General features: G+C 47.2%; 4 protein-coding genes across 5 annotated transcripts; 3 read left to right on the top strand and 1 right to left on the bottom strand.

Moving 5' to 3' along the window:
* The first annotated feature begins 21518 nt into the window (after positions 1–21518).
* On the top strand, positions 21519–22553 carry LOC112893750 (probable glutathione S-transferase GSTU6). Its single transcript, XM_025961218.1, has 2 exons — positions 21519–21970; positions 22049–22553. Exons 1-2 carry the CDS (start codon positions 21629–21631, stop codon positions 22427–22429), a joined length of 723 nt encoding a protein of 240 aa, XP_025817003.1. The 5' UTR covers positions 21519–21628; the 3' UTR covers positions 22430–22553.
* A 7764-nt stretch (positions 22554–30317) lies between these two features.
* On the top strand, positions 30318–31738 carry LOC112893751 (glutathione S-transferase U17-like). The gene is made up of 3 exons (XM_025961219.1): positions 30318–30439; positions 30541–31103; positions 31199–31738. Exons 2-3 carry the CDS (start codon positions 30771–30773, stop codon positions 31571–31573), a joined length of 708 nt encoding a protein of 235 aa, XP_025817004.1. The 5' UTR covers positions 30318–30439; positions 30541–30770; the 3' UTR covers positions 31574–31738.
* Positions 31739–38418: 6680 nt separating this feature from the next.
* Positions 38419–42072, top strand: LOC112895741. The gene is made up of 5 exons (XM_025963734.1): positions 38419–38781; positions 39512–40546; positions 40660–40885; positions 41391–41533; positions 41613–42072. Exons 1-5 carry the CDS (start codon positions 38419–38421, stop codon positions 41913–41915), a joined length of 2070 nt encoding a protein of 689 aa, XP_025819519.1. The 3' UTR covers positions 41916–42072.
* Positions 42073–42294: 222 nt separating this feature from the next.
* On the bottom strand, positions 42295–47383 carry LOC112895739 (DEAD-box ATP-dependent RNA helicase 40-like). 2 transcript variants are annotated; one of them, XM_025963732.1, is made up of 7 exons: positions 46811–47383; positions 46639–46707; positions 45566–45835; positions 44973–45323; positions 44547–44824; positions 43556–43909; positions 42295–43213 (listed from the first exon to the last, which is right to left on the bottom strand). In XM_025963732.1, exons 1-7 carry the CDS (start codon positions 47237–47239, stop codon positions 42520–42522), a joined length of 2445 nt encoding a protein of 814 aa, XP_025819517.1. In that variant the 5' UTR covers positions 47240–47383; the 3' UTR covers positions 42295–42519. The 2 variants fall into 2 exon arrangements, with proteins under 2 accessions (XP_025819517.1, XP_025819518.1); XM_025963733.1 differs by lacking the exons at positions 46639–46707; positions 46811–47383 and adding an exon at positions 45987–46619.
* Positions 47384–71270: the final 23887 nt, after the last annotated feature.

Raw genomic sequence — 71270 nt, 5'->3', positions numbered from 1 at the left:
GAACTTTAAAGCAAAGTTGTAGCTCCTGCTAAACCTTACACTTTCTCTTTTGGGAACTTTCTCATTTGAGTTATGGTTTAAAAGTTATCTCAGTATTATAGAGGAGTCCCTATACTTTTGGAAAATCACAGATCAGCCCTCGTCTTCCTCCTTCAGCCCCCTTCCTCCTCTGTTTCTCTGCGCCTGACTACTGCCGCCCTCGCCGGCCGCTCTCCGAGGCCCTGTTGCCCCAGCGCCGCTCTCTCTCGTTCGGCGTGTCGCCTGGCTGCCCCTCCCACCGCCCGCGCCGCCTCTGCTGGCTTCCCCTCGCCCTGCCACGTCAGGCCGCCGGTGCCGAGCGGCCGCCACGCATGCCCGAGGCGCACGACGGCGCCGCCCGTCGGCCTGAGCCTGGCCCCGCATCTGCTCTCCCTCTCCCTCTCTTCTACGGCGCGATGTTCCCCTATAAAGCCCGATCCGAGCCCTTCCTTCTTGCTGTTTTTCCCTTTCTTCTTCCTCGCGACCCCCAAGCCGACCATTGTGCCGCTCGCCGAAATTCACCGCGGCCGCTCAACCCCACGCAAATCCCAGCGCCTAGAAGCTTCCTCTCCTTCCCCGCCAGCCTCCCGACCCGCTCTGGTAGAGCCTCTAACTCCCCTTGGCCGGAATCGACGCGACCCCGTGCCACTGCTCGCCGGAGGAGCCTGAGGTCCACCTCACTGTCGACGACCACCTTCTGCCCCGTCTCCGACCAATTTGGGTACGGGAAACGCATCCCCACACTCCCACGATGCTCATGCGCGCCCCCTTTGTCCATGTTCGCCGACCCCTCGCCCGGAACGCTGACGTGCCGCCACGGCCGCCGCCATCTCTCGTCGCCGACCGTGCTCCGCCACTGCTCCTCGAGCACATCACCCACCAACAGACACCCCTTGCTTCGTAGATCATGCTAGGCCTGTTCCTTCCCGCCAAGAACCTCGCCGCCGGCGAGAACATACCGGACACACACGCCGGCCGCCGTCGTGGGCTGTCAAGGACCCAATTGCAAATTCTTTTCCTGTTCTAAGGGCCTTTGTGCATCAACCCGAGGGCCTCTCTGCAAGTTTATTGTTTAGTGTTAGCTGTCAACTTGTAAAATTTATAGGAATGTGTAGAAAAATCCAAAAATTACCAAACCAGTTTTGTTGGAATCCACAAATATAAATCTACAATTTTTGTTAATAAAGTTTGGTTTGAAACTAAATTCCTTTTGATTTATTTTAAACTTAATCCAAAAAGGTATCTTATGCATAACTTTTGCATACAAGCTTAATTTCTTGTGATTTTTGGTATATAGCTTCTTTAGGTCATGAGTAAGATTATGTAAAAATTTCAAGCTTAGTATTGCTCTGTAGTTTAAGTTCTTTTAAACTTTTGCAAATCAAATTTGAAATGGTTTGAATTTAATTAAGCATGTTCCTAAGGCTTCTATGTTTAGATCTTTTTACTATAACCTAATTTGTTAATAATTGGTTTATAATTAAATTTTCAAGACTTTATAGCTCTGTTTACTCAAGATTTAAATTTAAACTTGAAATTTGAATTCAAATTCAAATGCCTTAATTTCTGTGTTCAGAAAATTATGAAAAATTCATAATAAGCTTATTATTAGAAGTAAGCTTATCTACCAAAAATTCAAAGTAAAAACCTTTATAGTTTTCAAAATTAAAAATCTAACTTGATAACCTAATTTAATTAAATGGGATAATTGGATTAGAATGCCCCTATTGAGTCTATATTTAACCCCCCCCCCCCAGTTTCATGAGTTTATGTTTGTTAAATTGTTGGATTGCAACTTTATCGTGAAATAAAATCCCTAACTCAAGAATCATCTCACTTAAATTATTGCATATCATGTAGAGTCAACGACACTTGACGACGGAGATTACGAGCTCGTCTTGGAACAAGAACAAGGGTTTTCTGGAGACCCGGTGAACATCGTCGAGACTCTAACTGAAGCTCCAAACCAAAGTTCGGAAATCTTTGACAGTCCTGCCCCCAACCCCACTCAAGAAGGCAAGCTCCGGTGCATAACCCAGTATTTCAATTACTACATTGTTACAGTTTTATATCATGTATCTTGCATTAAGTCTAGGAGTTGAAATGGAACCCTAGATGCATGAATCCTAAGAACCTATGTATTGTGCCTGAGTCCATATCGAGTAGATGCTCTCCTAATTGGACCGGTAGAAGTTGGATGATTTCCTATCACTCGTGCGATATAGGAGTTGCATGTTTACTGTTTTGCAATCACTATAAGGATAATGGATAGGGTCATGTGCAGTATCATGACTTGGAAATTTACCCTGTCTGTTTTGATAAAAAGTTGATAAGGTCGCAGTGTGTGGTAGTGGTGGCTAAGCATTTGAAAGTACTAGCCACATGCCACGAAATATGGTAAAGCGGTAAGCCTAGTAACCAATCGGCCCAAGGAGTGGACATACCTCCCACCACTCGTAATTTGGTTTTTTTCACGCACTGATGTGCGGGAGTACGTTACGCACAGCGGACAGGAGTACGGACATGTAGTCGCGCTACAGACGTATGTCCTGCACAATTGGTGTGCGTACGGTCCTGTCGGTGTTTAACCGGCTGCCCACCGAGGGATATACCCAAGGTCGTAAGTTTTGGGTGAGGAGACGCCGAGATCAGGAACTCGAAGGTACAAGGAACACAAGACTTAGACAGGTTCGGGCCGCACGGAGCGTAACACCCTACGTCCTGATTGGTTTGTATTGCCTTTGGTGTGGAATGATCTAACGATGTTCTGTTTCGAGGAGGGTCCCTGACCTCCCTTATATATCCGAGAGGTAAGAGTTACAAAGATGCTAACCAACCTCCGCCAAGGGATCATACCAGAGCATATCTCGAGCAGATCCTCTCCGTGTTGGTTAGCTCTATCTCCTATTTAAACGGGATAAACAAGAGATAAAGGAAATGAATAAGAGATAAGACGGAATTATTCTCTTAGACTACATAACGTGACCAGCCCGGTGGCCCCGGGTCTGACAAGCCCCCGAGCTCTTCGTAGCTGAGTACTGCAGGCTCATCGAGTACTTTCGAAGTAGTCTTCGACTTCTTCTGAAACTTCGTCTTGAAGTCCTTCTTCGAGTACTTGTTTGGCTGCATCGAAGCTATGAGGTGCTCATGCCCCAAATCTTTGTTATGGCGTACGATTTAAAAATCGCACTCCATATGGAGTAGCCCCCGAGCCTTAAGTTGAATCGGAGAATCAGGCTGAGGGTCCCATTTGTCTGTGACCCTACTTACCCTTCAAAAGATTTGAAAAAATAAGTAGTCGATGCCACGTATCCCGCAGCCCCCGAGCCTTGAATCCAAATCCCACAAAATTTGGAGATAAGGATCCAATAACCGTGGCATGCAGGCGAAAAATGACAACATTGCAAAATTACCTAGGCACCCCTGGCATATCCGCTGGTTTCCATGCGAATATGTCTCGGTTAGCCCGAAGGAAGGTGACGAGCGCGAGTTCCTATTTATCACCCAAGCCCGCACCGATGACGGCAGTCTTAGATGGATCTCCCTCCTGAAGCTGGATCGTCTTGAGGGCCACATCATCAGTTGACTGGATGCTCGACTTGTTAGCCTTCTTCGAAGGAATCTCCAGCCCGGTCTGGGAGAGCTGCTGCACGGCCGTGAGTACTTCTCTCGAAGCATCTGGCACGTGAGTAGTCGAAGCGTATTGGATCGCCTCCTGATTGCAGTCGTATGACTTTTTCAAGTCGCCGCGGAGGGTGAGCACTCCACCGAGTCCTGGCATCTTAAGAAGCAGATAGACATAATGCGGCACTGCCATAAACTTGGCAAGTGCCGGACGACCCAGTATTGCATGGTAGGAAGAGTCAAAAGTAGCCACTTCGAATTTGATGGACTCAGTACGATAATTCTCCCGCGTGCCGAAGGTGACTGGGAGGACCACCATACCAAGCGGGTGCGCCGTATTACCTGGGACGATGCCATAAAAGGGGGACTTGCTGGGAACCAGCATATCCTTGAACTCCAAACCCATTTTCTTCAAAGTACTGACGAAGATGAGATTGAGCCCGCTCCCGCCATCGATGAGGACCTTGGTAAGCTTGACCTCCGCCACCACAGGATCCAGGACCAAGGGGAACTTGCCGGGCTCGGAAAAGCTCGTCCACTGGTCATCACGAGAAAATGAGATGGGGACCTCCGACCAACGAAGTGGTCGTGGTACCGCCGGCTCGATGGACAAAATCTCCCGGAGGAGCAGTTTCTGATCCCGCCTGGAACAAAAATCCTCGTCTCCCCCGAAGATGACGTTGACAACCTTTGATGCGTCCTGAAACTTCGGGTTGCGCCCGTGATCCTCTTGATCATCATCCTCGGGTTCTTTGTCAGCAGGCTTCTTGTTCTTCTTTCCACCGCCGGAGGTGCTGAACGTCCTCCTGAGGTGAAAGCAGTCGATGGCGGCATGGCTGGCGTTCGGATGCCATGGGCACTTCTTTTGCAGGAGCTTTTCAAACTCCTCCTGCGTCGTCGACTTCTTGCCCCGCGGAGGACGGTCGATAGCCGCGATGATCTCATCTGGCTTTCGTTTCCGGGGTGGACCCGAAAAGTCCCGCTGGCCTTTGTCGCTGCGGTTGTCGTTTGGGCGCCGCAGATTGCTATCTTGGCGCCGCGGGAACCGTTCCCGCATCTTCTCCTCCTGCTCGGACCAATCGTGCATCATATCACGAAGGCCCGCAACAGTTTTCGGCCTGTTCCGCCCAAAGTCCCTGTATATGCCCGGGTCAGTGATGCCGTTGTAGAAGCAGTCGATGATGTCCTCCTCCGAGATGTTCACGATGGTGGCGCGAACGTCGAAGAAGCGACGCGTGTAGGACCGCAGAAGCTCGTTACGTTCTTGCTTGCACTGGGCCAGATCGTGTCGAGTACCTGCGCAGGTAATCGCTCCCTGGAAATTGTCGATGAAGACCTTCTTAAGTCGTTCCCAGGAGTCGATGGAGTTGCTGCCAAGGCACTCCAGCCAAGTGAGCGGTGCAGGGTCCAAAGCCATCAGGAAATAGACGACTTTGGTGATGTTTGAACCCCCTGCGACCTCAATGGCCGTGGAGTAGCAACGGAGCCACTGCTGAGGGGCTTGCTTGCCATCGTACTTGGTGATGCCGATCGGCTTGAAGCCCTCTGGGTACTTGTAGCTGCTGAAACGGGCAGAAAAAGCAGGAAATCGATCGCTACAGTCAGTACCTTCAGCTTCGACTTCTTCGCGGGTCTTGCGTCTGGAGGAGATCACGGTCCGCGCGTCGCGACCCTCATTGATGTGCTGGCGCTGTCGGTGTTTAACCGGCTGCCCACCGAGGGATATACCCAAGGTGGTAAGTTTTGGGTGAGGAGATGCCGAGATCAGGAACTCGAAGGTGCAAGGAACACAAGATTTTAGACAGGTTCGGGCCGCACGGAGCGTAACACCCTACGTCCTGTATGGTGGTTTGTATTCCTTTTGGTGTTGAATGACCTAATGATCTTCTGTTTTGAGGGGGGTCCCTGACCTCCCTTATATATTCGAGAGGTCAGAGTTACAAAGATGCTAACCAACCCCCGTCGAGGGATCATACCAGAACACATCTCGAGTAGATCCTCTCCGTGTTGGTTAGCTCTATCTCCTATTTAAGCGGGATAAACAAGAGATAAGCAAAATGAATAAGAGATAAGACGGGCTTAATCTCTTAGACTATATAACGTGCCCAACCCGGTGGCCCCGGGTCTGACAAGCCCCCGAGCTCTTCGTAGCTGAGTACTGCAGGCTTATCGAGTACTTTCGAAGCAGTCTTCGACTTCTTCTGAAGCTTCGTCTTGAAGTCCTTCTTCGAGTACTTGTTTGGCTGCATCAAAGCTATGAGGTGCTCATGCCCCGAATTTTGTTATGACGTGCGATTTAAAAATCGCACTCCATATGGAGTAGCCCCCGAGTCTTAGGTTGAATTGGAGAATCAGGCTGAGGGTCCCATTTGTCTGTGACCCTACTTATCGCTCAAAAGATTTGAAGAATAAGTCATCGATGCCACGTGTCCCGCAGCCCCCGAGCCTTGAATCCAAATCCCACAAAATTTGGAGATAAGGGTCCAATAACCGTGGCATGCAGGCGAAAAATGAGAACATTACAAAATTACCAAAACGATGGTACAGATGATGGGTATTAGATTAGTAAGTCGAAAAAAACGCTTTTTCAGGCGAACAAACCCTGAAAAAATGATTAAACGACTATCCAATCCAAGTAACCCACCAAACGACCCCTCATATTCGGAATATTCTTGGACGTGACTCCTGAACTTCAGAACAGTAACTTTTCCCCACCCTGCTGGTTATTTAACCCCGCGATAACGGTAGGAAAAAACCACGCTTTCAATCTGCATTCCATCAAAAGCCACCGAACTCCCCAATCCGAGCCAATCACCGCCGCCTTCCTCCCAAGAAAAAATCTCCTGCTCCGACCTCCCTGCCCCTCTCCCCGCAGCCCCCGAGCATCTCGTGGCCAGCGCATCAGAGATGGCGTCGAAGAAGTCAGAGATCGAGGAAATGAAGACGACACAGTAAGTGCTCCCTCAACAATCTGAACAAACTAGTTTCCGAGGGGTTGCTCCAGGAAAAGAATCTTGTCAACTGGCGCCCCTCGTTCCGTGAACCTTTCCCCATGGAGAACGTCGACGAAATCAACACATTCTTCCATTTTGCCGAACGGGGATTGGCCCTCCCCACTTGTTCCTTCTTTCGTGGCCTTCTTTATTATTACAGGCTTGAGATCCATCACCTCAACCCTAATTCCATTTGCCACATTTCCATCTTCATCCACTTCTGCGAAGCATTTCTTGGAATCGAATCCCACTGGGATCTGTTCCGTTTCCTCTTCCGCGTCAAACCCCAGCCAACCATGAAAAAACTTGCTGTAGTAGGGGGCGCCGGCATCCAACTGCGTCAGCAAGCCGGCGAAAAATACCTTTCATACAAATTCCCCTCAAACCTTCCTGGGTGGAAAAACCAGTGGTTTTACATCGAAAACCATGCTCCCCAACTTCCGACGAAGTCGAACAGACCGCTAGTGGTGAGGGGGGAGTGGAACCTTGAACCCTCCGGCATGGAAATGATTCAAGTCAAAGAGCTGCTGGAGGCCATCGAGGCGCAGAAGAAGAAAGGAGTGACTGGCGCCTCCGTCATGTTTTCATTTTACAAGCGCTGCGTCCAACCCATCCAACAGCGCTGTTGCCTGGGCTTCGAGTACACCGGCCCCGCTGACTCTTCTCGCATGTGCACAGAGGAGGTGCCAGACGAAGTCGCGCTCCAGTGAGTTCAGCGGGTGCTGCTGGACGTGGACGCCGTGCCGTACGTGCCCACCTTGTTCTCCGCGCGAAATCCGCCCAAGCCGGTAAGTATTCGACTTCTTTCGCTGAAGAAATCTGCTACTGCACCGGTACTTAACTGAAGAACTTGCTTACAGGGGCACACGGAGCTGTAATGCAGCTACCCGCCGCAACCTGACCTCCCCCGAGCGTATCATCTCCTCCCTTCTGCCGCCACTGCGGCCAAAAAGGCTCGCCTTGCTGCGACTCAAAGCCGCAACGAGTCCGCCGACTGCGTGGACTCGCAGGCGGAAGAAGGAGTCGAAGGAGGACCTGGCCCATCTGCTGCCATTGCAACCGGGAAGGCTCGCCTTGCTGCGGCTCAAGGCAGCAGCGAGTCCACCGACTGCGTGGGCTCGCAGGTGAGCGAAAGAACCGAAGGTGAACCGCGCTGGGACAACTCCTCCAACCAGAGCGTGGAGTTGGCCGGCGCTCCACCGCCGGTGCCAAAGGGCCAACGACAAGTGCGCAAACGCAAGGCACAAGAAGTCGAGTCCTCCAGGTACTGGGTTGCTTGTTTGGCGAGTTACGAAGTGTCAATGATGCTGTATACTGACAGTATCCTCTTGTAGCCTCCCTGCTCTGCCACCCAGGACCGAACCCGAAGGGATGGAAACGGGCCCCTCCGCCGCCGCCGCGGTGACAATTGCCATGGCAGGGACCCCTCCATCAGCCTACCAGGCCTCGCCGTCCACAGCGGGCATTCCTCGACGGGCCTGGCGGGTGAAGAAGGCCGCCAAAAAGAAGTCGACACTGTGAGTTTTCCTCCTATCGCTTGAAGATCCTGCTCTTGCCCACTTGGATAACAATGTCTTCGATGTCATCAAGGCGGCAAGCGCCGTACAACTGCAGCTGGAGTCATCAACCCGCGCTGGTCCCTCCGGTGCGGAGCCTGCCCCGACTGCCGCAGCCTCCGAGCCCTCGGCGCTAGGGGGGCCAGTACCCACGGAGGTGGCCTCTGAGGAAGATGCGGCGCTCCCCGACTTGCCGCCGCCCGAGCCCTGACAAGAGGGAGCCGGACCCGGTGGCAGAGAACAAGTTGTGAACCCTGATGCCGCTCCTACCGATGGCACAGGTACGCGCTTACCCGCCCGCGACTGGTTGCCGAGGTGTGGGCATAATGTGTTGACCACGCTGTATGCTTGCAGGTGTCTAGCCGCCGCCGTCCGGGGATGCTGCTGGGTCCTCGGGGAATCCCCGTGAAGTGCTGAGGGCCGGGCCGGGGCACCGGAACGTCATCACCACCGACCTGGTGGACGACCTCCTGCTGTCGACCGAAAACCTGAAGACCTTCAAGAGCACCTTCAAGGAGTTATACGACTTCTCCATGGTAGTACTCGGGTAATGTTCCGGATGCGCTCCAACAACAGCTCAAGGAGCAACAAGCGGAGTACCAGGAGTAGCTCAAGGCAGAGAGGAAGGCGCACCAAGGTAGGCCCTCGCTTCCCACGAGTACTTTTCCTTAGTAACTCCCCTTAGATGCTGAAGTGCCCTTACCACAGAGCTTAGGAAAATAGTGAAACACAAAGAGGAGCTGCTTACTGACGTGAAGAATATGCTGTATCATCGTACAGATGATGTCGAAAGGCTGCAGAAGGTGATCGGCGATACTGAGCGTCAGTTCGTCGACTGCCTTCAGCAAGTCAAAAAACTGGGCGAGAAGGACGAGCAGCTGCGCAAGGAGCTGGAGGACCTCCGGGGGGCCGCTCAGGAGCTGGTGGACATGGTGGATCCCCCAGAAGAAGGCGAAGCAGGCCCGCGGCCCCAGCTGGAGCGACTCCGCGAAGCCCCGAAGAAAATGCTCAAATTCTTATCTGAGGCTCCGGTCGCATGCGTGAGCAATGCCCTTGCGTATGTGAAGTCCTTCGTGCCGAACGCGCAGCTGAGCATTTTTGCGCAAGGGATGGCAGCGGACTGCACCGACGAGCGGTTTGAAGAGTACCTGCGAGAGGCCAAACCTGTAGCCGAACAAATTGTGCATAGTGTACTGCAGGATTAGAAACAACTAATCATTTTCTTATGTAAATACTTCACTCGATGTCTCTACTTGTTTGCGTGCCTTAGCGGAATTGGGATCCGGGCTTACAAGGCTCAAGTAGTAGACGCTTCCCTGGGTGCAATGACCCGAAGGGTAGCCAATAATCGTCTAACAGATTAGCCACAACTCGATCGAGCGGGTCTAAACTCGTTAGGAAAGAACGCGAGCATCGTCGCGGGGTTGCCGCGCATAGGGCAAAAAAAGGACTACCCCGAATGCGGCGACTCGAAGTGTAGTCGAAGGTCGCTCCTACTGTGAGCGTGCTCCGTAAGCTAGGTAAGACCCGGACGGACGAATCAAGCTTGCAAGGAGCAGGTGCGGGCAGCGCCGTGAGCTTGCCATTCTTTTTGGCAAAAACAAGACTGTTCTGAGTGCGGCCACTCAGGATTTAGTCGAGGTAGCTTTTTATGCGAGCCTTTCCAACGTACTAGGTGTAAGCCAGTCAAACGGATCGACGGTGTTGGGAAAAATGCGACTGCTGTCGCGTGCGACCATCGAAGGTCGCGGCGGAACTCGATATGCCGAGGAATTAGTCGGAGCCGAGGGCTCCGTCAGGAACGGAAGTCGAAGGGAGATGATCGTGGCCGTAGCCCCCGCGTCATTCTCGACAAGAAGTCGTTTTATATGTGTTTGCACATGACACTGGCCATCGTGTAAATGTGAAGGCATGTAACAACCCGAGTCATGTGGCTCATGGCCTCCAAACTGATTCGGGGAAAGGGGATCTTCTGAGCCCCCGGGGATTTTAGCGATCACCGGGCCCGACTTAAGGGTAGAACTTGCGCAAGTTCTGAACGTTCCAGGAGTTGGGGCCTCGCGACCCTCAGGGGATTATAGTCGATAAGACCCTGGCCTTGGGACCTGCGTGACGACGAACGGGCCCTCCCACCTTGAATTGAGCTTGTGTAGGCCAGATTCATCCTGAATACGACGCAAGACCAAATCACCAACGTTGAATGACCGCTCCCAGACGTTGCGATCATGATATCGCCGGATCCCCTGCAGGTACCGAGCTGACTGAACAAGAGCGGTGCAGCGAGCTTCTTCCACGGAATCGAGCTCTAACTGCCGCGCCTCGTCCGCCTCGCCTTCATTGTACATTTCGACCCTTGGAGACTTCCACATGATATCGGCTGGTAGAATAGCTTCAGATCCATATACGAGGAAGAAAGGTGTTTGTCCTGTGGCTTTGGACGGCTGAGTCCGAAGCCCCCAGACAACATGTGGCAGCTCGTGCACCCATTTTCCTCCCTTCTTGCTATTGGCATCATAAAGTCTCTTCTTGAGGCCGTCGATAATCAAGCCGTTCGCCCTTTCGACTTGTCCGTTGGCCCTTGGGTGTGCAACCGAGACATATTTAACTTCGATGCAAGCATTCTCGCAGAACTCCTAGAACTGGTTCGCCATGAAGTTCGACCCCAGGTCTGTGATGATGGAGTTAGGGAAGCCGAAACGATGCAGGATATCGGAGATGAAGTCGACGACCCAATCTGGCGTGAGCTTGGCTATCGGTTTGTACTCGATCCACTTAGTAAACTTGTCGATAGCCACCAGAACATGGGTAAAACCGCCTGGCGCCATCATGAAGGGCCCGATCATGTCGAGACTCCAACAGGCAAAAGGCCAGGATGGCGGTATGGTGATGAGGCTGTGAGCTGGAACATGCGTCTGTTTGCCGAAGAATTGATAATTTTGGCACCTGCGCACGAGATCCTCCGCGTCGGTCACTGCGGTGGGCCACCAAAAACCGGCTCTGTAGGCTTTCCCCACCAGCGTTCTTGAAGCCGCATGGTTGCCGCAGATGCCGTCTTGAATCTCCCGCAGTATGTCGTAACCATCGTCCTTTGTGACGCACTTCATGAGAACACTTGACCGAGCGCCTCGCCGATAGAGCTTGCCGTCGACCAAGACGAAACCCTTGCTTCTTCGCAAGATGCGAGCTGCTTCTGCACTCCTGGCGTCGATTCCCGCTGGTAGTCGTTGATCTCGAATGAAGTCGATAAAAGCCTCTCGCCAGTCCTCTTCCAGCATCATAACCTCTCGATCGGGTTGTTGGGAACCCGCGTCGATGGCTACCTGCGGAGAAGACTTGATGGATGGCTGTCGAAGCTCCTGGACGAAGACCCCCGATGGGACCTAAGCACGCATGGACCCCAATTTGGACAAGGTGTCCGCACCAACATTGTGCTCCCGCAATACATGATGAACCTCCAGGCCGGAGAATTTGCTTTCCAATTTGCGTACTTCCTGTACATAGGCATCCATCGTCTCCTTGTTGCAGTCCCATTCCTTGTTGACCTGTTGAATGACAAGAAGAGAGTCGTCGTATACAAGTAGTCGCTTGATCCCTAGTGATATCGCCAAACGAAGCCCGTGAAGCAAAGCTTCATACTCGGCTTCATTGTTGGATACCGCCCACAGGATCTGAAGGACGTATTTCAACTGCTCACCTCGTGGAGAAATAAGCAGAACCCCAGCGCCGCCGCCGTCGAGCTTGAGGGACCCATCGAAATACATGGTCCAATGCTCTGGCTTGTCCACTGGGGTTGGGACTTGATTCTCCCTCCATTCAGCCATGAAGTCGACTAGAGCCTGTGACTTGATTGCAGTGTGTGGCTTGAAGTCAATTGACAAAGCCCCCAGTTCTACTGCCCATTTGGATATGCGACCCATGGCATCTTGATTATGGAGAATATCCGCCAGCGGGAAGTCCGTAATCACAGTGATCTTATACTCGTCAAAGTAATGGCGTAGCTTTCTTGATGTGATTAAGATTGCATACAAGAGCTTTTGAACGGCTGGATACCATACCTTGGATTCGGAAAGGACTTCGCTGACGAAATAGACAGGCCTCTGCACTCCAAACGCATGGCCTTCTTCGCCTCGCTCGACTACAATAGCACTGCTGACAACATGAGTTGTTGCCGCGATGTAGAGTAGCAGATCCTCCCTGGGCAACGGTGCTGTAAGGACTGGAGGTGACTGCAGATGATGTTTCAGATCCTGCAAGGCCCGCTCAGCCTCCTCCGTCCATTGGAACTTATCCTGGCGCTTCAAGAACCTGAAGAAGGGCAGTCCTCTCTCCCCGAGTCGGGAGATGAACTTGTTCAAAGCCGCCATACAACCTGTTAACTTCTGCACATCCTTGATTGTGGCCGGGGCCTCCATATCAGTGATGGCTGTGATCTTTACAGGGTTGGCTTCAATGCCCCGATTGCTGACGATGAACCCGAGCAATTTCCCTGAAGGGACTCCAAAAATGCACTTAGTGGGATTGAGTTTCCACCGAAATTGGCGCAGACTACTGAATGTTTCCTCCAAATCTGCGATCAAGTTGTCGGAATCCCTGGTCTTGACGACCACGTCATCCACATAGGCCTCAACATTCCGATGCAGCTGATCCGCGAAACACATCTGGATCGCCCGCTGGTATGTTGCTCCTACGTTCTTCAACCCGAACGACATTGTTTTGTAGGCATAAGTCCCGTACGGTGTGATGAATGCAGTCTTTATTTGGTCCTCCTCCTTGAGCGTGATCTGATGATATCCTGAGTAACAATCAAGAAAACAAAGAAGGACACAACCAGCCGTCGAATCGACAACTTGGTCAATGCGCGGCAGCCCAAAGTGATCCTTTGGGCAATGTTTGTTGAGATCAGTGTAGTCAACACACATTCTCCATTCATTATTCTTTTTCTTTACAAGAACGGGATTCGCTACCCACTCTGGATGGATTACTTCTTTAATGAATCCAGCCGCGAGAAGTTTAGCGTTCTCCCGTTTAATGGCCTCACGCTTGTCGTGGGCAAACCTCCGCAGGCGTTGCTTCTTAGGCGTAGCCTTCGGGTGCACATTCAAAGCATGCTCGATCAACTCCTTGGGCACCCCTGGCATATCCGCTGGTTTCCATGCGAATATGTCTCAGTTAGCCCGAAGAAAGCTGACGAGCGCGAGTTCCTATTTGTCACCCAAGCCCGCACCAATGACAGCGGTCTTAGATGAATCTCCCTCCTGAAGCTGGATCGTCTTGAGGGCCACATCATCTGGCGACTGGATGCTCGACTTGTTGGCCTTCTTGGAAGGAATCTCCAGCCCGGTCTGGGAGAGCTGCTGTGCGGCCACGAGTACTTCTCCTGAAGCATTTGGCACGCGAGTAGTCGAAGCGTATTGGATCGCCTCCTGATTGCAGTCGTCCGACTTCTTCAAGTCACCGCGGAGGGTGAGCACTCCACCGAGTCCTGGCATCTTAAGAAGCAGATAGACATAATGTGGCACTGCCATGAACTTGGCAAGTGCCGGACGACCCAGTATTGCATGATAAGAAGAGTCAAAAGTAGCCACTTCGAACTTGATAAATTCAGTACGATAATTCTCCCGCGTGCCGAAGGTGACTGGGAGGACCACCGTACCAAGCGGGTGCGCCGCATTACCTGGAACGATGCCGTAAAAGGGGGATTTGCTGGGAACCAGCATATCCTTGAAATCCAGGCCCATTTTCTTCAAGGTGCTGACGAAGATGAGATTGAGCCCGCTCCCGCCATCGATGAGGACCTTGGTAAGCTTGACCTCCGCCACCACAGGATCCAGGACCAAGGGGAACTTGCCGGGCTCGGAAAAGCTTGTCCACTGGTCATCGCGAGAGAACGAGATGGGGACCTTCGACCAACGGAGTGGTCGTGGTACCGCCGGCTCGACGGAAAAAATCTCTCGGAGGAGCAGCTTCTGATCCCGCCTGGAACAGAAATCTTCGTCCCCCCCGAAGATGACGTTGACCACCTTTGACGCATCCTGAAACTTCGGGTTGCGCCCGTGATCCTCCTGATCGTCATCCTCGGGTTCTTTGTCAGCAGGCTTCTTGTTCTTCTTTCCGCCCCCGGAGTTGCTGAAAGTCCTCCGAAGGTGGTAGCAGTCGATGGTGGCGTGGTTGGCGCCCGGGTGCCACGGGCACTTCTTCTGCAGGAGCTTCTCGAACTCCTCCTGAGTTGTCGACTTCTTGCCCCGCGAAGGACGATCGATAGCCGCGATGACATCATCTGGCTTTCATTTCCGGGCTGGCCCCGAAAAGTCCCGCTGGCCCTTGTCGCTGCGGTTGTCGTTTGGGCGCCGCAGATTGCCGTCTTGACGCCGTGGGAATCGCTCCCGCATCTTCTCCTCCTGCTCGGACCAATCGTGCATCATATCGCGAAGGCCCGCAACAGTTTTCGGCCTGTTCCGCCCGAAGTCCCTGTATATGCCCGGGTCGGTGATGCCGTTGTAGAAGTAGTCGATGATGTCCTCCTCCGAGATGTTCGCGATGGTGGCGCGAACATCAAATAAGCGACGCGTGTAGGACCGCAGGAGCTCGTTACGTTCTTGCTTGCACTAGGCAAGATCGTGTCGAGTACCTGCACGGGTAATCGCCCCCTGGAAATTGTCGATGAAGACCTTCTTAAGTCGTTCCCAGGAGTCGATGGAGTTGCTGCCGAGGCTCTCCAGCCAAGTGAGCGGTGCAGGATCCAAAGCCATCGGGAAGTAGACGACTTTGGTGATATTCGAGCCCCCTGCAACCTCAATGGCCGTGGAGTAACAACGGAGCCACTGCTGGGGAGCCTGCTTGCCATCGTACTTGGTGATGCCGATCGGCTTGAAGCCCTCTGGGTACTTGTAGCTGCTGAAACGAGTAGAGAAAGCAGGAAATCGATCGCTACAGTCAGTACCTTCAGCTTCGACCTCTTCGCGGGTCTTGCGCCTGGAGGAGATCACGGTGCGCGCGTCGCGGCCTTCATTGATGTGCTGGCGCAGATCCTCCGGAGGAGGTCGTCGACTGGCCTGTCGCAGATGACCCCCTTGCGGTGGCTGTTGCCTCCCGCCAGGGGCCTGGCTCCCACGTGCGTTGTCGTTGCTGATCTGGTGTTGAGGGCGACCACCAGCCGTTCGACTGCGAGCCTGGCTTCGACTCTCGTCCACGCGCTCTTCCCGGATGATGGACGCCGGATTGTGTTGATCCAGCTGGATCCAAGCCCTCTGCGCATAGAGGAGTGCTTGACGCACCTCCGGATCGTGGCTGCACTCGAGGATAGCCGTGACCCTGGCGATGTTGGCGACCGGAGTCCTGAAACCCCGCTCGCTGGCGGCGGCGAACTCGGGGTCGAGCTCACGATGCATAGATCGCCTTCGCTCGTTAGCTCTCCTCCGCCGGATTGTACGGGCCCTGTTCCTGGCCCTCCGCGCCTCACGATCAACGTCGTTCTTGTTACCGGCGTTGGCCGTGATCTCATCTTCAGAGATCGCTTCAAAGTTGCCGATGGGAAAGTCCCCACCGTCATCGCCTTCTTCGGCCATTAGCACCTGGCGGGAGGAAAGCTCATGAGAACTTGCGTCAACTAGCTCAGTCGACCCCTCCGCCGCAGTGGCCAGTGGCCTGCCCTCTTGGAAGGGCAATGGCTCGAGGTGAGCCACAAGCCGGCTCTCTGCCTCGAGTAGATTGGAAAACCTCACCCCCCCCCCTCCAATGCACAATGCGCCCCTTCGGCAAGGAGGTGGTTACCAAATTACCGGGACCAGAACAACCCGAAGCCCCCCGATACGCGGTGGCTTCAGGATTTCCATCCCGGAGTAGCAAGTCCAGATCTTTTTCCAACATGGAGAGGGATCCAGGTTCGCCAGCCTCCTGAAGATCAGTGGCCAATTCGCATGGATCGAGTTGAAACCGACCATGCAGATCCCTAGATTGGAACAAGTCCAAACCAGGGGAAGTTGTCGCAGCACCAGAAGAAGTCGAGCTTGGAGCAGATTTCTCCTCGATCTGTGCTGCAGAAGTATGGAGCGGCAAGTTGTCGAGTTCATCGACAAACTTGTCGAGGCCGCTGCGGGGATCCGCAGCGACAGTTTTCGGCATCATGTCGACGAGGAATCGCCGAAAGTTGCCCGCACCATCTACGATGCAAACCCACGAGCCAAAAACGAACGTCGTACCCTGAGAGGGAACTGACTTGATGAAGTTGAAAGATGCCATCGAGTTCGCCGGTGGATCTTCGATGCGCTCCCCTACCTGGCGCGCCAGCTGTCGGTGTTTAACCGGCTGCCCACCGAGGGATATACCCAAGGTGGTAAGTTTTGGGTGAGGAGACGCCGAGATCAGGAACTCGAAGGTGCAAGGAACACAAGATTTTAGATAGGTTCAGGCCGCACGGAGCGTAACACCCTACGTCCTGTATGGTGGTTTGTATTCCTTTTGGTGTTGAATGACCTAATGATCTTCTGTTTTGAGGGGGGTCCCTGACCTCCCTTATATATCTGAGAGGTCAGAGTTACAAAGATGCTAACCAACCCCCGTCGAGGGATCATACCAGAACACATCTCGAGTAGATCCTCTCCGTGTTGGTTAGCTCTATCTCCTATTTAAGCGAGATAAACAAGAGATAAGCAAAATGAATAAGAGATAAGACGGCCTTAATCTCTTAGACTATATAACGTGCCCAGCCCGGTGGCCCCGGGTCTGACAGGCGCAGGTCCCTCGAAGGAGGTCGAAGATTGACCTGTCGCGGGTGACCCCCTTGCGGTGGCTGTTGCCTCCCGCCAGGGGCCTGACTGCCCCGCGCATTGTCGTTGCTGATCTGGTGTCGAGGACGGCCGCCAGCCGTTCGGCTGTGAGCCTGACTTCGACTCTCGCCCACGCGCTCCTCCCTGATGGTAGGCGCCGGGTTGTGTTGATCCAACTGGATCCAAGCCCTCTGTGCGTAGAGGAGTGCTTGACGTACCTCCGGATCATGGCTGCGCTCAAGGATGGCCGTCACCCTGGCGATGTTGGCCACCGGAGTCCGAAAACCCCATTCGCTGACAGCGGCGAACTCAGGGTCAAGCTCGCGATGCATAGATCGCCTACGCTCATTAGCCCTCCTCTGCCGGATTGTGCGGGCCCTATTCCTGGCCCTCCGCGCCTCACGATCGGCATCGTTCTCGTCACCGACGTTGGCCGTGATCTCATCTTCGGAGATCACTTCAAAGTTGTCGATAGGAAAGTCCCCACCGTCCTCGCCCTCTTCGGCCATTAGCACCTGGCGGGAGGAAAGGTCATGAGAACTTTCGTCGACTAGTTCAGTCGACCCCTCCGCCGCGGTGGCCAATGGCCTGCCTTCTTGGAAGGGCAGTGGCTCGAGGTGAGCCACAAGCCGACCCTCTGCCTCGAGTAGACTGGAGTGCATCATGCCCCTCCAATGCACAATGCGCCCCTTCGGCAAGGAAGTGATCACCAAGCCACCGGGACCAAAACAACCCGAAGCCCCCCGACACGCGGTGGCTTCCGGAATTCCATCCTGGAGCAGCAGGTTCAGATCCTTCTCTAACGTGGAGAGGGACCAAAATGCGTTGGCCTCCTGAAGATCAGTGGCCAATTTGCATGGACCGAGTTGAGTTCGACCATGCAGATCCCTAGATTGGAACAAGTCCAAACCAGGAGGAGTTGTCACAACACCAAAAGAAGTCGAGCTTGGAACAGATTCCATCTCGATCTGTGCTGCTGAAGTATGGAGCGACAAGTAGTCGAGTTCGCCGATGAACTTGTCGAGGCCGCTGTGGGGATCCGCAGCGAAGGTTTTTGGCGTCATGTCGACGAGGAATCGTCGAAAGTTACCCGCACCATCTGCGATGCAAACCCACGAGCCAAAAACGAATGTCGTGCCCTGAGAGGGAACTGACTTGATGAAGTTGAAAGACGCCATCGAGCTCGTCGGTGGATCTTCGACGCGCTCCCCTACCTGGCGCGCCAGCTGTCGGTGTTTAACCAGCTGCCCACCGAGGGATATACCCAAGGTGGTAAGTTTTGGGTGAGGAGACGCCGAGATCAGGAACTCGAAGGTGCAAGGAACACAAGACTTAGATAGGTTCGGGCCGCACGGAGCGTAACACCCTACGTCCTGTTTGGTTTGTATTGCCTTTGGTGTGGAATGATCTAACGATGTTCTGTTTCGAGGAGGGTCCCTGACCTCCCTTATATATCTGAGAGGTCAGAGTTACAAAGATGCTAACCAACCTCCGCCAAGGGATCATACCAGAGCATATCTCGAGCAGATCCTCTCCGTGTTGGTTAGCTCTATCTCCTATTTAAACGGGATAAACAAGAGATAAAGGAAATGAATAAGAGATAAGACGGACTTAATCTCTTAGACTACATAACGTGCCCAGCTCGGTGGCCCCGGGTCTGACAGGTCCTACAGTCGCTTGTGGTGACCCTGTTCCACGAGTCGGAATGAAAGGCAAACCGTTGCTTCGGAACTATCATTGGATGTTCCAAGCGTGTGAGTTAGGTTTGCCTTGCAAGGTTTGGAAATTCGATTCAGAATCGTCCGTTTCTCACGGAGATTGAGACTGCTTATTCCTTCTGCCACATAGAGTAAGAACTGTAACTATTGTTGTAATAATCTTGATGAATGCTAATCTCTACCTTGCTTATCTAGTGTAGGTGCTTACCTAGAATGGCTAATCAAGTTAGAATTTGAAAGCTAAAATTTGAAAGTAGATCATACTCTTTGTTGCTTTTCAGCTGAAATTAAACCCAGAACCATTTCAAGCCTTCATGAGTCTAATTACGGGCTAAGTATACCCAATCCCGGTTAAGTCTTGCTGAGTATTAGTATACTCAATCTTGCTAATGAAATTTTCAGGTATAACCCTCGAGAACCCCACGGATATTCCTGCATGGCCAACTTCTGTTCCGTTTGGCTGGTCCGTGGAGTAGGATCCGTCCCCGGCTGGCAGTGACCCTCCTGAATGACACCAGGCTTTGGGCTGAGCACGGTGTCAACCGTCGTGACGAGCATAGTCGCGTGTTTATTTTTCTTCCGCTGTGAACTTGGACAAGCTGTATAGCTTGTCGTTTTAAACAATATTTGTATAAATTTTCCTTAAGTTTGAAACAGTTTGTAATAATGTTTAAGCTTCTGTAAATTAAAAATTGGTGAGCTGTTATGTGATTGTAAACTCGCCTTCATGCGAGGTAAACCTGCCTTGATCCTGTTGAACCGTGGTTGTATCGGGCGGAGACCCGACAGACCAATGGGTTGTTCCGTTTGAAGTGTGTTAAATTAGTATCGACTGTATAGCGATGACTAGCACACTTGAGCCGGAATAATTCAGGCGGTTCTACCACAAAGTTGATAAAGACGGTGAAGATGGTCCCACCGGGTGTGCCAGAATGTGTTGTCAGTCAAAACCCGCCGGCGAGCAGCGACAAGCAACACGAGGAGCCAGGAGGCTCCCGGGACTGCTGGTGGGCCCCGGTCCCTCGGTCAACGGCCCGATATCCGGCACACGTCCTGGCTTCTGGGTTGCTAGGTGTGCCATACCTGATCAGGAAGGTGTTATATGTTAGTTTCCTGCATGCACAGACACGTATAAACATTAGTCCGAGCCGTGATCGGCTCATCGGATGATTTCCGGTATCGGCTGTAAAGAGCCGATAGTGTTCAGTACCGGTTCGGATCTATAAATATAACAAATACATCCAACGGTGATATGAATCTTGCCCCATAAACATCAAGCTAATCCAATCTACGACGATTAAAGCTTTCACTACGTAATCGGAACATCCTACACATAATTGAGCCTAACAGATACAAAAGGTAACAAAACAACAACCTAAAAAGAGGCCTAAAAACCAACCAAAAGCCGATTCCCGGAACAATCCCTTTTTAAGCTGTTACAAAATACCCAAAATACCGCCAGAATATTCAATCCGTTTGAAGGGCCTAATCATGCAAATATTAAACTAAATCCTCGATTGACGAAGACTAACCATAACAGATTGGATCTACTAAACAAGAACGGACCAAAGCGCTGCCCTTACACCCGAAATCGAATACAGGGGCAGCCGAACGTTTACAAGTAACAAGCAACGCACAATTAAAGCATGGAAGACCCAATGCTACTCTATAAATGCTAACATAACTAGTGTTACTCGGCATCAACAAAGCTTCAGAACGAGAAACACGAAAAGTAGATGAGCAAGAATGATGCTGCCCCGATCACGCAGCACGTGATCGGGGCCGCACGGCGCTTACCCGAAAAACTCTAGAACAGGGCTGGCGATGCGCTGAGAGTTATTGGTGAATGATTGATTCGATTCCTTTATTGTTTATCCAGGGTACATATAGTCCATAGACTTGCCTTCCCTAACCAATCCTAACTAAACACGACACGAATCTTAACTATCTCTATCTAAACTATTTAAACACACATGCCTATCTAGATATATGGCCAACCTTGGCCTCAAACACCTGCATAAGGTCCGATTTGCAAGTCCACTATGACTACCTTCGAGTCCATCTTGCTCCTCGGCCCACCTTTCTGGCCCACCTGAATTATGGCGATAACAGGCGCGGGCGCGATAAGGCAGGCAAACAAAACGTGGAGAGGCAGCTACTTAGGGCACCGCTATTTTCGTCGGCCTGATTTGAGCTGACCAAATTAGACGTATTTTCATCAGCCTCAGCTAAGCCGACGAAAATGTAAACTTTGTTTCGTCGGCCCGGGCCAGGCCGATGAAAATATAGACTTTGTTTCATCGGCCCGGGCCAGGCCAACGAAAATACGTCTAATTTCGTTAGCTTACAAAGCCGACGAACTAATTTGCTAATTTTCATCGGCTTGCCTTAGACCGACGAAATTAGAGGTGGCCCACAAAATTGAGCTGCTTTGGTGCAGCGGATGTCAATATTTGTGCACCGGTGGAATCGGCTATATCTTACTTACCACCGCCAATGGTTACCAAATAAAATTCAATTTATGTGGCTTGCGAACATGATGTAGACTTTTTGTGGCCGTGGGTACACGAAAAATTCAGATGGATTTTGTGAAAACGTTTCAAACCTCTACCATCCATCATCCCTCCGACGTTGTATGTGTGGTCCTCTCGAAGATAGGTACAACCCAACCGCCCAATGGTCGATCTGCGAGACAGCTGACGACGTAGATTGGCATGAGCCACACCAATGGTCGATCCGCCAGATTTTGCTGTGCCCGACCTGGGAAAAAACCATATTCACATGTGCATGTCACGGGGGTCGGAGATTTTTCCGCGACATTTTGTCCAAGCCTAACGACGCGCGTAGCTACACATACACATACGCAAGCCCGAAGCCAGACCGCGAGGCCACCACTACTCGCGCGGACAGCACACTGCACACGCACGCAGGCCACCGCCACGAGCACGGCGAGGATGGCCGCGGCCGGGGCCGGAGGAGAGGACGGGCAGCTGAAGGTGCTGGGTGCGTGGCCGAGCCCGTTCGTGAACCGCGTGCGCATGGCGCTGCACCTCAAGGGCCTGGAGTACGAGAACGTGGAGGAGGACCTCGCCGACAAGAGCGAGCTGCTCCTCGCCTCCAACCCCGTCCACAAGAAGGTCCCGGTCCTCCTCCACGGCGGCAAGCCGGTGTGCGAGTCCCTCCTCATCTTGGAGTACCTCGACGACGCCTTCCCCGGCGCCGGCCCGGCCGTCCTCCCCGCCGACCCCTACGACCGCGCCGTCGCCCGCTTCTGGGCCGCCTACGTCGACGGCAAGGTAAGTACACGCGTACTAGAGCATATAGTATCTTCTATATTACACGGAAAAATGGTGATTAATTGATGGGAAGAGCAGTTGCACGGCGCGATGGTTGCGGCGCTGCTGGGGGCAACGGAGGAGGCGAGGGCGGCGGCGACGGCGGACGCGTTTGCGGCGCTGGACGCGCTGGAGGGCGCGTTGGCGGAGCGCTCCGGCGGGAAGGGATTCTTCGCCGGCGACGCGCCCGGGTACCTGGACGTCGCGCTGGGGGGATTCATCGGCTGGCTGCGCGCGTGGGACAGGATCGCCGGCGGCATCAAGCTCCTGGACGCCGGCCGGGTCCCGCTCCTCGACGCGTGGGCGGAACGCTTTGCCGCGCTCGACGCCGCCAAGGGGGTCATCCCGGACCCGGAGCCCATCGCCGAGTTCGCCAAGGTGCTGCAGGCACGGTCCGCGGCTGCTGCTGCGAGCAGTTGATACCCACGAGTGATCGTGAACGCGGTTGCAGCTGCACCACATATTAAAGATTGAGTAATCTGTTCGTGTACCCACCGTGTTTCTTTTTCTAAATAATACTTCTCATTGCCCCTTTCAAACCGTAGATCGTTTTGCCAAATCTAAATACATAATTTTTATTATAAATTATATATCTACATATAGCGTATAACTACGTGTATAATAAAATTTATATATCTAGATTTGCCAAAACGACCTGCAATTTGGAACGGAGATAGTAAAAGCATTTGAAGAAAAAACTTTATTTAAATATTATTTTAGGATCAATTTCTTGCAGTATATTTTCGAAACGAGAATATCTCATCAGATTTTATTGAAAGCAAATAAGTTTAATCCGGTAATACTGATATGCTTGACCATATTACATAAGTTCTTAAGAACTAACACTACATAAAGGAAGTTGGAGGCAAGCATTAGAATTTAGAAATGAAGACATCCGATATTAGGTTGCCACTCGCATTGGAATTACTCGTCCACCTCACTATCTTCTCAATGGCCTTTGGTCCTTTTCGTCAAGCAGAGATCGCCACTTGTGCACAAATAACACACCAAGAAACACCACTTCAAATGGGTTATTCACAAACTTCTTATCAATAGCCATCTTGTTTCGAGTCCTTCAAAGCCACATGCCACACTTGCAAACATGAATATACTAAACCTTGGTGAAGGATTGAATCTAGAAGAGATCCAGATATACCCCAAAGATCATTTCTAGAAGAGGGGGAACCATCACACCCAAAAGTATCTCTAAAACAACACCATACACATATAGATGATAGAACAGCCAAAGAAAATTGGATCCACAGTTCTGGCTGCCTGCACAAACCACACAAATAACTTTCTTTCTAACCCCTATTCTTAAGAACAATAGTTGTTGGTAGCTTGTTATGAGTCATTTTCCAGAAGAAATTCTGGTATTGAGGGGAAGCTTGCATTTCTAAATGCATTTAGCTTCCTTGCTGACCATACATCCAAACGTTAGAAATCCATAGAGGGATGTGGTGGTATACTTCTTAGTCTTATCAAGCCTCCGAATCATCTCATCTATCTGCAATACATCTAGCAGCATCCCTTGCAGCAAGTCCATCAGATTATGCCACTCCTGCATATCTGGAGCAATGAATGTTCTTCTGAAAATTTCTTGCAGTGTATTAACACTTGCTAAAAAAAAGAACCAATTGTATTAAGCGGATCTATAAAATATGAATCTACACCTAACTTTCACGACTAGAATCCAATGCCCTTCCCTACACCTTTTCTCTTCCCGAGGAAAATTTAGGGTAACCTTCGGATTAATTTCTTTCACTACAGTGCTATTTCAAAATCATATGGAAACCTAACTTTCCCTACAAACATAGGTGACGAGGTGGTATGTCTTACTTAGAGCATCTCCAACCATGAGTCCTATATTCGAGTCCTATAATTTGTATTAGGGACATATTTGATGTGTTTAGGGCCAAAAAACAGCTTATACTCCAATAGCGGGGTCTCAAATCATGTCATTTACAACTAATTGGGGAAAGATTGGAGCGGAGGCATTGGGGAAAGAAGTCTCTGTCAGTTAGATTTCGTGGCAAAAGGGAGATAGTACCCAACCAATTGAGTCCTATATCTAGGACCCGGGAGACTGAGTCCTAAATTGATTTGTTAGTTTTTTATAAAATAGAACTCCTGTTGGAGGCTATTTTTTTCTGTTAAGCCCTATATTTCAAGATAGGACCCAATTTAGGACTCCTGTTGGAGATGCTCTTAGAACAATACTAAATTATAGGGATACAAATCTTAACGTGAGGGCTAAAAATTAAAATCTGAGTGCAGTATCTCATCCTATCTTGGTTGGCCCCCAAAACCCTTATCGTCTCGCCTTCCTTCTCTTTCCTCGTCCACATACCTCTCATTGTTTAATCCATTCCCTCACTCTATCTTCTACTTCCTCAGATCCACTTCCTGGTTCACAATGAGCAACGGAGTAGTGCAGTCACCGACGAGTAGGCAACGGGGCGTTACGACGAGTGAGTGTATCTCTAGCTTCAGATCTAAAATTTCTTAAAGCTACAAATAACAAGTTTTTAAGAAATCTTGGATCAGACCTGTGACAGTTCATGTACTGGTAAGCTAGGCACATTATTTGTTAGTGTGAAATATGTACTTGTTAGTGTAAAGCTTGTGTGTGTTTATGTGAAGCTTTTAGAAAAACTTAAATGCATGTAATAAGGGGTATTTTTATAATTACGGAAAAACTAGTGTTGTTTTTGCAAAATGTATTTGGATGGAGGTAACTTCAAAATAGGTGAAGGGTGATTTTGCAAACATATTGTTCTTACTTTACCCCCTGTAAAAAAAATGTATTTATGTTGAATTGTGTGAAAATTTGGGCAAAATCATGAAAATAAGGGTATTTATGTAATTTTACACAAGTACAAGTCCTTTTATGCAAGTAGTTGAATTGTAAAAGTAACTTTCAAAGTTACTAAGGGCTAAAGTGTAAAAAGGTGCAAGTCATCATGACATGTCATAAATGATTGAGTCATCATGACATGTCATAAATACTTGAGTCATCCTATCATAAATGCTTGAGTCATCATGACATGTCATAAATACTTGCAATTAGGTCCAAAGTTATAAGAAATTTACCTCAGTAAGGATGAAATCTATTCAAATACCACTTTTGTTCAAAATTTAAAATGTAAACCTGTATACTTTGAGTTTTTGACCTTGAACCCTAAAGCAATGTTGTAGGATTTGAAAAACTCTCCAAATTCTATTTTGGGCATTTCCTCATTAGGGTTTTAGATTAATAAGAAATTTTACTTTACCGAGAGGTCCCTGTATCTTCTGAAATTGTGCACAGGGCCTTGGGAAAATTCCCTTTCTTCTTCCTCTTTGTTTTCTCTCTGCTCTGTCGCCACCGCTGTCGCCTGTGCCGTGCCCTTATCCTCCTCCTCCTCCTCCTATTTAAGCCTGCAAACAAGCTCTTTGCTCCCTTGCTCTCGCCCTCCTCTTCCTTTCCTTCCTTCTTCTGCTTCTTCGAACAGAACCACCGCATGCCATGGCCGCCACCGCCCCTGTTCACCATGGGCAGCCATCATCAGCCCCTCCTCCGGCCACCCCGGCTTCAATCGAGCCAATCCAAAGGTAGCTCTCGTGTCCCTCATGCTTCCCCACCTCTCCCTCGCCGCCGGAAAGCACCCCATCGCCGGAATCGTGCTCCCTGAATTTTCTCTGTTCCAAAAAATCGCGACTAGGGACTCCACACAACAATAGGAAGAATTCCAGGGGCCTATCTGCATAACCCATGACTCATATGAATAGTGTCGTGCTGGACCTTCTTGAAATTTCTAGCTGAAACTTTGGAAAATCGTAGTAAATCATAGAAAAATCAGAAAAATGTCAAACCAATTGGGTTTTAATCCTTGGATTAAATACTGCAACTTTTGTGTCATGATCATGAGATGAATCTGTGCATTTTGTGCCGTGATTTAATTAGTAGAAAATGGATGCTTTAATTAGATCTTTTGATTCACAGCTGTGCTATAGCTGAACTTTGGAACATAAATTGTGCATGTCTTGAATAGCTCTGTGTAAAATTTGCAGGGCCAGATCCATTGTTTAGCTATGATGTTTGAGTATTTTTGATGTATGTTGATGAAAACCTCATAAATTAATTCCAGATGTATCTGTCCATGTTTGTAGCTTAAAATTTAACCATAGTATTCTTTCAACATGTTTAGTTCATGATAAAATTTTGAGAGTCAGAAACCTAGTGTAACTGAAGTTATGAATATAGCCTTAGATTCAAAGGAAATTCATGAACAATAGTTCTAGTTCATGAATAATTATGATAATATGCTGGAATATTACTCTTGTATAGTAGAACATATCCATAAATTTTGAACCCGAGGTCTAGTATAGAACTACAGTTATAAATGTATCTTAATCATTTAATGTGTGTTCTTGTTTAATTTTGTGGCATAGTTCCTATTTAAATAAAATCCTAATAAATTTACAGTAAATGTAATTAGAATAAAGCAATGTTTATTAATTTTATAGCCTTAGTTTTAAAGTGCATTGCTCTATAAAATTCATTTAAGTTTTACATGTTGTTTATTTAAATCATTTATTTTGATTAATCTATTGCATAAAGATGTTAAGTGTAATTAGTTTGTTTGCTTAAGATAACCAAGTATACTACCTAATGTATTTAGTTTAGATGTTTAGGGTAATCAACCCTATTACCTAATGTAACCAAACAATTTAGATAATACCCGATAAATGAATGCCCAGTAAAAGAGTGAATAACATGTTTGATAAATAGAATGTCTTTCGTGTTGCATTGTTGATAAGTTTGGTAGTGTTAGCTCATATTTTTGTGATAGAGATGTGTGATGTTTAGTTAATCCTTTCACACGAGTGCTCATGTCCCTGCCATCAAGACATTGTCCTTGTCTTGATTGCCGTCTCCTTAAGGTCCTTTTTTTATAAGGATCCTTGTTAGTTCGTGTGTATCTGCTGCTTAGCTAATACATCTCTGTAGCTATGCTTCAGCATCGGCTCTTAGCTCAGCCGCTAAGCATCCGTTTCAATTGAATCTATGATGTTTCATTGTAATGGCTGTCAGCCGATGCAATTCATTTGATATGCTTCTACCATCGGCTGGTTAGCCGATACGGTTGTTATCTTTCTAATATCGGCTACTGCTGATACAATTCTTTTGTTCTGTCCTACATCGGCTGCACATAGTCGATGTATCGGAGATGCACACACGATCTTAGGGTTCTTGCTATCGGCCGACCCAAGCCGATTCTAGTTATTTTCCATATTGGTCAAATATGGCCGATCAATCCTTAGTTTTTCCATCCTTATCCGCACACTTCTATCATCCGATTTATCGGCTAGAAAATCGGCTATATACCTATCGGTCACATACCCTCAACCACACTCCAATCGGCTGCACATCTGTAAAACATATCCTCATCGGCACAAGCCCATCAGCTACATCCTTTTCAGTCTAATTCCGCACTTGTGGTCTCATCAGCCTAGTCCGATATTAGTGTTCTGTTCCACCTAGTTCTTGTAACAGGTCTGATTTAGATGAACCCATCGGCTGTACGTCAATTGATTATTGTACTGACATAATCAAGTCGATACAACCACACCTAGTTATCTAGAATAACACTTAAGCACATCTTAGTTAGGTACAGTTATTACAGAGTAGGACAATCAGCTACACGACTGATATGACCCAGTAAATATAGGAGAACATTAAAGGTGAAAACCAGCTACACAGCCGACCCACCAATCGGCTAAATATGCCAAGACACACACCATATGGATGCATAGTTTGACTAGTCTACCAATACACCATTGGCTAGTTACTCGTACTAATCGACTAGCATGCCGATTCACAGATCGACTAGAACACGTACACAAATCGGCTCAGCCGATGTTCACACAATCAACTAGTTTTGTTAAAGCATAGATCGGCTATGCCGATACGTACGCGATCGGCTAGGTACGCCGATACTCACACAGATCATTTAAGACACAGGTGCTTTAGGAAACACCCCTCTGCTAAAGTAATCAATGCTTTCATCAATCGATCAGTAAACCGATGCACCTATTAATCGGCTACACAGGCCAAAGTACACAACCCTAGATCAGTAAGATAGCACAGTAGACACGCCTTTATTAGGCACGACCAAAGCACATCAATCGGCTAAACCTAATGCACCCTCGTCAACTAAGGCAAGCCGATACACCAACCATCAGTTAGGCAAAAACATGCTGATAACTAGATTTAATCAGCAAGATCCTTCCTTGTTCTATCCTTGAAACACTGTACCTTTAATATTCCTACCTCTATCAGCCGTTTTTGACCTTAGGTGAAACCAAATCAGTTAATCTCTTCTGCTCATATACAGAAACTACTCATGCCGATTTCTCTTCTAAACAGAAATCAGCAGATTTCCTAATGCTGTGTAGATAGCTCCCTCCTTTGCCAATTCTATCAGCTGAACCCAGTTGTTTTCAATCAACTCTGTTGTAACCTTCAACAAATAGCCGATTTTAATCAGTTGTCCAACTAAAGCTCTACCCAAGTTAGTTTCCGATCTTTTTGATTGTTATGTGAGTTGTATGTTAAATGAGTGTTGGATTGCAACATTATCGTGAAGTAAAATAGCTTTATGTGCATACTTTAAATATAATGTTGCATTGCATGTAGATACGACTACTTTCGCGGACGATACTTATGAGATCTCCTAGGAGTCTGCAGAGGATGTTTCTGAAGACCAAGTGAATATCACCAAGGGATTATCTGAAGCTCTGAACCAAACTTCGGAAGATAATAATACTAACATCCCTGACTCTAGCCCCACCAGTAAAGGCAAGCTCCGGTGCATAACCCAATATTTCAATTTACTATAATTTTATACTTATATATTATATCTTGCATTAAGTGTAGGAATTAACCTTAGATGCATTGATACTAGGAACCTATGTATTGTACCTGAGTCCTTATCGCATAGATGCTCTGCTAATAGGACCGGTAGAAATCGAGTGATTTCCTGTCACTCGCGCGATATAGAAATTGGTTGTCTATAATTCTACCATCACTATAAGGATGATGGACAGGGTTATGTGCAGTATCATGGAAAGGAATGATACCCCGTCTGTGTTGACAAATTGGTTAAGGTCGCGGTGTGTGGTGATCGGGGTTAAGCGTTTGAAAGTACTAACCACATGCCGTGAGTTATGGGTAAGCGGTAAGCCTAGTAACCGATCGGCCCGTCAAGTGGACATACCTCCCACCACCCGTAATTTGGTTTTTCTCACGCACCGACGTGCGGGAGTACGTTTCGCGCAGCGGACAGGAGTAAGGTCATGTAGTCGCGCTACAGACGTATGTCCTGCATAATTGGTGTGCGTACGGTCCTACAGTCGCTTGTGGTGGCCCTATTCCACAACCTGGAATGAAAGGCAAACGGTTACTTCGGAACGACCTTTTGGTGTTCCAAGCATGTGAGTTAGGTTTATCCTTGCAAGGTTGGAAATTCGATTCAGAATCGTCCGTTTCTCGCGGAGATTGAGACTGCTTGATCCCTTTGTCACACAGAGTAACAAGAGCAACTATATGATGAGTAATGCTGATGTTTGTTATAATAAGTTCTACCATGCTTGAATAGCTATACTTGCTTACCTAGAATGGATAATCAATTAGAATCTGAAAGCTAAAAGTTGAAATTAAGGATCTACTCTTTGTTGCTTTTCAGCTGAAACTAAACCCAGAACCATTATAAGCCTTCATAAGTCTAGTTACATGGCTAAATATACCATGAGACGGGTAAGCCTTGCTGAGTATTAGTATACTCAGCCTTGCTAGTTATATGTTTTCAGGTAATGTCTTTGAAGACCCTACTCTTCCCCTGTCTTGGCCCTGTGCTCTTCCAGATGGTTGGTCCGTGGAATGGGATCCGTCCCCGGCCAACACTGATGATACCAAGTGATGTCGTGCCCGGGCTTAGCATGACATTCATCTTGACGACGTGCTGTAAATCGTCACGTTTGTTTTCCGCTGCCAAGAACCTTAACTTTAACGGTTTGTAATAATTTTACTAAATGTGGAACTTAGTACTACTTTTGGAAACTCTTGTAATGTAATTCCCTGTGATATAAAATATGCTGGTGACTGTATCTCTGGACTCACCTTCGTGTGAGGTAACCTTATTCGATCCCGGAAGTTAAGTGGTTTCATCGGGACTCTACCCGACAGGTCAAGAGGTTACACCGTTTGAAGTACGTTGGAGCCCTTGAGAGAGGCCGGTGTAATTCAGGTTGGTTCTGCCACACGACCCCTGCCAAGCACCACTTCATTTCTCCCCGGCCGGTTAAATGCTACAGCAAGCAGTAATGTTGATCCAACCAAGTCATCCGAGTCGAATGCGACGGTTTGGGGCCCCTCCTAATTCAAGAGTAGTGTACCTTTCTCTGCATCTACTCCTCCGCGGCAGATGATGCTGAGCCGCTCGCTGCTACCACCCACAGTCACATGCTCACAGCACTACTACATGCAGCACAGCAGCAGGTAGCCAGGTAGTAGCTGATCAAGCGAGGCCACGCAGGCGGCAGGCCATCCAACAACCCTCACGGCTCTCGAGTTCCTGGTGTCTACAGTCCACTGCTCCAACACGTCCATTGACATGTGACCAGAAGGCCCGACCACGAGCTCACGACGCACGCACCAACCACCTACCGCACGCTCGCGTCGCGATCCAACAACCCGCCGCCTCCCCAGACCCCAGCCATGGCGTCGGCCGCCGCCGCCCCCGACGTGCGCGTGGTCGGCGGGTGGGCGAGCCCGTTCGTGATGCGCGTGTGCGTCGCGCTCAGGCTCAAGGGCGTCGCCTGCGAGTTCCTGCAGGAGGAGCTGGGCAAGAAGAGCGGCCTGCTGCTCGCGTCAAACCCCGTGCACAAGAAGATGCCCGTGCTCCTTCACGGCGGCCGCCCCGTCTGCGAGTCCCTCGTCATCGTGCAGTACGTTGACGAGGCCTTCGCCGGCGCCGGGCCGCGGATCCTCCCCGCCGACCCCTACGACCGCGCCGTCCACCGCTTCTGGGCCGAGTACGCCGACGCCAAGGTGCGTGTACCATAGCACACGGATCCGCAGCCAATTAATTCAAGAGGGAAATCGAATGCTCGATCTCTGTGACCGATCCAATTGAACTTGCGCAGCTCCCGACGGCGCTCCGGACGTTGAGGGGCATGATCGACGGCGATAAGGCCGAGGCGGCGGAGCTGGTGGCCTCGGCGCTCGGGCAGCTCGAGGAGGCCTTCGCGGGGTGCAGCAAGGGGCGGCGCTTCTTTGCCGGCGATGACGTCGGGTTCTTGGACATCGTCCTCGGGTCGTACGTCGGGTGGTTCCGGGCGGCGGAGCAGATCACCGGGCAGCCGGTCCTCGACGAGTCCAGGACGCCCCGGCTGGCGGCGTGGGCAACGCGGTTCTGCGCCCACGAGGCCGTCAGCGACGTGATGCCCGACGCCGGCAGCCTCGTCGAGTTCGGTGAGGCGCTCCGCGCGGCGCTAGCGGCCAGTGCTTCACGGCCGTAACGGCGGCGATGCAGCGAGGTCTCGGCCGGGAACGTCTTGCTGTGTCTTGCCAATTGACATCTCTGAATAAGTTCATCAGCGTGCTCTGACCATTGAGCTTGTTGTTGGCAGCGGCTAGAGACTAATGGCGCAATTTGGCACTAAATTTAGAAATTTTTTGGATGGGAACATAGAGGTTTGTGGTAAACAATTCGAGATCGGTTGTCCTGCGAAATTCTTATACGTGCCAAACGAAGCCAATACTCAGCAATAAAAAATGAATGAAGAACGTAAGCTTCCTCCATTATATAAAAAATTAAGAATACATGGAAACTAGTAGATTGCACAGCATAGACATCTACAAAAACATGTGAGATTTCTGTGATGGAGATAGTTGTCTTGTATTAGTGTTTGTTTTTTCACATATCTCAACAAAGCGAGATGCTTTTGTGATAGAGAGGTGAAATCAAGCAAAAAATTGTTGCAGAAGTGTTCGATAACTTGAAATCAAGGAAAACTTATTCAATTTTAGTCAAATTCTTAGAAAGCATATAAAACGCCCATTTGTCTTTCCCTTTAATGTCACACCCGGTTTTTAAAGGATAAAACCGAATGTATAACTATCTGTATGCCAGGACAAACTTCCATACATATAGTGATTTCATTAGTGAATAATCAGCAACAGTATCACGAAAAGAGAATTAAAAGACTATAAAAGATTATCAGAGATATACAGCTTATCCTGGAAACGAAGACTCCAAACTTCATAGGCAATCGACCGGATGTTGCGCAGGCCTAGAACTCAGCATCATCTTCAAAAGACTTCACATCACTTTCTCCTCTGAGCAGCAATTATAACAAGCGTGAGTACACTTATAGTTGGTACTCAGCAAGTGTTAGAAATTATATGACATGAAGGCTAAAAGCAAGAAAAGGCTGACTGGCTTACTGCGATAAGCAATTTTAGTTGGTCAAGTTTTATTAGCACCTGATTACTAAGGTATAAGTTCATACAAAAACCCACATTTAAAGAAATTGGAGAGATACAGCATGACCATAACCATAACTATAACCATAAACATGGTCCACAATAACCATAACCATAAACATGGTCCACGATTTAATTCATCTTCAAGTTCAATTAATCATGTGAGGGTCCAAGCTGCTCTTAACTGTGAGCACGGCTGATATATCAGTTTTCACTCTGCAGAGGTTGTACACTTTACCCACAATTCGTGTCTCCCGATTTGCCTGAGGTAGCTAGCCTCTTGAACACTTCCGAGGTGAGTGGCAATGGATTCACTATGATACCTTTACAAAGATTCCCTAACTTATGACAATCCGCTAAGGTTTCAAGTCAAAACGGTCATAACTCTCCCTAATGAGACCCTCAAGAGGACCGAGCTATACCCCGACGATGCAACCCCTCTTACCCTTTCGGTAAGATTATCATAAACTAGAGTCTCTAATTAATTAGCCAAGACCAGAGCCATATAGTATTGTGGTTGCACTGTTTTTCTAGGTGGTTCTCCATGTTCCGATTAAAACATATGATCTTGTGATCAACAACACAAAGAGCATGAACATGGATAAAACAGGTGTAGTATCATCATTATCATCATCATGGTTATATATTATTCCCAAACCGGAACCAGTTATAGCAAATAAGCAATAACTACCCAACATTAAATGTAAAACCCAGATTGACAAGGAATGATCATAAAGATTAGGCATATCCTTAATTAGGATCCATCAATATTAGGACACATGCATGCATATAAAGAAAATGTTATATTTATTGTGATTATTAGGACAAAAGCATGATCAAGGAAATACTTACCTTTCTTTTAGAGAATAGCTGCTCAGAGTCTTCAAATCTTGTTCTTGAAACTCTAAATCTTCAAAACTCTTCGATCACGCTCCTTCTAACGTCACGCAAGCATCAGGTCCAAGCATACAAACAAGCAAATAAATAAGAATAACTAAGAACGGGTACAACAAATAAAAGGAAAGTTTTAAAGAGCGTACCAAAGGATAGGGCTCGCTGCTACGGTCACGAGAGCGCAAGAAACGCAGAAAACGGAGCTAGGGTTGAAAAGATACAGCTATCGGAAGATTTATATTATAAAAGAATAAAAAAATTATAGGATTTTATTTATTTTAATTTGGAAAACTATTATAAAAGATATAAAAGAGAATATCTCTAATTAGAATTAACTCATATTATATTTGCATTTATAAAAACGAGATACAACTTAATTAAATTTTTATATATAATTGTCTATGTACGAATTATCCAAATTAAACAATTAATTAGAAAGAAACCGATGAGAGCATCTAAACGTCGAACTTTATGATTCGAGTTGAACTAAACCAACTAAATTACAAACATATTTAAGTTGATATTAATCTAATTAACATTAATTATGAAAACCGGAGTAAAATCCTAATTGGATTTTAATTCAGAAAACTAGATGAGAGGATATTATTCAAATTAAATTGATATTTAATTTTAAAAATAGGAATTATGGTACAATAGCACTACTAAACAATAGCTTAGAGTTTTAGAAGACTAACGCAAAAAGAACGGATTGAAACGGATCTAAAACGCGAAAACTACGCATAAAACAGCGCTGCAGGGACGTATACGTAATTAACTGTAGACTTCAGGGGTTAGCAGGAAAGAAATTCAAGACATAGAAAATAGTGCTTGCAAATAAAGAAAAGTTCGGGTTAGATCTGAAAAATTCTATGGTGGGGCTGGATTGAGAAGATGTAATAGATCTAGGAGGTTTTCTGCAAATTTCTCAAGACACAGAAACTTACACGATAATTACATAATCTTCCAGGGACTAAATCTTAAAAACTTCACAGCACAGCTCCAATGGCGGTGGCGGTTACTGTACCTCAAATTCCCGTCGATTTCGGGCATGGGAGATCGCGGGAAGCGGGGCAAATGAAAGAGGACGACGAGGGGATTCCATTCCCTACCTAATTTACCGTGGAGATGCATCGTGGTGATCGAATTTTGTGGAGGAAGATACGGCAGCTGTTCTGTTCATCTGTTCTGGGCTTCTGTTTATGGTGGCAATGCTCCTGCTGTGTGGCGGCGGCACTGCAGGCTCGGCAGGGGGGCGCAAGGTGCTGGGCAAGGCCGGCGGCGTCCTGTGGCGCGACAACAGGAGGGGGCGGCACGGGCAGGGACGGCGGCATCCTGTGGTGCACGAGCAGGGCCGGCCTACTATTCTGTTCCTGCGGTTCCTGTTCTGGTGGCGCTGGCCTGGGGGTGGCACAGGGGCGGCGCAGGAGGAGACGAGGTGCAGGAGGGCGTTGCTAGCCTGGTGGCGCGCGGGTATAGGGGCAGCGCGGCAGCAGGATAAGGCGTGGCGCAGGGGGGAAAGGAGCAGGGGCTCGGGCGCCTGAAGGAGAAGAACGGGAGGGCCTGGGCGCTCGGGGAGGCCATGGCAGCGGTACTGCAGGAGCGCACGCGAAGATGATGCGTGGCAGCAGGGAGATGTGGCGGCGTTGCATAGGAAAAAAGATTGCGAGCAGGAGATCATGCTGATGCCTGAGGGTTTTGGCTCGCCCTTTATAGGGGTGCTGTGTGCGGGGAGTCCGAATTCTCTCCGTTTATGGGTTGGGCCTGAACCAAAAACAAATGGGTTGGTGCTGAACAGAAAACGAAAAGGGGAGAAGGAAATGACAGGTGGGGCCGTGATGTCATAGAGAAGGATCAAGGGAAAGGAGCGACTGGCTGCAGGAACTCGGGGCGATGCAGAAAGAGGTCGCAAGGGTGCAAGCAGCAGGGAGTCATGGGGGAGGCTAGGGCCGGCTACGTGGGCAGCAGAGACGCGATGCAGAGGCTACGGGGAAGGAAAGGTGCAGGGCACGTTTAAATAGACCTGGAGATATCGGGCTGGGCTCAAACTCGGATGACGACAAGGATGCAGTGACGTATCGGGCTGGGACTCGTTCTCGAGTCCGGATTGCCCACAAGAGACGAGATTGGACCGACCAGCGGGTTCCACAATTTAGCGAGCAAAGAGAGGATAGAAGAGGTAACGGAAAGAGAAAACGAGATTGACCGAGCGAGTTCGGTTATGTGCCGAAATATGTTCGGGTGAGGGCCGAACGTGAAAACGAGCTGATTGTGCTGGTTGAACATGAACAAGTTATTCGAGAGCGCGGAAAAGAGAAGGAAAGGATCAGGCCGAGTCGTCGAAGCTGACGGTGATCGAACATTCGTCGGAAAAACACTAAAGATGAGCCACGAGGCGTTGTTTTCAAGCATAACTTGATCGGAGAGAAAGGTTAGAGAATCGGGAGCTCGATGGGGCATCTTAAGGATTCGGCGAGGACAAGATTAAAAGGATGTACTACAAAGATACGACTCGATCCAACTTCCAATGAAAATCAAATTAGAAATATTTTCCAGAACATATTTTTAAGCTTAAAGTAAATCTAGAAAGGTCCAGATAAATATTTTAAACAACGAAAAATATATTCGGAAGAATCCCAAAAATTTCCGAGGAACTCGGGAGGTAACTTGGGATACAAGGATTACAAATAAAATATTTGGGACTCATGAAAAAGAATTTTAGAGATTTTCAAATAAAAATGGATCTAGCTCTAGGATAAATAGAATAATTGCTAGAAAAATCTTTAAAACTCTTGGAAAATCCTATTGATAGATGAACACATTGTAAAAGACATTCACATCCTAAAATTAAATATTTTAGGGTGTGACATTTAATTGCCCATTAGTGGGGTCAACAATTCATGTTACTACTACATGCATCGTCGGCGCTATGAGCATCTCTGGCAGATTACTATCCCTCTTCCTAATATAAAAAAGTGCTCTTTTGGTGATTGAAGGTGCTCCAGCAGATTACACATCCAATCCTAAATACCATTTTTTATGATCACCAAAAACACACATCCTCTCTCACTTAAATGAAGGTGATCCATACATCTACCCTATCCATTGGTGATTAGATTTTGGTAGTTTAATGTAGCAACTACCACCAAAAATCGTAAAAATAGTTATTGGTTATACAGGGAGAGAGAGAGGGGTTTTTTATTTAAGAAATATGAGCAATATGTTGGATATAATATAATACAACTACTTTTAAGTTATTGCTCAAAACGAGCTTGACTCTTTTTAAGTAATAATAAAAATATATGAAATTAATAGTATTTAAATTATACGGGAAAAATTGCACGATTCATTTAGAGTAACTAAAACTTAGATATCTAGAATTCATATAAAACTTTTAGAGAATGGCTTGTTCTATAAAAAAATATGAGAGATTTCTAGCATAGGCTCAACCTAAATAATTCCCTTGCAATTATCTCTCATTTGATTACTAGTTTTGCCCCCTATATGCCTCATTGCTCATTCTCACCACATAACTAGCATTTCTATCCAACCCAACATACCAAATTGTAGGAGTTTGACATCTTCCACGTGGTAAATTTGAACTTCATGACTGTTACATGAGCTTCCATAACCATCTTGACCTCAACTTCTATTATGCCAAGTCACCAATCTTTCTCGCACTGAGGTCATTGAACTGATACAGCTCGCAAGCTAAAATCGTGTTGTACCAGCGGAAACTTTAATATCGTCAAGTAGGACCACATATCATATCCACATATTATCTTCCACTACCCTATACAAATTGCGCAAGTAGTTGTGTTTGTGGTTGAAGCTTATACACGAACATCGCCATTCTAAAAAAGTGGGCATCAAGTTTGTATCTGATGTAAAGTAGGTGCTCATGGTATGGTATTGTCCACATTGAAACAAAATCTAGCATAACAATTTGGACTCAAGTACATAAATAGAAATAGTGCGAAAGACAAGAATATTTATTTGTGGGAACCAAACCATTGACACGATAGAAACGCAAAAATGTTGGTATCCTATAATTTTCACTTTTGACATAGATATATGCAAACAGTGATAACTTTTATATCACAATAGGATGGTTTCATCTCTAGATTTAGTTCACGAGTCTAAGAAAAAACACTGTGTTCCAAATACCCATTTGAAGTAAGATTGCAACCGTGACAAAACTACACGTGAATTGCAGGGCATCTATTCATAGCACGTGCGACTAGCCACCGTATCATCGTACATGTCCGCTGGAGATAATAATGCTACAGAACAAAATAAAATATTCCAAAATAACATAAAAGACTGGAGACAATAAGGTTCCAAAATATTTTTATCTTACATTTTATTTTATTCTGAAATATTGTTATCTCCGGCGGACATGTACGATGATACGGTGGCTAGTCGCACGTGCTATGAATAGACATCCCCATGAATTGTTCAGTTTATACGTTTATACACGTAGGAAGGACTATGTTAGACATTGAAGGATTTTTCTTTTTTTTTTGGCTCGGGCTCCATTTGGCATAGAGATGATGTTACCTTGTTGGAGAGGCAGAGCATAACAAAGTAGGCGGTGGTCCTTCTGATTTTAAAATTTTCTTAACGAGCACTTAATTCTACCACTTATATGCACAAAATAATGTCCCCTCTATTCTCTATACTACGAGTACTAAATTGGCCCTCTCATTTTCACCAAACTCCGGTTGATATGCGGCCGGTGATCCAAGGCAGGCCGATCGACATGTACCTGCAGATCCACTGATGCAGCACTGAAGTGCTTCTGCAGATCCAGTGAGGTACGATACGACGTGTACCTGAGCTGGCATCGGATTAAATTTTTGAAATAAACAAAAGTACGAGGACCCTAGTGCAAGTCCTACTCTTCTCCCACCAGGAAACGAAACGACATCGCCAATCCCTAGCAGAAGACACAGCTTACGGCGGGCGGACCGGGATCCAGTCCGGCATGGAGCCACCCCGGCGATCCGCCGGCGGCGCCGCGTCCGAGGCCTCCTCGGAGGTCGGATCAGACGCCGAGGACGACAGGTACTGCAGCGCCAACTCTGCCCTGGGCACCCCCAGCTCCCTCGGCACCCTCCGCCCCTCCTCCGACTTCTGGGACCACCAGATGGACCTCCTCCTCGACGACCATCCCGCCGTCTCCGGATTCCCCAAGAACCACCAGCTCAGCCGCCTCCAGGCGCCGGCGCCGGCGCAGTCGCGGTCGGGAACCGGTCCTCCTCCGGCGGCCGCCGGAGGCGACGCCCTCGCGCGGCAGGGGTCTAGTCCTGGTTCGCCGGCTGTTCATCCGCGCCCTGATCACAACCAGGTGGGTTCGCTGGTACTTCAATTACCTGATTAAAGCTGTGAATTTCAGCGGAATAGCTGTCAATTTTTCATGCCCTGACGTCGTCTGCTTGGTTAAGATTGATGTCTAGCAGCATTTGCTTATGGAGTTCCTCCTAGAGGTACGAGTTTTAGATGTTTAATCTGTCAGCTCGCAAATTTGGATTATATTGTCCTGGCCAGCCGTGGCGAAGGCTTTGTTGCAGGGGAACAAAAATATGTTCACTGAATTCAAACATAGCTTGGTAGATCACTCTGGGATTTAGCAACTATTCTGGTCTCTGTTTCTGGAATTTTTAGTCCAAATTTACATCAACAATATTTTGATACTCATTCATTTCTGACCTAGTCCCACTTTAGCCAGTCTTATGTTAATCGAAGAGGGGTTCTCAATGCTACTATCCCAATAACCAAACACAAATGTACTCATTGGTCTGTATCAAATCTTGATTCATGTACATATAGTTTTTATGAAAAAGTAAAAATGGCACTCGTTTGGTGCTCCTTTACGTCGATCGCAGTATTCCGCAGACATACATGTGCTCAACCACACTCTTGGATTAGTAGTCTCCTTCCTCCAAAAGAAAAAAAAGGGCTTGTACCTCCTTTGCTTGATCAAATATTCAAATTACTGTATTACATGAATATTGAATCATGAATGTTTATGCATCCAACCACATTATTGGATTGACATAGTCACTTTCTAACTATAGGTGGACATATTTGATGACAATGATTTATTTGATGATATGGTCCAAGAGATGGAACAGATTCTGCTCAGTTCAGGGGAGCCACATGAAAATGAATCTTTTAGAGATAATCGCAAGAGCAAGACTCGCGAGGCTCACCATTTCAGAGATGGCAGCACTACTGCCTCTACTTCTGGTACAGATGATGCCTATGTATACCCTCTTCCTCAGTATCCTTCAAGAATTGATTGGGTGGAGGTTGTGGGGGCAAAGCAAAGAACTGGGGATGTTTCTTTTGGTGAACGGATGGTTGGTGTCAAAGAATACACTGTTTATTTGTTAAAAGTGAGGAGTGGTGAAGATGAATGGGAAATTGAGCGACGGTACCGTGAATTTTATGCACTTTATCGGCAACTTAAGGACTTCTTTTATGAGAGAGGTTTGAGTCTTCCCCCTACATGGGAAAATGTTGAAAAAGAGTCAAATAAAATATTTGGGAATGCATCCCCGGATGTTGTCAGTGAGAGAAGTGGTCTAATTCAAGAATGCTTACGTTCTTTGCTAGTCTCGAGTTATCCGTTTGGAATCCCGACCCCTCTGGTTAATTTTTTATCACATGGGAGGCCTGTGTATGAATATAGTTTTTTGAAAACTCTCATTCCACGATCTTTGCAAAAGCGGAGCAGTGATTTAAATTCCAAAGATTCAGAATGCAACGGAGGTTCCCATGACGATTCCACCTCAATGGGCAAGAAAATATCACTTATTGTGGAGGATAGGCCACGGAAGTCAACCAGACAGTTGTTAGAGTTACAGCACTACAACTGTGCAGGATGCCATAGGCATTTGGATGCTGGACGAACATTGCTGCAAGAACTTGTGCAAACTATTGGATGGAACAAACCTCAGTTTTGTTCTTATACTGGCCAATTATTTTGTGCTTCTTGTCACACAAATGACACTGCAGTTCTGCCAGCAAGAGTTTTGCACTACTGGGATTTTTCCCTATATCCGATTTCCCAGTTAGCAAAAGCATATTTAGACTCCATCTATGACCAGGTAATTATAACTTAAAACTGTGTATTGTTTATTTATTATTTCTGAAGTGCACTATAAAATATGAACTTTCATACCTTTCCAAACCTTAAAGAAATGGTGATTTGCATTTTCAGCCTATGCTCTGTGTAAGTGCAGTCAATCCTTTCCTATTCTCTAAAGTGCCAGCTCTGCTTAATATCATGAGTGTCCGAAAGAAAATAGCAGCTATGCTTCCTTGCGTCCAATGTCCTTTCCGGAATTCCATACATAAAGGACTAGGAGTTCGAAGATACCTTCTTGATGGAAATGATTTCTTTGCGCTTCGTGACCTTGTTGATCTCTCAAAAGGGGCTTTTGCAGGTACCATTCATTTTCTAGAAGATTTTTTGAAGTGCACAGTCCAAACTGGATGTAGAATTTTGTGCAACTTATTTCTGTAACTATTAAGTTCTGATACGTATGTCAATAAAATATGGTTTATATTGTAGCTGCATCAATGTATTCTGCTCCATTATTAAGCATAACAGAATTCTGCACTAGACTAATATTTCTTTACAATGTACGTCACAAATCACAATTGAAGAATTGTGTTTCCTCATGCTTTTGGTCTATCAGAGCCTAAGCAAATTACAGCCTCAAAGTGGATGCCTGATGTTTATCCCAAAAAAAAAAAAGTATGAACGTGAGTCTTAAACAATGTTTAGGTATAGTTGTTTCTTATGCTGCCCCTATGGTTATTGTTCAAAACTTGACTAATGCTTGATGATTCAAAGATTGGGGCAGAAATCATAAACCGTCAGATGATAATCATGTTCTCAGTGAGTTGGTTGCACCAACTAATACAAATTCTGTTTTCTTGAAACAGCACTTCCAGTTAAGGTGCATACTATATGGAACAGGATACTTGAGCACATCACTGAGCAATGCCTTGTATGCTATGATGCTGGTGTACCTTGTGCTGCTCGACAAGCTTGTGATGACCCCCTGTCCCTTATATTCCCATTTCAGGTGCTCTGCCAAGTCTTTGCCTTCTAATTTCTTTTGGCTTTATATTTATTGCTGAGGAAATCTGTTACATTTGCTGTAGGAGGATGAAGCTACAAAGTGTGGTTTGTGTGGGTCAATCTTCCACAAGCAATGCTTTAGGAAGATTGGTGTCTGCCCTTGTGGTAAGGCTTCTAGTACTGGCAGGAAGATCGTGGCACTCGAGCAAGCTGTACATGGTGGCACGGGCATGCCATCAGCGGAGTCTATCCAACCCCCGGCGTTCTCTTCATACTCTGGGTTTTTCTCCGATATTCTCTCTAAAGCAAGGCCTGATAAACTTTGGAGACCAAAAAATAGCAATCATGTAATCCTTATGGGTTCGTTTCCAGATACGTCTATATGAGCCCAAGTTGTATGTGTTTATGTTCCATTGATTATTGTGATTTTGCCGCTAATAAATTCATTCCGTGCATTAGTGGGGAAGTCCTCCCCAATTTTTCTGAATTTAATATAATGCAATGTAATTCTGGACTAATTATTATTTTGAAGATGATACAAGATCTCATACTTGTACGGAAACACTACAATGGAAGGAATATATGCGTCGTTGACGCCAAGCTCGCTGAAGCTGGAATGCTCGCGTAGAAAAAAATTTTAGGCGTGGCAGCGGAAAGCGAGAGGAGGTTCAGGCGTCCCATGTAAGCGCCACATTTTGTGGATAATTTCGTCCAGACGTAAAACCAGGACTGCACAAACACATCATAGTTCATAGACAAACGAACTACAATGACAACAAACATAACATGACATAGATCTCCAGTTTTGGTTCACAAACAGCACAGGTATGCAATGTTTTAACGAAATACAAATGCATGTCCGCATTCTCAACGAGATACAAATGCATGTCCGCATTCTCAACTTAGTGAATGATCAGCTTGCATAAAAGAGAGTCTGGTTTGTCACAAGCAGATGCAGGGAGCCACAGAGCCATTCTATATCGACCACAATCAGTTATCACCATTCTGTGTAGCTGCAGCATTTGATCGAGGATCATCCTCAGCTATCTCTCCATCCTCATCTATGATACCTTCCTCTTCATCGTCTCGGCTCTTGCTGTTGCGCACAGGAGATGCAGGGTCAGGTTTTTCAGAAGCTTCAACAGATTTGGCATCAACCACTGGCTGACCGTTGGGGCTCATCGAACCACTGGCTTTGCCATTGTACACAGGACTATATGGAGCAGATTTGTCATCTTGTGGGCTGGGTGAGCGATCAAGATCAACCTTTTCCATCTTCCCATCTTCCATGTGATGGTCATCCTTGTGGTCAGAGTGGTTCGCATGGTCATTCCCAGAATGCGATCTTGGAGGGCTTTTGTGCTCTGTGTGCCCTGAGTTAGGCCGAGCAGACCCAGAGACAGTGGCTGTTTTCTCATGCCTACGGCTAGCAGCAACAGGGCTACGGCTCCTGCTGCGGCTAGCACGGCGGTTTCTAGTATAGCTCCTGCTCCTGCTCCTGCTCCTGCTCCTGCTCCGACTCTTTGTCCTGCTTCGGCTACGACTCTTGGTCCTGCTACGGGTAGCCTCATGACGCCGTGACCTCTTAGGACTTGGGCTGCGGCTTCTACTGTCACTTCTGCTACGGCTTCTACTGCGACCCCTAGCAGACCTGCGAGATCGCCCATCCGTTTCACCATCATACCTGTCAGCATCACAAAAAAAAATCAGCATTTAAGGAACCACAAATCATTAAAACAATAAAGCATGCATCAGATGCTCTACTTGAGCTAGTTTGAAATCAAAATCTCAAATCAGATTCTTCTAAAAAATCTAAAACACTGAACAAGATTGAGGGGTTCCATAAGCTATTGGAGTAGGCTGGTGGAGTGAGAGTGGGATTGCACCCCTCATCTAAATTATATCCTACATTTGCTTTTAGTGTATTTCAAAGATTAATAATATTTTTAAAAAACCCTCATGATGCAGGCCTAGCACCCAACAGAAAAATTGCTAATTCTGATTTGCATGTTGGTAGCAAGTGTACCTGCCACGGCCACCATAATCATCCCTTCCACGGCTGCCACGTGGTGATCTCCCAGAAGCATCTCTACCACTGTACCTAGAATCCAGTTCGGAACGAGAACCACCCCTGTCAGAGCGGGATGCCCAACGGTTCCTCTTCCTACCTCGCCCACCACCACGAGAAGCCATGTCCTCTAAATCTCGGGGTACCTTTTGGTTTGCCCCTTCCAGAATTTTGATAAGGTCAGAAGCATATTTTGAGTCCTGATCACAGAAAAATGTATATGCTACACCAGTGGCTCCAGCCCTTCCTGTCCTGCCAATCCTATGAACATAGTCTTCAACACCAGTGGGGAAGTCATAGTTGATCACAACCCTGTGTAAAGAAAACAAAAGGGATCCACAAAGGCACAAACAAAGTTAACAAAATGGTATCACATTTCAATACACGAGCAATGCAACAGGTAACATATTTGCAAGTTCGCAACCACTTCAGCAGTAAGTAGTTATACCCAAGATGATGGTGGTTCAGACCTTGTTCTTCTAATAATGGAAGCCAATAATAATACACAAAAGTACTACCTCCGGTCATTTCAAGATGCTTTAGATAACCAGAACAGTTTATATTGTGTGGCTTCTTGTCTGAATGCTCAAGCTTTCTTGACCGAAGGTAGTAATGGCTTATTAAAACTACGACGAACAAAATGGCAAAGGCCCATCATAAGGTTATGTGTAAATCTGCACTAAACATTGATGCAATGGATGCAAAATGATTTCGATCAATATATTTTTCTGGAAAGTATATTCGATTGCAATTAAAATCAGCAATCTCTATTGTAGATGAGTGACAAATAGACACACATTGACATTTTTATTCATCCATGCACAGTTAACATATACTAGAGTTATGATGAATGTACAAGCGAATTCGCTTTTTCATTGTTCCTTCATAGTATGACATTAGAAATCAAGAACACAAACATGCATAACAGAGAATGGAAAGACAGTATAACCTGATATCTTTGATGTCCAAACCCCGCGCAGCAACATCCGTTGCAACCAAAATAGGAGACCGTCCAGATCGAAACTGATTCAGAACCTTCTCTCTTTCACTTTGGGACTTGTCACCGTGAATGGCCGAAGCTCCAAACTGCCTGGTGAGTGTCCTTGCAAGTTGGTCGCACATCCTCTTGGTGGTACAAAATATTAATACTTTTGAACCCGAATCCTGGGATCGCAATATTTGTTCCAGACGTCGAAGCTTTTCTGAGGGAGTTATCACCTCCACATGCTGCACAGAACAAGAGAATATGGTAACAGGAACAGTTAGGGTAGAAGTACTTGGGTAACTGATAAATAAGAACAGAACAATATCATTCATGCATCACGAAAGGAAAACGAAGCTTCCACGAATGATCTGTATAGGGCCCAGTCCATACCTGAGTAATAGCACTATTAGCAACAAGTTCATCAACACTTCCAATCGTCACCTGGACAGGGTTAACAAGAAGATCATCTGCAATCCTTCGGACTTCCTTTGGCCAAGTAGCAGTGTACATAAGGGTTTGACGATGGTGAGGCATCTCTTTCACTATCTTCCGTATTTGTGGTTCAAAACCCATGTCCAGCATGCGGTCAGCCTCATCCAGAACAAGATACGTCACTTGCTTAAGGCTTACCCTTCGCATTTCTAGAATGTCATTTAACCTTCCAGGTGTTGCAACAACAACATCAACTCCTCTATCTAAATCTCTCAACTGAGGACCTTTAGGAGCACCACCATATAGGCACTATAAACAGATAAAGAACCCATGGTCAGACGAAAATATAAACCAGTGATCCTTACACTGAGCCCAAAACATTAGAGACAGATCCACAGTACACAATAATATAACCTTCAACTCTTAAAAACTCGAAGTCAACAGGTTAAAGTTTCCGCAAAAGATTCTTTTGATTAAAAAGGTTTATCAAGGTTACCGACCATAAAGACCATGACCATCTGTATATTAAAATAGAAACAGGAGGAACAAACCGTGCAAGAAATTCTCGCTGATCTCCCAAATTTCACAGCTTCATCCAGAATCTGTGTTGCAAGTTCCCTTGTTGGTGCCAAAACTAGCACTGTTGGACCATTCCTTGTGCTGTTCTGCAGGCGCTTAATATGCATAAATCCAGGAAGTAGATACCCAAGAGTTTTGCCAGATCCAGTCTTCGCGATAGCTACTACATCTTGACTCTGCATGGCAATTGGCCATGACTGGGCCTGGATAGGTGTTGGGCTTGCAAATCCAGCACGTTGTATCTGGAAACAAGGGGGAAATAGCAACAAACGCAGGCAAAGTAAGGACAACAGTGGAATTAATATATATTGCACAAATTTGAAAAAAGTATTCCCTTTTTAACTCTTCGTTGCGCAAATAAAGACAATGCATGAGGACAATTTAAGGTCGTACAAATAAAGTGTGACCGCAACGCGTAGACTTGCGGACACAAGGCGAAGTAGAAAAGGCTCTAACAGTCCCCGGAGGCTCGCTCAGCCATGGATCGTTCATCCACAAGGCCCCTTCCAGCAGCTGCCACCCAATCCTAGATATGGATGGATGCTGACAGCCTGGGCCAGACCTCCATGGGTCAAGCCCCAGAAGAGGCCCATCATCCATGCGAGGAGCCTTTTCCAAGAACTGCACGCAGAGCAACGAATTGGCCACCGTGGGTGCCGCGAGCGGGTGCCCCTTCGCGCCATGGGCAGCCCCCCGGGGAGGGAGGGAGCAGCCTCGGGCGTTCACCCACCCTTGGCAGCTCCATCAACGAGACCGGCCCTCAGCCCGTCGCACTATTGGCCAGAGGGCGCGCGAGGCAGCATACGACATTAGCTCCACCTCGGAGCAGATATCGCATCTGCCACAGAGATGGAGATAAGCAGTCGGTCTCATAGGCAGCCTGGTTTAGCACAATCAAGTAAATAAAGAGAAACAAGCAAGAGCTGGAAAACACATCCGCGGTCCATCGCTTGGCACTTTGGAACATCTTGATCCTTCGCATGCAATTCTGTTAGGGTTAAGAGTTAGATCATGGGTGAAGGGGTTCACCAGCGGTATGTCATACCTCCTTCAGAATTTCTGACGGAAATCCACCAGCCTCAAATGAAGTTATAGGAGCCGGCACGTTATCCCCCTGCAACAAGGCCAACCAACAAGGAAGTTGGTCAGAAAACATGTTACGAGCTCGAGCTGCATCTAACATCCTAACCGGGGACGTGGACTCGCGGAATTCATACCGTGACGGTGATCTCGTGGCGGCGGCGGTAAGCCTCGGTGGACGGATCATCGGGTACGGCGGCGGCGGCCGGAGCAGGATGGTGGTGGGAAGCCGCCGACTTGGAGGACGCGTGCTCGTCGTGGCGCCTGTCGCGGTCACGGTCGCGGTCCCTGTGGTCGCGCCGAGGCGGGGTGCGGGAGCGGGATCTGGACCTCTCGCGGCGGTCGCGGCTCCGGGGAGGCGGGGGAGGCAGCGGGGGCGGGGGCGGCGGGAGCTGGTTATCGGGGGGCATGGGCTTCTCGTACTGCGTGACGTTGGTCTCCGGGTTCCAGTAGTAGAGGTAGCCGGTGGTGCCGTCGACGAGGCCGCGCCAAGGCTTGGGCAGCGACGGGTCGTCCGGCGCGTACCGCGGGGCCGCGCGCCCGGACGAGCCAGTCCCGCCCGACATCGGATCCGGCCGGATCTGTGGCCTCCGGCGGCGCTTGGGGGGCGGAGGCCGCGGAGGACAGCCGGGACGAGGGGCGCTGCTGCGGCGGCGGCGAGGTGCAGGGCGAGGCGAGGGTTTCGGCTTGTGTTTTTTTGTTTGCCCTGATTTCACTGTGTATCTCTCGTTTTATTGCGATTTTTGGGTGCTCGTGGGCGTGTTCGAACCGTCTTCCAATTCAGGCTCAGGCCCAAGGTGGCCCAGGTTTTGGTTACTTTCTCCATCGGACCGCCGCACTTGTTCACTTCCGAATCCTCAACTACTATCCGCAACAGTACTAACCAACTCGTCAACACCCAACAACTGTACCAGTAAAAAAACAACCGCGAATATCTCCGGGAAACTATTTCCAGGCATGGCAAACTAGTTGATTCCCTGCGCGATGCTGCAGGTGGAACCAAAAGGATAATAATAAAGAGATAAGAAGTAGAAATTGCATCGGTTGCTATGTGCAAGACGAAGAACGAACAAGCACAGCGTTTGGAGTTTGAGAACAATGGTTGGAATGTATACCTGGCAGTAACAAATAAAAAAGGGAATTAGTCTCAGTTTCATGATGCTTATTGTGCGAGTGTTAACAATATCATAAGTTAAAAAGGGTAACAATGACAAATACGAAATCATGACCTTCGAGGTTTGCCCATACACAGCCAAACTTATCACCATCTCATATGAGTCATGATTGAGGTGTGACCTGCTAGCTTCATGGTTGCAGCTGCCAGCAAGCAAAATCTACTGTGGCTATCGTTTGAGGGCAGCTGGAGCCGTAGCCACAACGAGCACAAATGAACACATAGATTTTACATCATCAAGGCACAATAAACCTTGCCAACATTGTACCTGATACAAGTGGCCTGTGGACGTACAATAAATGATTAGACATGAAAAAGGAAACAACAAAAAATGTGATCAAGATTACTTTAACCGTTTAGTAATGAAGTAGCCTGCAAAAGTATTGTGCTTATCTTTGTATATTTAGCAGTATCTCTAAAAGGATTAAGTTGATATTCCTTATCTAAAAATTGGATGTTATGAAGTAAGAAGGAAAAAACCCATTCTGTCTATGGGCAATTATACATGACATCAAGAAACAAGCCACAAAGATCGAAATCAAATTTAGAAATGTTGAAAGCGTCTTAATCTACTAACCTTTGATTGTGCAATCAAATTGCTCTAAGTAACAAGGAGTATTAAAGCAATAACTTTATTGCCCCCCCCCAATTTTTTATAATCATCAAATGGAAAACGAACCCCATGTCTGCTTTGTGATCCTTTGTATCTCTCCATCATAGTACAACTATACAAATAAATAAAAATTGGAACAAAAAAGCGTTATAAGAAAATTTGTGTTGACCTTTTATTGATTCTTTTTTATCCTAATGTTATCCTCCTTCCAAATCCACTGCATTGCTTCTATTCTACATATACAAGATCAAGCCAATTCATTATAGGACATGTCAATCAAAGAGAAGACACATGCAAGTTTTATTTCCTTTCCACCTTCCCGATTAGATCCCATGCCCGAATTCATCAACACCTTGCTGGAGTGTGATATTATCACCATATCCACGTTTGCTCCACCCGTTAATGGGAATGGATAGCTAACATGGGAAACAAAATGTCGGTCAACAACTCAATATGTGGAGAGGGATAGCACGAGGATGAGAGCAATATAAGGGGCTGTTTGGATTCAGGTGCTTATAATAAGCTCTGTCACATCGAATATTTCGATACCAATTAGAAAGACTAAATATAAGCTAATTTTAAAACTAACTGCATAAGTCTAGAGCTTATTCGCGAGATGAATCTATTAAGCCTACTTAATCTATGATTAGTATATATTTACTGTAGCATCATATGGGCTAATCATGAACTAATTAAGCTTAATAGATTCATCTCGCAAAAAAGCTAGGGGTTATGGAATTTGTTTTGTTATTAATCTATATTTAATACTCGTAATTAGTATCCAAACATCCAATGTGACGGGGCTTATAATAAACCCTGTAGTAACCAAACATAGCCCAAGTCACCTTAAGCCTTTCCTTACTACCTTCATGGTCGGACTTAGGGGATGAATTCATTACTACTCCCTAGTGTGGCACGGCTATCATAGAACCTATGATAAAACCATCCACTGGAGGAGACCTACCAAAAGCAAATCTATAGCAACAACTGCACATAGAGTGGGGATGATGCAAAAATTGAGAGTATGGCCCAGTTCGGTAGCGCTCCACTCCACAAGAATCGGGCGGAGCGCTACCAAACAGCGATTTTGGTATTCGCTGTGGCCCAGAATCACTCCCAACGATCCTTTCCTTTTGCATTGGGAGGGGGGCAGAAAAAACTGCTCCCCCACTCCATGATCTAATCTCCATCTGCGCTCCTCACCCGCACCTCCCGCAGCCACATACCTTGGCATGTGCTCCCGCTCGCCGGTTCCATGCTGTCGCCCCGCACTCCCCTCTTGTCAGTGGCGTGCCACCCGTGCCATCAGCGCACGCTCCGATCTTGTTGGTGTCATACTACCCGCTTGTTTGTGCAACGCTGAGATCCAAGCCCCTGCTGCCTTGTCGCTCCAGCGCTCGTCTAGCCTGCGTTCCCTGCTTGTCGATAAGCAAAGTAGCGAAAGATCCCCACGGTGGAGGAGCAATAGCTCACCAACGGCACGGAGTAGGGGCAGCTCGTTCACAGGCGAACCATAGAGTTTCCTCCGCTTGCGGCTGCGCATGGAGCTAGGGCGAGAAGAAGCCCCACCAAACGATGATTTCACGATAAGGGATTAGGAGTGTGGTGGAGCCGGAGCTAGAGCTGCTGAAGTTGGGGTAGAGCGCTCCTAAAGGGGGCCTATGTAGGATGGCGTACCATATTTAGACAATGATATAAGGGGTGGTAGAACAACCATGGCACGAGGAGGTTCGTGCAACTCTCAAGGAGGAAGATAATGGAAGGGGAGTGTGGAGAGATGGTGCTTGAGGGAGGAAGACGGGACACTATAAGAGAGAGGAAATTTATTTGATAGGAAAGGGAGAGGCGGCGGCAATGAGGGAGAGAGAAGAGGGTGATGTGAGACTCAAGGAAGAGCCCGATGGAATTAGGGTTTCAATCGTGTTCACTAAATACAAAAATCTTGATGATGTGCCATCACCCTTCGTTGGGAAATTAACCTTTTGCCATCATTTTGAATGGTAAACATTCAATTGCCATCCCTGTTAGTGCCCTTACATTTTTACCGCTTGAGATAAAATAAATCTTATTTGTTTGCTCTGTCATGTGTCATTTTACTTCACCTCTGACCATCGGGTCGGCACTGTCCCTCACCGCTACACCTTTTCGCTTACACGCAACTCCTTGTTATCTCATCTCATCTTCTTGCCATATCCTCCTAAATTCTTCTCCCCAATTGAACCTTGAATGAAGCATCCCAAAGTAGAAGAAAGAAATTAGAGGATGGAGTTGCAGTGTGAGCCCACACATCGGAAGCATTGTGCTGAGCAAGCAGATAAAGAAAAGGATATTGTGAAGCTTTCCTTTGCCCGGTGCTACCATGGTCTTCCATCAACGTCACAAGTCCATTGCTACTGTGTGATTCCATGGTTTGCCTCTTGTTGTGGACGCATCTTCTAGCATGCTCTTCTTCCACCACATTCGTCAATGCCATCTACCAACACTCGAATTTGAGGTCCAATCGACGATGCTTCAAGTGAGTCTAGTTTTAACATCAAGGGATCTTGATTTCTTTTTGATATTGCCATCACAATTTCACACTGAGGATGTAGTTGCACTCCATGAAACCTTGCAGGGAAGAGAGGTGGGTGGAATGAATGATGATTTCTTCGGCGAGCTGTGCGACGGCCAGAGGTGCTTGGGCATGTCAATGGAAAGTTGGAGTCGAAGAGAATGGTAGAGGGTGTTGACGTAAAAAACCAGCGGTCGACTTCTTGCATAGCACACACGAGGACCTGGGAGATTTGCTTTACTCCGGCGTAGGCTCCAATTAGATTCGCGTAGGTGCTAGGCGTGCCAGTCAATTTGACCTGTAATTGATAATGAATAAGGCAACGTCAAATACTAGAACGTATCGCTTGGATTTCCGAACTGTTCCAATGGAGTATCGGCCAAAAGCTCGATACAAATATAATAAGAAATCGGCTAAAAACAGCCAATTCTACTGTGAGAGGCCATACAGACTACTCAGTACTACTTTACGAACAACACTAAATTAAAACAATAAAGCATAATTGCAGCTGATAGAAAGTCTAAGATCTAAGCTGGATAATTTGTGATAAAAGCTAAACTACACAAGATTAAAAGTAACAACCTTGCAAAGTATAGCAAATATCAATAACTCGTGAGTAAATAAATCGAAAAGGAAGCGATACACCATCAATCAAAGATCTAAATTGCTCAATAAATATGGAACTTACCAGCAAGCTGGAGATTGAAGCCATGCAGCCCTGCTACCGAAAGAACTCGTCGAAAAGAAAAAACTATGAAACTAGGGTTTGGCGAAGTCGCCGACCATGAAGAAAAGAATTTGTCGTATTGATTGTGCGGTGATTTGATTACAAGCCCATAGACTAACAAACCCTAGTCGATCAAGACACAATATGGCTTGACTAAAAAGAAAACAGATTTTCTATAACTAATCAATTAGCACACGACTCAGACTCCATGTGACAACTTGCTGACATAAACCATCAGCGCCAATTTCCCTCCATCGGTTGCGACACCATATTGGCCAGATTGTCCTGCTTCCATCAGCTACTTTTCTTGCCTTAGTGTCAGCCAGACACGTGCCAAAAAAGGTGTCAACACATGCCCCTCAGTTTCGTAATAAAATATTTTGTTCCGAAATTCTCTCCAATCATGATTGCCTTTCGAATCCTGTGTGTCGACGACTCCTCAGTCCTCATCATATTGATTTGTCTTTTCAACTTACTCCACACCTCCTCGATTCTTGTAATGAATCCCGACGCGTACCTGACCCTTCAACTTCCCCATCAACTGTGGTAGCGCGACGCTTCCGCTTCTCTCTCAATTGTAGCAACGACGCTTCAAATCCTTCAGCCAGTACTTGACCCGTATCTGCGGCTATAAATAAGGGTTCTGGGCAAGGCGAAAGGCACCAAGCCGGCTCTGCTATCACTCCATCTTCCCCCCATTTCTTCCAAGCTATTCCCAGATCGAGATTATGGCCAGCAACAAGCAACCAGCAAAAGGTCCGTCTGGCGCTAATCAACACCTCCACGCTCGTCTCCGCCGCCAAGGGTGAGAGAATCTTTGCCTTCGCACATCCTCATGTTCATGCCTTTGATCTTCCTAATCTTGCATGGCCATCTCCATGGTCGGCGATGCTTCCAGTGCCATACGCGGCGCACCGCCTGCAACCCCAGCGAGCTCCTCCTCCGGCTCCGTAGACTCCTATGATGGTAGTGACGCCCGACGCTTTCTCTGTCAGAGGAATGAGGCTCGTGACCTTTACTCCAAGGCAACTCGCGAGGTCGGACGTCTGGAGTTCTGCTTGGAGGCTACCCAGGCAACATTGTCAGCTACCAAGGGTGAAACTTCTACTGCCCGTGCAATGTTGGCTGATGCCAACGCCAGAGTTGCAGGTAGAATTTCTCTTCGACCAAAATCTCCCTTCTTCGATAATCTTCCATATTTTGTTCGTTTTCCTCTTTTTTCTCCGAAGCTCCGGAGGCCCAACTCCAGGCTCTACATCTGGCGGCAAACCATGCCATCACCACAGTGAAGGTCAGGGGCGCTCTGCTCGCCGACCACCTGCAGGACATTCCCAACCGTGCCAGGGAGATCGCTGGCCACGGAGTCCTTTAGGGGGCCACAGTCGCTCTAGCTGTAGTGCAGACTCAACTCAGGCACGAGCTCCAAACTCTGCACCCCATCTTCCCTGAAGGAGAAGATCGAGCAGGCTTCGAAGAGCTGGTTGACAAGCTTGATGAAGCTGCCAGGGTCATCGGTGCTAAAGTCAACGTAGAGGGTGTAGTCAATAGGGTCTTCCTTGGCGAGTAAATTCTACCCGATAGATAGTGGTGTACCATCTTTTGCCTCCATGCTCATCATATGCACTTTTGTTTCATATCGCCTTGTCAAGATGATTAATGTTTTCCTGTACGTACCCTTCAGTAGCCGATACCCAAAACGCCGCTCCAAACGAACTTGATAATGTAATTTTTGCACTAAGGGTAACACATATCGCGTCGGCCATATCCGATTATGCTCAAGCATCATTGGCTTAATCAAGCATTCCTGCCTTCATCTTACACTACAGGTGATACCTCCCATTGGTCGTTCGTCAATCTTTCTCTTGGTCAACTTGATGATTCCTTTATTAGATGCCTCCGCTTGTCCGTTATCTTGAGCATAATAAGGAGAAGAATTTAACAATTTAATCCCCAAACTGGCAGCAAATTCTCCAAATTCTCCTGAAGTGAACATAGTACTCTGATCGATCGTGATAGTTTGAGGAATACCAAACCAATAGGTTATATGCTCTTTGATAAAATCAATCATATTCTTGGAAGTCACTGTCTTCAACGGAATGGCTTCGACCCACTTAGTGAAGTAATCTGTTGCTACGAGTATAAACTTGTGATTCTTACTTGATGACAGATAGATCTGGCCGATCGAATCGATGCCCCACCCCTTGAAAGGGCACGGCTTTATGATAGGGTTTATAGCCAATGCTGGAGCCCTTTGGATGTTACCAAATTTCTGACAATCTTGACATCCCTTGTAATATTCAAAGCAATCCTCAAGAATTGTCGGCCAGAAATATCCGTTTCTTCTTTTCACACACTTCATCTTGAAAGCTGATTGATGTGCTCCACACACACCTTCGTGTATCTCACCCATCAAGATCTTAGATTCCTCGGTTCCGATGCATTTGAGCAACACACCATCAAGCATTCGATAATACAAATCTTCTTCTAGCAGCCCGTAATCTTATCTGTCTGGAGACTTTCTGCGATGGATCCTTTAAATAGTCGATGATCTCTTTCCTCCAATCATTAGGCAATAGCTCCAAAGCCGAGACATCGCATATTGGCCGATAACCAGAAGCGCTCTGCGCAAGTCTATTGACCTCTTCGTTATACATCTTGGGTATGTGTTCGATAGAAACCATTCTCTTAATAATTCAAGACATTCTTCATGGTAAACCCTCAAAATATCATCGTTGCAAAGACCACGAGCATAGAATCCCCAAAAATTTTGATGGAATCAGCTTTAATATCTCTCAGTAACTTTATACCTTTGAGCACAGCCTCATATTCTGCCTGATTATTAGTTGATGTACCAGGAATCGGTAGAGAAAACTCAAAGCTACCCCCCTCCCCCCCCTGAGGCTATATAAGAACTATGCCGATACCGCAACCTTTTCCACAAGACGATCCGTCAAAAGATAACGTCCACGGAGCAAGCTCTACGACAATAATTCTGGGCCACAATGCTGCGTAACAAAATCGGCCAAAACTTGCCCCTTAACCGCTTTAGCCGATTCATAGCACAAATCAAACTCCGACAGAGCCAGGATCCACTTTCGAATTCTCTCATTTAAAATTGGCAATGACTGCTATATTTGACAACATCATCATTACACACAACGACACACTCAGCCCATAATAAATAATGTCTAAGCTTGGTGCATGAAAAATATAAGCATAAACACAATCTCTCGACTGGAGAATACCTAGTCTCTGCATCCAAGAGTCTTCTGTTGACATAATAAATCACACGTTCTTTTCCTTCGAATTCTTGAATAAGAGCTGATCCAATGGCATGCTCATCAGCCGACAAGTATAACTTAAACAGCTTGTGATTCTGGGGCGGAACCAATACTGGTGGGGTCAAATGGTACTGTTTTATGTTTTCAAGAGCTTTTTGTTGCTCCTTTCCCTAGACGAATTCCTGATCGGTCTTCAGCTTCAACAACGGGCTAAACGGTTGAATCCTTCCGAACAATTAGATATAAATATCCAAATAAAATTAATCTTGCCAATTAATGACTGAAGTTGTTTCTTGTTTTCTGGAGATACTACTTTGTTGATAGCACCAATAATCTTTTGTCCAATTTTGATTCCTCTTTCATTAACCATGAAACCCAGGAACTGACCAGCCGATACACCAAAAGCGCACTTGTTCGGATTCATCTTTAACCCATATTTTCTGGTGCATTCCAATGTCTTGCACAAATCGGCTTGATGCTCTCAAAACCCTTTGGACTTGACCACAACGTCATCAATATAAATCTCCACTATCTTATCAATAAGATCATGAAATATATAATTCACAGCCCTTTGGTATGTTGCCCTAACATTTTTCAAACCAAAAGTCATGAGGACCCACTCATATAAACCAACATGTCCAGGGCATCTAAATGCGGCCTTCAGAATATCTTCTTCTGCCATGAAAATCTGATTGTATCCCGCATTTCCATCCATAAAGCTAATGTCTTATATCCCGAAGCTGATGTGAACCCGCTAGGATTTGTTTTTGATCTTCGATGAGAGGCGTGGGATAACTCGATTGATGGAGGAGACGATGTTCACGGCCCGACTATAGCCTTACAAGGATGCTGTGCCTTAGCAACCGATACACGACCTCTTATGGCTATCGCGATCTTGTAGAGTGCGACACTCCGGCCACTAGGGCACTCGTCCTGCAAGCAATCGAAGAACGAGCAAGAACAAGTACTGAATTACCATATGCAAATGAAAGTTTCAAACTCAATCTCCAATAAGGTGGGGTTCCGAAGATAGGAAGACGGGCGGCTAATCCAGCACGCGCGGTTACCAGCAAGTAGCATGAGCTAAACTTGATCTAAACAAAACCCGAGTGTTCTTGGCGGCGGCTAAGGGGTATAAGGAGGTGGGAGAACGACCACACGGGTGCTGGGTCCTATCCCAACCCTAGGACACGTCCGAATTGGACTCAATTTGATACACAGCCTATTGGGCCAAAATAGGGTGACGCAGCACCGTGGGCTGAAAAGAATTTTGTAGTAAATTGACGATTGCAGTTGACTCCGAATAGATATGGATGTGATTCCAGATCCGTTGGAAAGTAGATTTGATAAGCTTTCCAGGAAGTACATGAATGCTCAAAACGGAGTCCAGATGAAGTCGTGGTGGCCACCACAATTCGTGTCTATCCTGCAGTCCGAGTCTAGCTTGCGCGATGCCTCTTCCCTTTTGATCCACTCCATTATTTCTGAGTAAAATAAGAGTGCACGTGTGTTCATTATCTAAATATGATGAGGCTGAGCTTAAGAGTGAACTTATTTAATGGGTAAGTCGATGAGCACGAGCGCGAGTAATAGGACCAAGTGGTGCTGGCGAAGTAGATGCTGGAGTATGTGGGGATGTATCGTTGGTGGTGATGTCCTCATCATGCTTCCCTTCTTACATTTGAGTTGTCCTTGACTCAAACTCATCGTCCTCTCCCAAATATGGCTTCAAATCTTCAATGTTAAATGTGCGACTAACCCCAAAATCTACAAGCAGGTATAGTTTGTATGCATTATCATTAATTCGCGCTAGCAGTCTAAACGGTCCATCAGCTCGAGGCATCAATTTAGACTTTCTCAAAGCAGGAAATCTATCCTTTCTCAAGTACAACCAAACCAATTCACCAGGTTCAAAAATCAATTGCTTTCCGCCTTTATCAACAGCAAGCTTATACTTATAATTCATGCGTTCTATATTTTCTTTAGTTGATTCATGTAGTTTTAACATCAGTTCAGAATGTTGCTTAGCATCAAAGTTTAATTTTTCAGAATTGGGCAAAGATATTAAATCAATAGGAGCACGAGATAACGAGCCATAAACAATCTCAAATGGGCATATATTTGTAGTGGAATGCATGGAACGATTATAAGCAAACTCGATATGAGACAAACATTCTTCCCACAACTTAATATTCTTTTTTAAAACAGCTCTTAACGTAGTAGACAAGGTTTTATTAACCACTTCAGTTTGACCATCAGTTTAGGGATGACAAGTGGTAGAAAATAGAAGCTTAGTTCCCAATTTTGCCCATAAAGTTCTCCAAAAATGGCTAAAAAATTTAGCATCCTGATCAGAAACAATTATTTTTGGCACCCCATGCAAACGAATAATTTCCCGAAAGAACAAATCAGCAACATATGTAGCATCATCAGTTTTATGACATGGTATAAAGTGTGCCATTTTATAAAATCTATCCACAACCAAAAAAACACTATCAGGTCCCTTCCTAGTTCTAGGTAATCCTAACACAAAATCCATAGAAATATCCCCCAAGAAACACTAGGAACTAGTAAAGGCATATACAAATCATGCAGATTTAATCATGACTTAGCTTTTTGACATGTAGTGCAGCATACAACGAATTGCTCCAAATCTCTTCGCATCTTTGGCCAAAAGAAATAACCAGCAAATACGTCCTCTGTCTTCTTTGCTCCAAAATGCCCCATCAAGCCACCTCCATGCGCTTCCGGTAGCAATAACAAACGAACGGAGCTAGCTGGAATGCATAACTTGTTAGCTCTAAACCACAAACCTATCATTGACAACGAATTTGTTCTATACTTTTCCATCCTTAAAATGCAGCAAGACATCTTTAAAATCTGCATCATTCACATGTTGTGTTTTAATTGTGTCGAAACTAAAAATCTTGCAATCAAGTTGTGTCAACAAAGTATATCGCCTAGACAAAGCATCAGCAATGACATTCTCTTTCTCTTTCTTGTGTTTAATGACATAAGAAAAATATTCAATAAATTTAACCCACTTAGCATGTCTACGGTTCAGTTTTCCTTGACTACGAATATGCTTCAAAGATTCATGATCAGAATGTATAACAAACTCTTTGGGCCACAAATGATGCTGCCATATTTCAAAAGTGCGTACAAGAGCATACAATTTCTTATTATAAGTAGAATAATTCAGAATAGGTCTGCTTAATTTCTCACTAAAATATGCAACAGGTTTACCATCTTGTAACAAAACACTACCCAAACCAATTCCACTAGCATCACATTCAAGCTCAAAGGTCTTACTAAAATCAAAAAGTAAGAGGAGAGGTGCATGTATCAACTTATCTTTCAACATGGTGAACCAATTCTCTTATGTGGTGCTGTTGTCAGTCAAAACCCACCGGCGAGCAGCGACAGGCAACACGAGGAGCCGGGAGGCTTCCGGGACTGGTGGTGGGTCCCGGTCCCTCGATCAACGGCCCAGAAGCCCGGCACACGCCCTGGCTTGATGAAGTGCTAGGCGTGCCACCTGACCTATACCTGATCAAGAAGCTGTAGAAGTCGTTCGTCAGCTATTTTCCTGCATGCACAACCACATCAAACGTTAGTCCGAGCCGTGATCGGCTCTTACAACGACCCCGAGATCTGCTAAAGAAGCCGACGGAGTCACTGTACTAGATCGGACCTATCTTCGTACCAAGTTAGACCTTCGGGTACCTTTCAGAATCGGCTACAAGAAGCCGATTGCCATGTTTAACAGATCGGATCTACTAATATGTGAACGCTTTATATGAATCTGATAGAAAGGATAAAAGCATGCTCTGTAATTGCCAAGCTAATCCAATCTGCGACGATAAAAGCTTTCACCGTATGACCAGAATATCCTACACGTGGTTAAGTCTAACGAACATGAAAGATAACAATATGCTAACCCAAAGAGAGGCCTAAAAACCAACTAACAAGTCGATTCCCGGAACAATCCCTCGTTAGGTTACCATAAGGCACTGAACATGCAGCCGGAACATTCAACCCGTTTGAAGGACCTAATCATACGGATGTTAAACCAATTCCTTGTAACACAAATAACTACCATAACAGATTAGATCTACTAAGAAGAGCAAGGCGCTGCCCTTGCACCTGAGATCACGTACAAGAGCAGCTAAACGATTACGAACAGCAAGCAAAATATAGATTTACTATTCAAAATATGCAGCATCATAATCGTTCAAGATAACTAGTATTACTCGCCATCAAAAACGCTTCAGTACGAGGAACACAAAGATAAACAGATAAATACAACGCTGCTCCGATCATGCAGAACATGATCGGAGCAGCATGTCGATTACCTGGAGAAAGCCCTTGGGGAGGGGTGGCGATGTGCCGAGAGTTCGTTGTGAATGTTTGATTGATTGTTTTATTGAATCTCACGATACATATTTATAGTTCGGAGACTTGATCTTTTCTAACTAACCCTAGCTGATTACGATACAATCTCTAACTTACTATATTTAAACTATCCTTATATACACGGCCATCTTGGCCCTTAACATGTTCGCACAGAAGCCGATTTGCAGACTGTTACCATGCTTTCCTTCAGCCCATGATGCTCTCGGCCCATCCTTTGGCCCAGTCAAATTATGGCGATAACACATGCCCCCTGGTTTTGGCAATGATAATTCTGAAACCATCGCCTCTTCGACTTCTCAGACTTGTGCCCTCCGATTTCCAAGGCCTGTACACGCGCGCTGCCTTCTAATACCATCGGACGCGACCCTTCGGCTTCTCCCTCGGGAATCGCGATAACGCCGCTTCGCCTTCCATCTCTGCCTTTATAAACTGTCATCGGTGGATTTATTTCTATCCATCTTCTCTCCTCGTGCATTAGCCGCACCAGCACACTCTGCATCTGTCACACCCGGTTTAGGAAAGGTAACCGAATGCATCCCATATGTGCGCCAGAATCAAGTTCCGCACATACAGTAGACGTCACAAGCGAATATCCAAAGCAATGCATTAACGAATAAGAGTATAATAGTACTTTATTACATGACCGATAGACTTAGTCTTAAACGAATAAACAAACGTTGATAAATAGCAGCGGACTTCAACTTCACAGGCAGCTGACTGGGAGACATACGCCTAGAAATCTCCAACATCTTCAGGAAACTCCGGATAATTATCTTGTTCTGAGCAGCATTGGCTTTAATAAAGCAAGCGTGAGTACACTTATGGTTGGTACTCAGCAAGTGGAGTAAATTATATGACATGCAAGGCCAAAACAAGGATAAGCTGACATGGTTTGACTACGATAAGCATTTTAGTTGGTCAAATTTTATTTAGCAAGCATTAACTAGGTTTAAGTTTATACCAACCCTTATATAAAACTGATTAAATAAACAACAACATCAAATAAAGAACAACAGCTTAATTCATTCTTCAAGTTCAATTATCATGTGAGGGTCCAAGCCGCTCTTAACCGTGAGCACGGCTGATATATCAGTTTTCACTCTGCAGAGGTTGTACACTTTACCCACAGCTCGTGTTTCCCTTGATGCCCGGGTTTGCAAGGCCCTTAAGCACTTCCAAGGTGAGTGGCAGGGATTCAGTACGATGCCTTTAGAAAGATTCCCTAACCTGTATTGGTCCGCTAAGGTTCCAGGCCGCAGTGGTTATAACCCTCCCTAATGAGGAAGACGCCTTACCCAGGATCATATCTACACCTCAAGAGGACCGGGCTATACCCCATCAACGCACTCCCCTCTTGCCCTTTCGGTAAGACCTTTACAAGCCAAGGTTTCTAATTAATGAGCCAAGACCAGAGCCATGTAGTACTGTGGTTGTACTGTTTTCCTGGGTGGTTCTCCATGTTCCAATTCATTCAATAATCTTATTTATCGCCAAAACAATACTCCAAAGGACATGAAGGATACAGGAGATAACATGATTGCCAACCATCCAAAGTCTACCATTGAGCAACTAGCGTAGCTATAACATAAATAAAACAACCCAGGTTTAAACAAGGAAGTTAAATAGAATCTAGTCATATCCTTAATTTGGGTTCCATCATATTCTAGACACATGCATGCATAGAAAGTAAAGGTGTAATTGTGATATTAATAGGATGAAAACATGATCAAGGACCACTTGCCTTCATTAGCAAACTGCTGCTGCTCAGGAAATTCTTCAAAGTCTTGCCCCTGCGGATTCTCGAACTGCGCACCGTCTATCGCGACACACGAGCACATACAAACAAACAAACAATAAAATAAGAACAGTACACCAATCAATGAAAACAGAATAAAATAATGTTTTAGAAACATTGTATAAGTCATAAGGGTCGCGTGAGCGCAAGAATCGATGAAATCGGAGTTAAAACGAAGAAGTTAGGGCTAAAACAGGGTTTCAGGGGCTTATCTGCGAAGATTTGGATCTAAAAGGACGTAAAACAAAGAAACCAGGGGCTAGATCATAATTAAACCCTGGACAGAGGGGCTAGCACACAAAACCGAGGGTTAAAGGATGGCGGGTTCTATTTTAGAAATCTACAGGGGTCTAAACAGAAGAAACAGGACTAAAACGCGAATACTTTTGAACTGGGAAGGACGGCGGGTTGATTCTGGAAAAACTCAAGGGTTAATCTGCAAAAATGGCCTGGTTGACCGGTATCTACACCATTTGACCCGGGCTAGATCGGGTCTGGGCCGTTGGACTTAGATCCAACAGTCGTGCGGCACGGGGCGGCGCGGGCACGGCGGCGGGGCGCCGGCGGCGATGCGGCGGCTCGCCGGACTTCACGCGAAGTCACGTTTCCCAGCTCGGTTCGGCTCGGCTTTGGACGGGGAGGTAGAGGAGGACGCGGGGAACCGATCTAGGGCAAAAAGAGGCGGCGAAATTGGCCGTGGCCGAGGTGCGATGGCGAGCGGCGGCTCGGGAACGCCGGGGAGCTCGCACGGGCACGGGAGCGCGGGAGGGAAAAAAACAAGGCGGCCCGGAAGCTTCCTCACCACCACGTGATGCTCTGGGGACGGTCGATCGACGGCGGGCGGCGGCGGAACGGCGGCACGGCGGCGGCCCGAAGCGGTGATGGTGGCGGAGCTCTTCGGGCTAGGGTTTAGAGCGGGCGGTGGCTGCGGCTAGGGTTTAGGGCGGGGGTACTGGCGGCGCTTAAATAGGGGCGGCCGCGGGCGCCTGGGCGTGCGGGCCCGAGGCGGAGGCGGCGCGGAGGAGCGGGTCGAGCTCGGACTCGAGCTCGAGTCCGACTCGGGCGCGGGGGAGGAGAAGACCCCGACAGGTGGGGCCCTCCTGCCAGCGCCTGAGAGAGAGAAAGGGAGAGAGCGCGAGGGAGGAGCGGGGCGCGGGCGTGCCGATGGGCCGGGGAAGTGGGCCGTGCGCGCGCAGGGGAAGGAAGGAAAGGAGGGAAGGGCCGCGGACGGCTGGGCCTGGAGTTGGCGGGCTGCGCGAGGGGAGAGAGAAGGAAGGAGAGGGGAAAGGCCGTGGGCCGGGCTGCAGGGGGGAAGAAAGAGAAGAAAAGGAGAGGAGGAGAGGTGGCCAGCTGGGCTGAGCCCAAAGGAGAGAAGAGAGAGAGAAAAGAGAGAAAACAAAACAAAAGCTTTTGAGTTTGAGTATGAAATTTGAGTTCAAAGAAAGACAACCAAAATATCAGTGCAGAGATCATGAGATGCACAATCATATGGTTTTCCCTATATTTATTTTTATACTTTAAGAAAATTGTTTATCAAAAATCCTGTAACCCTTTAACCTATCATGTCATTCAATTTATTTTTTTGTACTTTGCAAAATTTAGGGTGTTACAAACCTACCCCCCTTAAAAGGAATCTCGTCCTCGAGATTCGGCTGGGCTAGCAAAGAGCTGGGGAAATTCTGCCTGTAACTCATCCTTTCGTTCCCAGGTAGCCTCATCCTCTGAATGGTGACTCCACTGAACTCTGCACATTCATATCCTCTTACTCCGGGTAACTCTCTCTGCTGTGTCCAGTATTTTGATCGGGTGCTCCTCATAAGTTAAGTCCTCCTGCACGTCCAGTTCCTCCAGTGGCAATTGCTCCTCGGGTACCCTCAAGCATTTCTTCAACTGAGAGATATGAAACACATTGTGCATGTCTGACAACCATGCAGGTAACTCTAGTTGGTAAGCCACCTCGCCTTTCCGTTCTAGAATCTTGAACGGACGAATGTAACGAGGCGACAATTTCCCTTTGACCTTGAATCTGCGCAAACCTCTGATAGGTGACACTTTCAGATATACGTAGTCACCTTCCTCAAAGGTCAACTCTTGTCATCGAGTATCTGCATAGCTTTTCTGCCTCGACTGAGCCACCTTCAGGTTCTCACGAACAACCTGTACCTGCCTTTCAGCCTCTTTAATGATCTCAGGCCCAAACAACTGACTTTCACCTGTCTCTACTCCAATACAGCGGAGTCCTGCACTTCCTGCCATACAGCGCCTCGAACGGTGCCATCTTTAGACTGGCCTGATAACTGTTGTTATAAGAGAACTCTGCAAACGGTAAACTCTTATCCCAACTGCCTCCAAGTTTCAATGCACAAGCTCTGAGCATATCCTCTAACACCTGGTTTCCACTCCGGCACCTTCAAGGGCTGTAACAATCCGGCTGGTCTCTGATGTTCTGCCTTAACTCTCTGACACACATCACACAATGCCACATGGGCCGCAACATCACGTTTCATACCATACCACCAATACCTTTCCTTCAAATCCTGATACATCTTGGTACTGCCAGGATGTATAGAATAAGCCGAGTCATGAGCTTCCTGCAAAATTTTCTCTCGGAGATGATCCACATCGGGCACACATATCCTCTTTCTGAACCATACTGTTCCGTGTTCATCTTCGGTAAAGTCTGGTGCCTTGCCTGCTTCTATCATCTCCCTTATCTCCTGAATCTTAGGATCCTCAAGCTGACCCTTTCGTATGTCTTGGTCGAGGGTCGGCTCCACCTCTATAGTGATTCCTTCCGTATGAGCGACGAACCCCAGGTTGAGTCGTTCAAATTCCTTGTACAATTCCCGAGGCATCTGGCTAATCATCGTCGCGTTCACATAGCTCTTGTGACTCAAGGCATCAGCAACCACATTTGCCTTCCCTGGATGGTAGTGTATCTCCAGATCATAATCCTTGATAAGCTCTAACCACCTTCGCTGCCTTAAATTGAGGTCATTCTGAGTGAAAATGTAATTCAAACTCTTAGGATCAGTGTATATCTGGCATCGGTGACCCAACAAGTAGTGCCTCCATATTTTCAGAGCATGTACCACTGCTGCCAACTCCAGATCGTGAGTGGGGTAGTTCTGTTCATGCTTCCTCAATTGACGGGACGCATATGCAATCACGTGTCCCTCTTGCATCAATACACAACCAAGACCCTGCTTAGATGCGTCACAGTAGATATCGAAACTTTTGTAAATATCAGGCATAGCCAACACTGGTGCAGTTGTCAACCTCTTTTTCAGCTCCTTGAAACTGTCCTGGCATGCCGCTGACCATATAAATTTCTTGTCCTTCTCTAGCAGTGATGTAAGGGGCTTCACTATCTTAGAGAAGCCTTCAATAAATCTCCTGTAGTATCCCGCAAGTCCTACGAAACTCCGGATTTCCGAAACTGTCGTTGGTGGCTCCCATTTCAACACATCTTTTACTTTCCCTGGATCCACTGTAATACCTTCGTCTGTGATGACATGACCCAGAAATGAGACCTCATTCAACCAGAATTCACACTTACTGAACTTGGCATACAGCTGGTTGTCCCTGAGTTTCTGCAGAATAAGCCTTAAATGTTCCTCATGCTCCTCCTCATTTTTGGAGTACACCTGAATATCATCAATGAATACCACCACAAACTTGTCGAGATACTCCATGAACACTTTATTCATCAGGTACATAAAGTAAGCTGGAGCATTAGTCAACCCGAACGACATCACCGTATATTCATATAATCCATATCTGGTAGTGAATGCTGTCTTGCCAATGTCTGAAGGTCGTATCCTCAGCTGATGATAACCTGACCTCAAATCAATCTTTGAGAACACCTTAGCTCCCTTCAACTGATCAAACAAGTCCTCTATACGCAGCAATGGATACTTATTCTTGATAGTTACCTCATTCAAGGCCCTGTAGTCAACACGCATCCGCTGTGTACCATCTTTCTTTTCAACAAATATTACGGGTGCTCCCCAGGGTGAAGAGCTAGGATGAATGTAACCCTTACCCAGCAATTCTTTCAGTTGTTTCTTAAGTTCCTCTAACTCACCAATTGCCATTCTATATGGCCTCTTGGCAATAGGTGCAGTACCAGGTAAAAGATCTATGATAAATTCAATGTCACGTTCAGGTGGCATACTTGGCAAATCATCAGGGAAGACGTCCGGGTACTCGCTGACAACTCTGATATCCTCCATCGAACTTGCCTTCAACTGATTTACTGCACAATCGGCTGCCGACGGGAGTGTTGCAACAAACTCAAATCTTTCACCTTCCTGGCTAGTGAGAACCACTGATCGCTTGGAACCATGAATCACTGCGTCGTATTTTGTCAACCATCCCATTCCGAGAATAATATCAATACCATTTGACGGCAATACTATCGGGTTTGCACAGAATTCCTTGCCCATGATTTGTATTTTTACCCCGAGACATCGGTACACGGCCCTCATATTTCCCCCAGGTGAATTTACTAACATGGAACTAGGCATGGTGCATAGGGGAATGGAGTACTTAGCAACATATTCAGTAGAGATGAATGTATGCGATGCTCCAGAATTGAATAAAACTGATGCAGGGGCGGAGTTGACAAGAAACATACCGAACACAACGTCCTGAGCTTCCTGAGCGGTCTCCGCAGCGACATGATTTACACGCCCGCGGACGTAGTTTTGCTGACCCTTGTTGCTCTGGGGCGTCTGCATGTTATTTCGGGGCTGTTGCTGCTGCTGCGGTGTCTACCTCTGTCCGCTATTGTTAAACTGGCCTGGAGTGATCTGGCCATTTCCCTTGGGACAACGGTTTGCATAGTGTCCCGCTTCACCACATCGGTAACAAGTATTACCACCAGCGGGAGCAGTGGCATTGTTTCTCATCGGTGTGCCTGTAGGGGTGCCCTGGCGATTCTGCTGAAAGTTTGAACGCTGCACCGACTGACCTGCATGTGGAGCTTGCTGCTGTTGTTGCCCCTGTTGGTTGAAGCGCGGGTACTGACTCTGCCCGAAGTTGACATTCTGTCCTCCTGAGCGGAAAGATGTTCCTTGCGGGACGTTGAAACGAGGACGTGCATTGCTGCTGAACTGCGTCGGTGACTCGTACTTCCTCTTCTGCTCACCCATCTCCTTGCGAGCATGCTCCACCATGATGGCTTTGTCCACCATCTTCTGGAAACTGTCAAAAGTGTGCACCATTAGTTGATACTTGATAGGACCAATCAGACCCTCCCTAAAGTGATCCTGCTTCTCCTCATCATCTGCGACATCTGCAAGGGCGTAACGAGACAGTTGGATGAACTTGTCACGATACTCACTCACGGACATTGCCCCTTGTTTCAATGCAAGGAACTCCTGCTTCTTGAGCTTCATCAGGCCCTTGGGTATGTGCTGCTCCATGAACTTGCTTCTGAACTCCTGCCAGCTGATAGTGTCGGGGTTGTCATGAGCTGCTGTGTAAGCATCCCACCAATCTGCGGCGGTCCCTTCCAGTCGACCTGAGGCATAAAGGACCTTCTCCCTGTCGGTGCACTGGGCGAGGTTGAGCATCTTCTCCACGGTCTTGATCCAGTCATCAGCTTGAAGTGGATCCGGTGAATGAGAGAATGTGGGAGGCTTGTGACTCATGAACTCCCTATGCCTGTCCCTTGCTGGTGGTGGTGGAGGTGGTGGAGCTTGGTTCATCTGAGCCTGCATGTTGGCGATGGTGTTCGCCATGTTGGTCAGCAGCTGAGTCTGGGTGGTGAGGAACTACTCCATCCCTGCGGTTGGCGTCTGGTGTGGTTGGCTTGGTTGCGGATCGGGGTTGGTGTTGTGGCGCGCCCTTCGTCGCAGCACCGCAGGCTGATCAACTCCTGAACCGGACCTGGTGTTCACCATTTGATTGGGTTAGAAAAAGGAGACTTATGAATTCCATCATGGAAAAAGGACAGGAACAAGGGCAAGGTAAAGATAGTAAAGAAATAGACATCCCCAAAACTTTACTAAACTATATATTTATATTAATATCTTGATATGATTGTGGTCATCACTCCACAACCTATCATAATCATTACAAAGATCCAAATCACACCATTATCACAAAACCAAGCACACCTTCACATTAATCTAATTTAGCACACTACTAAGATCGTTCGTACTAGCGATTACAAAAGACCCTTAGAAACTCCTATCTAGAAAGAAGATTTACTCCTATCTTAACTCCTAGATCTATCCTCTAACGATAGCTGGTGCGGTAGCCGGGCTCTCCGTAGTGAACACGCTTGCGAGGAGGTGACTCAGGCAGGTACTCCCTCGGCTCGTCACTGTCGTACTCCGGGGGTAACACGGGATCTCCTCTCAGTCGAGCCTCCAGAATTGCCTTCTCCCTGATAGTCTTCAGCAGCTTTTCCTTGACCTCCAGAATCTCTATCCCGGCTGCGTCTAGATCCGTGTTGAGAGCAGCAACCAGCTCCTGCGTAGTGTCCATGAGCAGGCTCCCTTGCCCAGAGGGTGGGGCAGGAACCTGCGCACAAGTAGCTCCCCTCTTGCGCTGTGGAAACTGCTGAAACTCAGTGCCCTGGAGCTCTTCCTTGTAAGCATAGCAAAGGAAGTAGAGTGCCCTTCTGGCAGCTTCACTAGTCCCTGCCTCCAAGGTCTTCCTGGGCACCGCGTCAAAGTGCTTGGAGTACTCCACCCAGCAGCCAGGTCTCTCATCTGGGACAAAGATTAATACTGACACCAACCACTCTTCCTCCTGCTGGGCATTCCTGAACAAGTGAGCCTCGTAATGCGGCTGCCGCGGAAAACCAATCCTCTGCATAGCCTTCCAGAGAAGCGCGGGGAATGGACCCTCAACTGAGTCCAAGTGAAGTATCTGCTTCTTATAGCGAGGCTCAGGTGGTGGTGGGTTTGTGGCGACAGCTGGCTCTGGATCATCATCTGGATCGTCGTCATCATCCCCTGGTGCATCGAAGTCATCCTCAGCACCCTCAACCTTGTCTCCATCTGCGGTACCTGAATCATCACCATCTCCTCCTGTAGGGCCCTCATTGCTGCCACTTGAGACCTCTGGATGGTCGTCTGGCAACTCCATGGGCTCCTCCTCAGTGTCAGTGTCCACCCATCCCCCATTGGAATGATCGTAGTGGTGGTCATCCTCTGGGTCAGACACCTCCTGCAAGTGATGAATCGGATGCGGTGGTCCACGGATGCTCTTACGGGCAGTCTAGCTATCCTGACCATCTGCAACAGAAGTGAGGGCAACGCAAGATAGAGGACATTTAGAGGAATGCTATGAGTGACCTTAAAGCAAGATGGCATTTTTGTAAACATCAACATACTTGAGAGACAAGCATGAGTTCAAGGAGAAAAAGATAGAAATAGTGATATAACCAAGAAATAAGCAGTTTTCAAAAACAAGCAGGCAGAAGCTTGGCTACTAAGCAAGATAAGAATTAAAATTCGACCATTACTAGCTAGGCTACTAGCTAGGATAACCAAGAAATAAGCAGTTTTCAAAAACAAGTAGGCAGAAGCTTGGCTACTAAGCAAGATAAGACTTAAAATTCGACCATTACTAGCTAGGCTAACGTCCTACAGTCAACATGGCTCTGATACCACTTCTATCACACCCGGTTTAGGAAAGGTAACCGAATGCATCCCATATGTGCGCCAGGATCAAGTTCCGCACATACAGTAGACGTCACAAGCGAATATCCAAAGCAATGCATTAACGAATAAGAGTATAATAGTACTTTATTACATGACCGATAGTCTTAGTCTTAAACGAATAAACAAACGTTGATAAATAGCAGCGGACTTCAACTTCACAGGCAGCTGACTGGGAGACATACGCCTAGAAATCTCCAACATCTTCAGGAAACTCCGGATAATTATCTTGTTCTGAGCAGCATTGGTTTTAATAAAGCAAGCGTGAGTACACTTATGGTTGGTACTCAGCAAGTGGAGTAAATTATATGACATGCAAGGCCAAAACAAGGATAAGCTGACATGGTTTGACTGCGATAAGCATTTTAGTTGGTCAAGTTTTATTTAGCAAGCATTAACTAGGTTTAAGTTTATACCAACCCTTATATAAAACTGATTAAATAAACAACAACATCAAATAAAGAACAACAGCTTAATTCATTCTTCAAGTTCAATTATCATGTGAGGGTCCAAGCCGCTCTTAACCGTGAGCACGGCTGATATATCAGTTTTCACTCTACAGAGGTTGTACACTTTACCCACAGCTCATGTTTCCCTTGATGCCCGGGTTTGCAAGGCCCTTAAGCACTTCCAAGGTGAGTGGCAGGGATTCACTACGAGGCCTTTACAAAGATTCCCTAACCTGTATTGGTCCGCTAAGGTTTCAGGCCGCAGTGGTTATAACCCTCCCTAATGAGGAAGACGCCTTACCCAGGATCATATCTACACCTCAAGAGGACCGGGCTATACCCCATCAACGCACTCCCCTCTTGCCCTTTCGGTAAGACCTTTACAAGCCAAGGTTTCTAATTAATGAGCCAAGACCAGAGCCATGTAGTACTGTGATTGTACTGTTTTCCTGGGTGGTTCTCCATGTTCCAATTCATTCAATAATCTTATTTATCGCCAAAACAATACTCCAAAGGACATGAAGGATACAGGAGATAACATGATTGCCAACCATCCAAAGTCTACCATTGAGCAACTAGCGTAGCTATAACATAAATAAAACAACCCAGGTTTAAACAAGGAAGTTAAATAGAATCTAGTCATATCCTTAATTTGGGTTCCATCATATTCTAGACACATGCATGCATAGAAAGTAAAGGTGTAATTGTGATATTAATAGGATGAAAACATGATCAAGGACCACTTGCCTTCATTAGCAAACTGCTGCTGCTCAGGAAATTCTTCAAAGTCTTGCCCCTGCGGATTCTCGAACTGCGCACCGTCTATCGCGACACACGAGCACATACAAACAAACAAACAATAAAATAAGAACAGTACACCAATCAATGAAAACAGAATAAAATAATGTTTTAGAAACATTGTATAAGTCGTAAGGGTCGCGCGAGTGCAAGAATCGATGAAATCGGAGTTAAAACGAAGAAGATAGGGCTAAAACAGGGTTTCAGGGGCTTATCTGCGAAGATTTGGATCTAAAAGGACGTAAAACAAAGAAACCAGGTGCTAGATCATAATCAAACCCTAGACAGAGGGGCTAGCACGCAAAACCGAGGGTTAAAGGATGGCGGGTTCTACTTTGGAAATCTACAGGGGTCTAAACAGAAGAAACAGGACTAAAACGCGAATACTTTTGAACTGGGAAGGACGGCGGGTTGATTCTGGAAAAACTCAAGGGTTAATCTGCAAAAATGGCCTGGTTGACCGGTATCTACACCATTTGACCCGGGCTAGATCGGGTCTGGGCCGTTGGACTTAGATCCAACAGCCGTGTGGCACGGGGCGGCGCGGGCACGGCGGCGGGGCGCCGGCGGCGAGGCGGAGGCGGCGGCGGCTCGCTGGACTTCACGCGAAGTCACGTTTCCCAGCTCGGTTCGGCTCGGCTTTGGACGGGGAGGTAGAGGAGGACGCGGGGAACCGATCTAGGGCAAAAAAAGGCGGCGAAATTGGCCGTGGCCGAGGTGCGACGGCGAGCGGCGGCTCGGGAACGCCGGCGAGCTCGCACGGGCACGGGAGCGCGGGAGGGAAAAAAACAAGGCGGCCCGGAAGCTTCCTCACCACCACGTGATGCTCCGGGGACGGTCGATCGACGGCGGGCGGCGGCGGAACGGCGGCACGGCGGCGGCCCGAAGCGGTGATGGCGGCGGAGCTCTTCGGGCTAGGGTTTAGAGCGGGCGGTGGCTGCGGCTAGGGTTTAGGGCGGGGGTACTGGCGGCGCTTAAATAGGGGCGGCCGCGGGCGCCTGGGCGTGCGGGCCCGAGGCGGAGGCGGCGCGGAGGAGCGGGTCGAGCTCGGACTCGAGCTCGAGTCCGACTCGAGCGCGGGGGAGGAGAAGACCCCGACAGGTGGGGCCCTCCT

This window comes from Panicum hallii, chromosome 5 (assembly GCF_002211085.1).
Source record: "Panicum hallii strain FIL2 chromosome 5, PHallii_v3.1, whole genome shotgun sequence".
NCBI lineage: Eukaryota > Viridiplantae > Streptophyta > Magnoliopsida > Poales > Poaceae > Panicum > Panicum hallii.
Note: the sequence above shows the minus strand (reverse complement) of the source record. Positions and strands in the feature narration are given on the sequence as shown.

Coding starts and splice junctions, on each gene's coding strand:
- LOC112893750 (XM_025961218.1), top strand. CDS start 21,629: ATGGCCGCGGCCGGGGCCGGAGGAGAGGACGGGCAGCTGAAGGTGCTG. Junction 21,971..22,048: donor CCGCCTACGTCGACGGCAAG/GTAAGTACACGC, acceptor TGGGAAGAGCAG/TTGCACGGCGCGATGGTTGC.
- LOC112893751 (XM_025961219.1), top strand. CDS start 30,771: ATGGCGTCGGCCGCCGCCGCCCCCGACGTGCGCGTGGTCGGCGGGTGG. Junction 31,104..31,198: donor CCGAGTACGCCGACGCCAAG/GTGCGTGTACCA, acceptor GAACTTGCGCAG/CTCCCGACGGCGCTCCGGAC.
- LOC112895741 (XM_025963734.1), top strand. CDS start 38,419: ATGGAGCCACCCCGGCGATCCGCCGGCGGCGCCGCGTCCGAGGCCTCC. Junction 38,782..39,511: donor CGCGCCCTGATCACAACCAG/GTGGGTTCGCTG, acceptor TTCTAACTATAG/GTGGACATATTTGATGACAA. Junction 40,886..41,390: donor CTCAAAAGGGGCTTTTGCAG/GTACCATTCATT, acceptor TTCTTGAAACAG/CACTTCCAGTTAAGGTGCAT.
- LOC112895739 (XM_025963732.1), bottom strand. CDS start 47,239: ATGTCGGGCGGGACTGGCTCGTCCGGGCGCGCGGCCCCGCGGTACGCG. Junction 45,836..46,638: donor CGTCAGAAATTCTGAAGGAG/GTATGACATACC, acceptor CCTTGTTTCCAG/ATACAACGTGCTGGATTTGC. Junction 43,214..43,555: donor GATTATGGTGGCCGTGGCAG/GTACACTTGCTA, acceptor TGATGCTGACAG/GTATGATGGTGAAACGGATG.